Below are 72,089 nucleotides of genomic sequence, written 5' to 3'. Positions count from 1 at the left end.
GAGCACTGGATTTGAGCTCCTTATGTCATACAGCTAATTCCCCCTGGCTATCTATTTTACATATTGTTATGTATACATTTCAGTGCCACTCTCTCACTTCATCCCAAGCTCTCCTTCCCTCACTGTGTCCACAATCTGTTCTCTATGTCTGAATCTCCATAGCTGCCCTGCAAATAGGTTTATCAGTACCATCTTTCTAGATCCCATATATATGCATTAATATACAATATTTGTCTTTCTCTTTCTGACTTACTTCACTCTATATAATAGGCTCTAGGATCATTTACCTCATTAGAACTTCTATCCTTTTTTTAAAAAAAAATGTCCTTAGCATGGCTGGTTCCTGGAAAAAAAAAAAAATTCTTTGGGGTATTCTTCTGTAGGAAAATCATTGTCTTGATTATCCATTCCACTTTCATCCTGGGTCTCCCTCTACATAAATTCCAAATAAATTTCAAACTGTCGTCTTAGCCAGTTGAGATGCCAGGATTTCACTTGTTGGGAGCAAATGCATGTTACTGTTACAAATACATAATACCATCTGTTATTTCTGGAATCTCTAAAACTATATTGAATGTTAACATGAAATTTGGCATGGATGTTTGTAAGATTTTCTATTCTGGTGTAAGTAATTTGGGAATTTTAATCTTAGATGATTTGGTTGCCCGTAAATATCCTTAGGACTACGTATCGTTTGAGTTTACTCTGTTGAGCTATGAGTTGTTGATTTGATGCAATTACCACCTAATTAGCAGTTTTGCCTTTTGGGTTATGCTATGATTTTTCAGTTCCACATCTCAAGTCCCCTTTTGGGATTCCCACTGTGTGTTTTCTTCTGTGTATGTCTGTAGGTCTTTCCATTATCCTTCTCGTTACTGAGCAGTCCTCAACCTGGCACCCAGGGATCGGTTTTATGGGGAAGACAATTCTCCCACAGACCAGGAGTGGGGGATGGTTTTGGGATGATTCAAGTGAATTGCATTTATTGTGTACTTTAGTTCTATTATTATTACATCACCTCCACCTCAGATCATCAGGCATCAGATCCCAAAGGTTGGGGACCCCTGTTGTAAATGATAACCTGCTGGACAACCATCCTTAAAATCTCACTTTCTCATCCAGTAATAATAACTTCTTTTAAGTTAATCATGTGCCAAATACTGTGAATTCTTCTTTCTTCTAGGACTCAGAAAGTTTGGAAGATAGCACTGTTTGTGAGATGTTCAGGGAATCTTCTGCAATCTCTGCTCCTAGAAGCAGCAAAGTACAAGCCAGAGTGTTTGCCTGTTTTTTCACACTCGACTCCATTCCAGAGCATGTGTATCCTATCAGTTTCTCCTTTTCTTTCACTTTCTAAGGTTCCCTTCTACTCTATTTAGGAATCTCTGGATGTGTGTGTCATTTGGGCTTTTTAAATTTGTTTTTATTTCATTTACAGAGAGGGGACAGGCTGGGTCTGCAGCCTAAAGATTTGGTCAATCTGGGATCACTTTCTTAAAAAAAAAAAAAAGCTAATGGGCTTGTCACTCGACATGGTTTCTTTTCTGGGATATGCATGATCAGATACCATCAGCAGCCTCATTTTTGGCATCACCTTCATCCCTTCCTCTGTCCCAGGTGCTGGGCGATGGACTGCACATGTGTCTCATTTAATCTTCATAACCACATGATAGGAACTTACCTATCATCTGATTTTATGGATGAGTAAACTGAGGTACAACTTACCTGCTAAAAGCCACCAGGGTCCTAGTCATCAACTGGTTTTGTTTAGACATATTTCCTTTTAACCATTTTAATATACTTTTTGACTCTCCTGTACCTTCAAAAACAGAATTTTGGTGCATCTCAGACAATGTTTTGTCACATACAACTAAATTTGTCTTTCATTTCATCTGGTAGTTATATAAAGCTCTTTCATTGTGCAGGGGGAAGGGGGATTAGAAAGGGTTATAGTAAAAAAAAAAAAAAAAAAAGAGTCAATCAGTAGGGTGATTTGCCCTATGAAAGAGATTTCTGTTTCTAGAGAAGTTGCTATCCTCAACAGTATAATATTTTGGTAGAACTAATAGTGGTTTTGCAGGAAAAAAAGTCAAACAGAAACTAAATTTTTTTTCCAATTCATATAAAGCCTTGTACCTACAAATTCCATTTAGATTTTCAACTCTTGCTTTTGAGGGTTATTGAGCTTTTAAATCTAATCATGAATACTTCTCTAATAGCTAATTTTCTGCTTTATTAGTCAGGGTAATAAGGCCCTTCTCAAAATCAGAGAGACATGAAAAACGGAAAGTTATCTTGGTTAGCTAGCTCTCCCTGCTTGACTCTCCCAAGGGTTTCCGTTGAGAAGGATAGGAGCTGATGAAGCCAAGCCATAGACATCTTGGACCAGAAGACTGGGATTTCCAGTTGCTCGAGATGTGCAGATTCTCATCAAATCTTACCTGCATTTTGCAACGGCTTGCCAAATCCTTCTTTTCATCTTTACGCTATCCTTCATCTGGCTCCAGAGACACATCCAAGCTATAAATCTGCCCATGCTTCCCTCTTGCTTTAAACACTCCAGTGGTTCCATCTTGCTTCTGGTCCTGCTTGTCCACCATAGTTTTGCAACAGCCTGGTGAGCATTATCGTTTATGTGGGTGTCACAGGTAAGGGGCTGCTAATATAAGTCTAAGAATTAGAGCTTAAGAAGTATTTATTTCTAAAGTAAAATAGACAGTGTTCAAGTTTATCTCTATGGCATTATTGTCTGTACTCACTTTTATTCTGTACTGTTTCATCTGTGTGTAAAATAAAGTTCTGTTAATATCCATCCGTGCTATGTGCTCAGTCGCTCGTTGTGTCTGACTCTCTGTGACCCCCAAGGACTGTAGCCCACCAGGCTCCTCTGTTCATGGCATTTCCCAGGCAAGGTGCTAGAGTGGGTGCCCTTTCCTCCTTCAGGAGAACTTCCCAACCCAGGGATCAAACCTGCATCTCCCACATTGGCAGGCAGATTCTTTATCATGGGCCAGCATGGGCCATCTATCTATCAGATGTCATATCTGGCTATGTACTGGGGATTGTGTATAAAATCATCAGCTCTCCTTATTTGTCTCATCACCTAGTGGTTGCTGGTGTGTAGCTAATAATTCTGTTTACCAAGAATCTCTGTAGCACTTGTGAGTTGTAACTTTGTAGTTATTGACTGGGTCTATGTAATTTTACTCGTGGATAATTTATAGGTAAGAAGGAAGGCAACTATCTCTCATAGCTCAGATTGTAAAGAATCTGCCTGCAGTGCAGGAGACCCGGGTTCGATCCCTGGGTCGGGAAGATCCCCTAGAAAAGGAAATGGCAACCCCTTCCAGTATCCTTGTCTGGAAAATCCCATGGATGGAGGAACCTGGTGGGCTGCGGTCCATGGCGTCGCAAAGAGTCAGGCACAACTGAGCAACTAACCCACACACACACAAGAAGGAAGGCAAGGATAGTTGAGGAGAACTCCAACATTGTATTGTATGTAATGATGTTATAAACATTCTGACCCAAATGACAATAATTTCTGATGACCACATAAACATCAAAGTGATGATAAGAAGTGAAACTTTCAAGAGGACAAGCCATATAAATAAAAAGTTAAGCTCTGTACATTTGTTTCGGTAACAATAAATAATGGAGTTGCTCTTCAAGCGCCTATGTTTATTTCCTTTTCTAACATTACCCATGAAATCGAGATTTTTAAAAAAAAGATAAAGTTCTTTTTGCAAAATACAGTGTTTTGAAAAATCTTATGTGCTGATGATTTTTCTTATAAAACATCTAATTCTGTGCATAGTAGATAATGTCAGAAGTCACACGTTTATGTAAAGTGTTGTCCGTACCACCCTCGTACTCCTGAAATGTCTGTGCCGCTTTATATTCCCAAGTCATTTTGGTGGAGGTGAGCAGTTGGGAAAATCTGGAAGTGTAGATTGCATGAAAGTCATCTGTCTATGTCTCCATCTATAAAAAGGTCAAGACCAAAGCTCCTTACCATCACCCGCAAGTTTTCCCTGATCCTGTTGCCACCTACCAGATGCATCAGCCAGGTGGCTTTTGGCTCCAGGTTTGTGTCACTTGTTCCTCCTGCTGTGCCCCATGTGTGTCCTGCCTTTAGCATCCCAAGGACTTGCTTGTATCCATGATTTTTCTCATTTTCTCTCTCTTGCTTTCAGCTCCTTCCCTTGTCCTTATCAGGTAATTCCTGCTTGTCTTTTACACACAGCTCCCCAAAGAATTCTGTCCTAATAAGCATCCTCTTCTGCCATCCTCCTGGGAATGAGAATCCATCAGACTCTTTCAGCACCTGAGTGTGTCTCCTTGTATCTTTGCATGTCATAAGGAGTGGTGGGTTTACCTATATATGTCCCTGTTGTTTTATAAAACCATAAAGAACTGGGACTTCCTCTTATGCCTAACACCTAAAGTCTACAGGGATGTCATGGGTTATTTCTTGAAGACAGATTGTGAAATGGACATGGATGACCAAGATATTTATTAGCAGGATATCCCTGAAACCAATGCCAAGGAGGAAGGCAGGACAGAACAGAGGGAGAAGTAGTGATCCCTACAAAGGTCTCAGCTCACCCTACGGGGACCCTTAGAGCTGGGATGACCTCCAGGTTATTTCCAATTAGAGCAAGATGGCCCACGCATCCTTACCTGCTCCACTGGAAGGATGTATGACATAGGCAAGGCAGCTGTCTTCAGTGGAGGCAGCTCCACGAAGGGCTGCCTATTGACAGCACTTCGGAAGCTGGAGGATTATAAATCGTTTGTTCCTGGAAGAATATCATAGTGCCCACACGCATGCAAGCCAGCATCATCACTTCAATCATGTCCAACTCTTTGTGACCTATAGACTGTAACCCGCCCGGTTCCTCTATCCAGGGCATTCTCCAGGCAAGAATACTGGAGTGGGTTGCCAGGCCCTCCTCCAGGGGATCTTCCCGATCCAGGGATCAAACCTGGGTCTCTTTCATCTCCTTTATTGGCAGGCAGGTTCTTTATCGCCAGCCTCACCTGGGAAGCCCCTCATCCCGCCCAGTGCAGGGTTATCATGGTGTCCACTGTATAGCACAGAACTCTTGTGACATTGACTGAAGAAGAGCAAAATGCCTGTGAACTTGGGAAACTGGGGCTGAGAGGAGGAAATGAAACACGTGGGTGATTTCTATCTGCTCTATTAATAGAAATGGTTTTAATAAAAATGGATTTTTCTCTGAATAAGGAGATATGATTTTTTAAAGACCCTTTAAGCTCTAAGCCTTCCAGCCCTGAAAGCAGCAAATGCATTGTTTGTGACTGTTCCAAATATTGAAACTTCTGCTGCTCATTCCACAGACATTTATTGACTCCCCGAAAGATACACAGCACTATAGTAGCTGGTGAGGGACCCAAAAAATTGTTTAAATTAAAAAAAAAAAAACAATCAAATATCCAGGAGATTTCAACCCGTTGGTAGATAAGGTCATCTAGACGATGGATCACAAAGCAGAGCAGAATGAAACTCTGGAGAGAGATGTCACATGAGCTGAGCTTTGAACCTCCAGAGCCTTGAGTCTGACTCTTCCAGAAAATGGTAGCTTTTAGTTTTCTCCCCGAAAAAATATCTCATTTAACTTTTGTAGCCTCTGCAACCAATGACCTCCATTTGTTGAAAAGAGGGGCACTCTTATCACAACCTACAGTAGCCATGAAAACCGAATCATAACTCTTTCTTCTCTGTTCCATTCCCAGACTCTAAAAATGAAATGATGCTTGTGCCTTGTAGCTGTGGTTTCTGTTGGGAAAAAAAGTCCCCACACGTGGAGCTATATATCAGTTTCAGGGCTGGGCCTACAGAGGCTTATGGGGTCTTGCTTGGTGACATTCGCTTCTAATCACCTCTGAGGTTCGCTGTGGGCTCTTGTCCCAACTGGTGACCCTGAGTCACTTGCAGGATGGAGGTGTGCCTCAGCTCATTTCCACTGTGTTTAAAAGAAAATGTCTTTGGGGACTTTCCTGGTGGACCAGTGGTTAGGACTAGCGCTTGCACTGCAGGGAGCGCGAGTTTGACCCTGGTTGGGAAACTAAGATTCCACATGCTGTATGAATCAAAAACTAATAATGTTAAATATTATCAAAAAATAGTAATAGTAAAAAATAAAAGAAAGCGCCTTTTCACCTTGCTTTTATAGAGGACTTGCCCTTCCTTTTAATGACTTCTCTGTATATTATATTTCTTTTCTTTCCATACCTTATCTTTAATTGCTAAGATGGTGACAGTGCTGATGAAGAAGGCATGATTCTCTCTCAAAGGTTTAGTAAAAAGGAAAAAAAAATGAAGCAAACTGAATTACAATGGCAGAGTTCTCAATTATGCTTATGAGGCAGTGTTGGTGATAAGGAAGTAGTTAAACATTACTTTCCTTAGGAATTCTTCCCGGGACCAATACCAAGTGTCAGCAAAACAAAAAACAATTGATCTATCAAATTCTTTCCTCCTTGGCATATAGAGAATGAGATTATTAGCTTGGCAAAGTTATTCTACAGTCTATTTTAGTGTGTAGCTTTCTCTGCCCACCATTTTTTTCCCTGATGGTCCTGAAGTCCCATATTTAAAAAATCTTAAAACATCAGTTACCCAGTCTCCTCTGCTGACTCTTCTAAAGATGTTACCCTTGAGATAAAGAGAGGAGAGCTGAAGGGCTGTAAACCTGTCGAGTCTGTATTGATCCTTCCTGTTGAATTTAGCATCACTTTCCTGGTATCCATCATGCAGGAAGTAGATACGAGATGCCCAGGTCACCTATCTTTTAGGGAATAATTTGAATATAAGTTTTACTCCATAAGACGCTATCATCATAGTATCAGTACTGGCTAGAGGGCAGCAAGAGAAATGGGGAAAGCACAGTGTTTGGGGGAAGTGTGTGAGTGTATATTTTCTGTGCTACGGGGTGGATTTCACCCCACTGCCATCTGAAAAGCTAATTGGAAAACTCCAGCACATTGTAGCAGAAGAATAACAGCATCAACGTGGAAACTTGGTATGAAAATAAAAGCTTAATGAGCAATCTTACATGAAAGTTGTCACTTTTAAAGGTATCGAAAAAGGCTCTTATAGTCTGTCCAGTTCATCTAGTCTTTGTTTTAGCCAACAAACAGCTTGAGAACCCAAAGCCCACATCATTTCTCTTCTTTAAAAAAAAAAAAAAAATCACCTGGGCTTCCCAGGTGGCCCAATGGTAAAGAATCCGCCGCCAATGCAGGAGGTGCGTAAAATGCCGGTTTGGTCCCTGTGTCAGGAAGATCCCCTGGAGTAGGAAATGGCAACTCGGTCCAGTATTCTTGCCTGGAAAATTCCATGGACAGAGCTACAGTTCATGGGGTCGCAAGAGTCGGACGTGACTAGAGACTGAGGGCACATACTGTCATCAGAGAAGGTTACCCACTCCTCAGTGCTGTTCTTCTTTATCCTATTGATTTGGCTTCTGTAAACCATTTATGGTAGCAGAACAATTTGAATTTAGTAAATAGTTTGAAAAGGAAGGGAGTGGCTTGCTTATGGACAATATGAAGCAAATGTCAAAAAACATGATATTTGATATCTGTTTTTTATAACTGTTCTCTTTAACGGGTATAAATTCCCGGTTCTGTTAATGCTGGATTCTTCGGGTAGTGCTAACTGCCTCCATGCCTACCTGACCTAGCCTGAATCTAACTCTTGGATTTTCTGGGGAAGAATTTATGTGAGGTCAATGATTTGTACTTGTTCAAAGGTTACCGTGCTACATAATTCAGCTGTCAGCAGAGCAGGTCTGCCCTGGCCCAGGACTGTGTATAGATCTGGAAAAAAAATAAAATAAAAACAGACTACACAACATTTTACTGCCCAGTAAACTGACAGACTCACATAGGCTATGTCAGCACAGGCTCTGGGCGGTTGGGCAAGGGTTCCTGCTGCTCGTCTGAACTTTGCAGTTCAAGCACGTGGCGTTGGAAAGACAGCCCTGAGATAGCGCAGGGGGAGCTGAACCAGCAACGATGCCCAGGAGATATTTGTGGGGCTATCATGGTGTTTTCATCCAGCAGCTGTGAGTGATGACTAAGTTTGGCCGGTTATCTCTGAAGTCTTATCTCCTCCAGCTTGAGTCCACTGATAGGCTCAAGACTAGACAGAGCCTATTTTTAACAGCAAGTCCTACAGACCCATAATTGAACAAGTGTATGTGTGTGTGTGTGTGTGTGTTTCAGTTCAGAAGTCACTCCTAAACCGAAGTTCAGATATTCTTAAATGTCTGATTAGGGCTTCCTGTATTTCTTAACCATGGACAACATAGAGATTTGAATGTATTTGGCTTTGGTTTTGTTTTACTGCAGTCTAGTTGATTTACAATGCTGTGTTCATTTCTGCTGCACAGAATACTGATTTAGTTATACAAACATTCTTTTCCATGATAATTTATCCCAGGATACTGAATGTAGTTCACTGTGCTATTAATTTGGATATTTTGTCTTTTACTCATGATGATATTTTCCATCCTCCTCCTTGTTAGTCGCTCAGTCGTGTCTGCAACCCCATGGACTGTTAGCCCACCAGGCCCCTCTGTCCATGGAATTCTCCAGGCAAGAATGCTGGAGTGGGTTGCCATTCTCTTCTTCAGGGGATCTTCCCAACCCGGGGATCAAACCCAGGTCTCCTGCAGTGCAGGCAGATTCTTCACTGTCTGAGCCACCAGGGAAGCCTGATGATGTTTTGAGGTTTGTCTTTTACTTTGATCTTTTTGAGTCTTGTTTTTCACAACAGTGTGTCTCTAATTGGAATGGCATGGTGTATCTGAGGACTGTGCCCGCTTTAGACACAGGAGAACATTAACATTGTCAAAATATTTTTACAAGTGTCCAGAAAGGATTTATTCCCCAATCCCCATTTGCCTCCTCCTCAAAGGGCTGCTGTCTATGGGATCGCACAGAGTCAGACACGACTGAAGTGACTTAGCAGCAGCAGCAAAGGAAATGTAATATTTGCATTGAATTCAAATCCTTACAGCTCTTGACTCTGTAGCTTTGTACGTGGTGCTTCTCCATAATAAACACTAATGATCGTATTCATAGTCATGGTTTTTATTGTTAGAACGAAAAACTCTCTTCTGATGATACTATAGCTTTTAAGGATACGTTCTTTAAAAGTGAGAAAGTAAAACTGCCTTTTGGGTTTTGCTTTCAATTGTTTTTTTCTTTCCCTTTTTAAAATCATTCCAAATCTTGAACGTGGGGCTCCACCTAGTGTAAGTTTTAGGTTAAAAAAAAATAGTATGAATATAAGGAAAGGGCAAAAATAACCAGAATGGACTTTTTTTATGATAAAAATGCAAAACAAAAGACAGTGATATTTCATAAAATGCTTTTGTGGTTCCAGATGCTTCACGGAATTTAGGAATGCAGAAGCATTCTTTTTTGTTCCATAGTTTTCCACAAATTCTTACTTTTATACCTTTTTTTAAAAGCAAAAATACATTATAGATGCGTGTAAATACAGTTTTAGGTTGTAAACTTTTTTTTGCCTATGGTAAATGGATTTAGATTCAATTTTCCAGTGGTGTAACAAGACAAGAATCTTAAATAAAACAGTTCAGGATGTCTTCACAGTAAAGTTAGAGTTACTACCTGAAATTGCTTTTTTTTTTTCTTTTAATAAACAAGGACTTAAATTTTAGGCTAACATTTTAATTTAATACTTTCCATAATACGATCTGATTATATTTTGAAAATATTTATATTGCATCCAGCTTAAAGATTGAGTTTGGTTTTTTAACTTAGTAGCCACTAAATGGAGTTGTACTACTGTCACTAACATAATTTTTTTACAACTTTGAAATGATCACTATAGTATAGTGTTCAGTATCTTTATACTTTGTTCTCATAGAGGGGAGTTTGCAGTGCTTATGTCTATTGTTGGTGAGTTCCAACAGCAGACTGTATATACGTCTCGAAAGCACCCAGTACCAGACTGAAGTGACGCATACAGGAAACTGACCTAGCTTCACTTTATCAACAGCCAAGAGATGCAGAGAGTGGAGAAATGCACTTGAGAAATATGTCCCCTCGAGTGTTTGGATTTTCAGATAGGCAGCATCTGCCCTAGAACTGACCCATGGTGGTTTCCAGGGGAATATTTCCCATGTGCCCCCTGCATGACAGGTGTTGTATATATAAGATGTATCTACTTTTCGTAACACCCTGTGAATTAGGAACACAGAGCTATTTTACAGAGAAGGAAACAAGCTCAGAGCAGTCAAATAACCTATTCTGGGTTTGAACTCAAGTCTGTGTCTCTATATACTATGTTTTTTCCTCTGCATCGTATTACTAAACTATGTAAAATTTCTGAAATCTTTCATGACAACAACTCTTTTTTAAGATTCCAATTAATCGCTATTTTTATTCAAGACTGACTATGTGCGGGGGTTCCAAGGGAGTCGATACTATTGTGTCCTTGAGAAACTTTCATTCTAGCTGAAGAGGCTGAGCACAAGTTGTTACTGTCGCTATTTAGTCTCTAAGTCACGTCTGACTCTTTTGTGACCCCATGGACTGTATGTAGCCTACCAGGCTCCTCTGTCCATGAGGACTCTCCAGGCAAGAACACTGGAGTTGCCATTTCCTTCTCCAGGGGATCTTTCTGACTCAGGGATTGAACCCGACTCTCCTGCATTGCAGGTGGATTCTTTACCACTGAGCCACCAGGGAAATTCTAGATTTCAGGGAGATGAATTCACAGGTCCCAAGTCAGAAAAGAGGTTATATGACAGATCTAGAATGTGGATCAGAGATCCTAGAAAGATGAAAACCAAAACTGGCTTGAGGAGAGGCTGATGGCATTGGGGACAGGGAGAGGGGAGTTAACAGTAGACTGAAGCTAGACCCCTGGCAGTCTACCATGGGAGAAGACAGGTTAAACGCTGGTCAAAGCCAAGTCTTGTAGATCTTGCTATTATCTCTGGTCTTATTTAGTTATAGGGAGGGTAGCTGGGAAAAGATATTTCCAAATGCTAGAAAATATATTCCTTAAAAAAAACTGAAAAAAGAAAAAGCTTAGCTAAAGATTTATAGAAAAACATGAACCCTATGAAAGTGACCCCATGAAAAGAATCTTCTCATTGCATTTTCAGAAGCATGACATAATGTTTTTGTTTCAAAAGAACATTTTAGCCACAACAATAAAACTGCCACAGAAATTCGTCATTGAGAGGAAGGGAAAAAAATCAACAAAACTTTTCATCCTCTGCTTGGAATGAGCAGAATAAGAAATTCTTTTCTCTTCATATCCTCTATGATTTCATGTGAAACTAGCATTGCCAACTAGTCAGACACATTTTTTTTGTGCCTATGCTGGTCATCTACAAGTTTTGGAGACCCAGATATCACCACATCTGTGACCCAGATGTGGTCTACTAATCAGAGAACCCCAGCATCAGAGTATGATTAGAACCTGGGTCTCCAACTTGGCAGTGCTACTTTGGGTAGGTCACACCCAGCTTCTGAAGATCTCCATCATGTATACAGCAGGAAATAAAAACTAGATCATTGGTTCTCAAAGTGTGGTCTATGGACCAACGGCATCAACATTGCTTGGAACTGGTTAGAAATAGGTTGCTGTATTTCTAACCAGTTAGATGAAAGGCCCCTCCCAGACTTTCTGAAGCAAAACCATAGGAGCAGGACCCAGAAATCAGTTCTGACATGTTCTGCAAATGATTTTGTGCATTCTACAGTTTTGAGCCATTAGCTTGGCTGATCTCTTAAATTCCTTTCAATGCTAGAAGATTCTAAGAGTCATGCGGCTCATTCTGGCCCTCAGGGAAATAGTTGTCTGGAGCCATCAGAACAGAGAATCATTTTTCTTTAATAAATATCCAGAAGACAGAGACTGCCACGAGTGGCTCACTGTGTTATTTAACCATTTCAAGCTGTTGTACTTTATTGTTTATTCAAAATATATGTAGGATAGTGATTTTTTAAATGGATTTTTGGATTATGGTTACCTTAAAGATAAAAAGAGCTGTGAGGATTCTCCAGTGGGGAAGGTGATTGGGAGGGAAGGAGAGCCACATACTAGAATAAGCATGTAATTGATACACAATTTTAAGTGGTTCACAGATGTCCTAACATTCATCCCTGCTACTAATTTAGACTGGGTTAAGAACTGACTTGGAAATTTTTCAGTAATTGTTAAGGAAAGTAAGGACATTTCTAGGGGTTCTAAAAGAGAGACTCATTCAATACCTTTCCTCCAGTTTCCATCTGTTTGTCAAATCCATTTTAAATATTTATTGATGGGGAAGGTGCAATTCTGAGTCCTGGGGTGGGATATATCCTATTCTTTGTGAGCTTTCACACTTAGCTGCAACAAGTGGTCAGAACAAGTGCCAAATGGGCCACAGATTCCTTCTGCCAGAAGCTATTTCAGTGTGTGTGTTTGGGGGGGCGCGGTTTTCAAAAGAGGCGGCACATGAATTGGCCTTGGAGATGAGCTAGATGGCATTTCCAAGCTGAGATGATGGCAGGAAGGAAGGCTGGAGATCCAAGGTCGTTCAGGAGGCCCAATTGATGGAGAAGCTTTAAACAAAGAGCCCCTGGCTCCTGAGTTTTCTTCAAGGGCTACATGGAAATTTCTAGAAGGAGATGAAGTAGAATCCTTTCCTTCCCTCATTGATGTTAACATGCACAGCTATCAATTCTCTGCTTTAGAGAACTTCTTCCAAGTGATATTGGATCTTAAACAATTGGGCTGTACTCCTAAAAGAGCAAGTTATAACCACTTTTGCCCATAAGACTTTTCTGGTAATTTTAAGCTGTGTTTTTACTTCAGTTTTCAAGAAGCTAATGGAGGTGTGCATGCTCAGTCATGTCCAACGCTTTGCAACTCCCATGGACTATAGCCCACAAGGTTCCTCTATCCATTGGATTCCCCAGGCAAGAATACTAGAGTGGGTTGCCATTTCCTCCTCCAGGGCATCCTGTTCCTCCAGGGCATCTTTCTGATCCAAGGATCAAACCCGCATCTCCTGCATTAGCAGGTGGGTTCTTTACCACTGAGCCAAGGAAGCCCTCAAGAAGCTAAAAGTTGGGCCATTTTAGAGAGCTAGTCACTAATCATTTGCTTATTCTCAAAGTGCCTTGTGTGAATTGATTAATTCTATGTACTTAACAGGTGTTCATAAGGCATAGCCTTTTAGTCCTTTAACAAGATTTTAATTAATTCTTGCAAGAGCGATAATTTTCTACTCATTTCTTAGACCTTTCCAATTATAATGACAATAGTTGTGTCTTGATGACCTCATATGGTGCTTCATTTCTTGGTTGTTTAATTTCAGAAGGAGTAGGGCAGTGTGAAAGTATCTTCTGAGTTGATTGAATTTTCATCCTTGGTATTCACTGCTAGACTATATTAGGACTTCATTACTGACAGAGACTGCTTACATTCCCTGCAAGAGGAACAAACAGTCTAATCTCCTGGAGTTTGCTCAGATTCATATCCATTGAGTTTGTGATGCTATCTAACTATTTCATCCTCTGCCATCCTCTTCTCCTTTTGCCTTCAATCTTTCTCAGCATCAAATTCTTTTCCAGTGTGTCGGCTCACTGAGCCACCTGAGTTTGGCCACACCAGGTGGCCAAAGTGTTGGAGCCTCAGCGTCAGCATCAGTCCTTCCAATGAATATTCAGGGTTGATTTCTTTTAGGATTGACTGGTTTGATCTCCTTGCTGTCCAAGGGACTCTCAAGAGTCTTCTCCAGCACCACAATCCAAAAGCATCAATTCTTTGGCACTCAGCCTTCTTTATGGCCCAACTGCCACACCAGTACATGACTACTGGAACCATGTCTGGTGGTTTAGTTGCTAAATTGTGTCGGACTCTTGCGACCTCAAAGACTGGGAACCTACCAGGCTCCTCTGTCCGTGGGATTCTCCAGGCAAAAATACTGGAGTGAGTTGCCATTTCCTTCTCCAGGGGATCTTCCCAACCCAGGAATAGAACCTGGGTCTCCTGCATTGCAGGCAGATTCTTTACTGACTGAGCTACAAGGGAAGCCCAGAACCATGTCTACAGGATGCTAAAAAATCAAACAATACAATGTCTATACCGTTGTCATAGCCATCATTACAATCAACCAGAGAGTTAGAATTATTGCTGTGTGAGCCTCATCACTTAAGTTCATGTCTCTGAAGCTGGGGCCCTGGTGTTGGTTTTTAACGGCTCCCAGGTGGTTCTCAAGTGCAATTAGAGCTGAGATCTCCTGGTCTTCATGAGACCTGCGTGGTTGTCACATTTGGGCAGTGATGTGATTGATGGAAAGATGTCAACAGTTACAGCCAGAAGGTATGTTTTTTTTTTCTTTAATGGCAATTGACTTGAAAATATCCAGAGACTCTTACATTAAAGCAGGAGATAACATAGTGTGTCGCCAGAGATATGACTCTCCAGGCCCCTGAAGTTCCCCGTGGTGATGGACAGCTGGGAGGGATGAAGCCCATGTGGAGTGAGGGTCTCCGGGGGTGGGGGAGAGCATCACTTGGGCCCTGAGTTCTGTGTTTCTGCTTCCCCATCCATACGCCCCCCGCCACCTCTGTTCTGGTTGAACTGGCTACCTGTTTGCTGCCAGTGCAACCTCCCTCCTCCAACACATTCCTAGGCTTGTGCTGCAAAATTAGATAGATCCAGAGCCCCTGAGGGGCTCCCTGGCCAGCCCCCTCAGGATCTCCAGACAGCTGAGAGCCGTTCTTGCAATGGCTAGTTGGCAGTCTATCTTACTTCTCTCTTTAAAAAAAAAATATATATATATATATATAAAATCTTTTAAATTTATTTTATCTTTGGCTGCACTGGGTCTTTGTTATTGCACAGGCTTTTCTCTGGTTGTAGCCAGCGAGGGCTCCTCTCTACTTGCGGTGCATGGGATTCTTGCTGCGGTGGCTTCTCACTGTTGTGGAGCATGGGCTCTAGGGTGCTCGGGCTTCAGAAGTTGCAGCACATGGGCTGAGTAATTGTGGTTCCCCAGCTCTAGAGCACAGGCTTAATAGTTGTGGTTCACAGGCTTAGCTGCTTCAAGGCATGTGTGATCTTCCCGGACCAGGGATGGAACCTTTGTCTTCTGTATTGACAGATGGATTCTTTACCACTGAACCACCTGGCGGCTCAGCTGGTAAAGAATCTGCCCGCAATGCAAGAGACCCTGTTCAATTCCTGGGTCGGGAAGATCTGCTGGAGAAGGGACAGGCTACCCACTCCAGTATTCTTGGGCTTCCCTGGTGGCTCAGCTGGTAAAGAATCCGCCTGCAATTCTGGAGATCTGGGTTCAATCCCTGGGTTGGGAAGATCCCCTGGAGAAGGGAAAGGCTGTTCTCTCCAATATTTTGGCCTGGAGAATTCCATGGACTGTATAGTCCATGGGGTCACAAAGAGTCAGACACGACTGAGTGACTTTCACTTTCACCAGGGAACCCCTCTTAGCTTCTCTTTTAAAGATTGGGATGATTTTTCTAGTGTTTTTTAGGTGGCAAAACATTTTAGGTAAATTATTGATCATAATAATTAAATAGCTCATTTCTCTTTGTTTTTAAAAAATGAGAGACAATGAGGAAGTTCATCATAGCTTGAAGCATTTTTAAGTCTAGACCATGCCTAGCTTAGTATTCTTTCATAGGCAATTATTTCATTTTTCTGGCAATTATTTCATTTTTCTGGGAAGGGGAGAGGCTGTAAAAGATGACATCATGCATCTATTTCTTGGTGTTCTCCCTTTCCAGAAAATGACATATTGAAATCTTTTTAATGTTTTTATTTGACTTCTCTTTTCTTTCACTACTGACATTTCTTTTTACCCTATACTTAGAGACCAAAATAAAGGTGAGATTTTCACATAAGTTTTACCAAACACAAAAGACAAATTCAAACTTTTAGCAATCATTGCAAATCCCAATTGAAATTTTGCTTTCCTAATATTTCTTCCACCGTTTCTTCTCTCAAGCAAATGATTCTCATGCTTGCTCACCACAAAAGCTTTGTGGCCTTGGTCGATGTACTTAAGAAGAAAATATCCATGACCAATGAGCATTGGATGTATCCTCAAGTCCGGGGCTGTGAGAAGATAGTAAGCATTATAATAAATTTTTTGTTGAATAAATGAATGGATCTACCATTAAAATTTTTCTTTTTTGCTCAAGATGACTACACAGAAATGTTTCTGGGATGTACATATCCATATATTTCAAACTTAAAATTATTTTATTTCATCATAATAACATAATATTCTTAGCTCACTCGCTTATAGTTGGAAAAAGGCCATTTCCACATTATGGACGGTATATTGAAAACATCGTTATGCACACAACTCTTTTCGCTTTCCATTGCATCTTGAAGGTACCGATTCTAAAGTTGGAATTACTGGGTCCCAGGCTGTGGACTTCCCTGGTGGCTCAGCTGGCAAAGAATCTGCCTGCCATGAGGGAGACCTGGGTTTGATGCCTGGGTTGGAAAGATACTCCTGAGAAGGGAACAGCTACCCATTCCAGTATTCTGGCCTGGAGAATTCCATGGACTGTATAGTCTGTGGGGTCACAGAGTTGGACAGGCCTGAGAGACTTTCACTTTCACTCTTCAAGCTGTGCTCAACATCCTCACTCTTTTTGAAGATTGCAGGGTTGCTTCCCAAGTTATTGCACTCCTTTACAGGAATTCATAGGGCTCCTAGCAACTCCTGCCAACATTAGATTTATTATTTTAATTCATGTTTCCCAGCTCGGTAAGTGCGAGATGGTGCTTTATTTAAATGAGTGCTGTCTTCGTTGTCTATGAGGCTGAATATCATTTCAGAGTGTCTTATTTTAGTGCCTCGGTGTGTGAGCCGCATTTTACTCTTGTCAAATTGAGGTTAGGTATTATCTTAAGGGATTTAAGGAGGTATTTCTAAGAGGCTTACATTCATAATATAGAGAAATTTATTGTGATCATTGCAGCTGTCTTGATTTTCATCTTAGTTCTCATTTTTGTGTCCTACAGAATTATTTTATTTGATTATGTTAAAGCCACTAATAGATTATAAGAGTCAAACAAACTCTAGCTGCTCTCCATAATTAAACTTCTTCATCTCCCTCTCTCCCTATTTCCGGTCTCTCTCTCCACCTTTTAAGCTTTCATTGGTTGCTTTTACATCTTAAGGAAATTTCATGGATGTCACGTGAGGGGACAGAATCAGGAAGGGAAGAAGGCTGTGTGTGGTCTGCACTGCTTGGGCACTTAACCCTGGATGGTCTTTTTCTAATTATAAGGCCCATTGCTATTTGATTAATTTCTAACTTCTCTGCTTCTTCCTGATAATCCCTGTTTCTCAAAGTTGCATCAAAGTATTCTTCTTACTAATTGATTTCTACACATAGTGACAGATGTGAGTTACAGTTCATTTCCAAGATGTATGTCAAAGTCTCTTCTACTGAATTTTTTAAATGTTATAAACCCAAATCTGTAATTTATTCACATTTGCTCAGGACACTTGAACAAGCTGAGTTCTTGCCATTGCTTTTTGTGGATGTAAAAGGCTAAAGAATTGTGAAGGTTCTGAAGATATTAAAAAATGACTGTAATTACCTAGGACACCAAGGGTTTGAATACCAACTGTTTTTCCAGCATCTGCCTATAAATATATCATGTTGTCAGGCTTCATGGAGCTCACTGAATAACCAAGCTGCCAAATAATTATCTTTGGAAATCATTTAAATGACCACACAGGAAATCCTATTTATCTTAAACAGTACCACACACAGAAAAACACAATGCAATATAATTGTTGACATTTAAGAATATTTAGACTATTGATTCATAACACATGATCCTTGAATCTTTCAACTTCTCTGCCTAACATGGCTTGGTCAAATAAATGACTTAATACATGACATATGACAAAATGCAGAATTTTGCTCTAGATGAATTATTGAAGTACAGAACAAACACAGTTTAGCTATCTATTAGCTTGATTTGTGGATGTAGCCATCAGGACTGCTCCAGGAAGCAGGAATGAATTTCTCCACGCAGCTATGAATTTCAGCAGGGAATTTTATAGACGCCAACAAGAGATGTTGAGGCACCAAGACCAGAAGAGGAGGGAGCCATAACCACCCCAGGCTGACATGGTGAGGGGAGGAAGCTTTTTACAGCATTCACTGTGAGCGGAAGATTAGGAGAGAATGCATCCAACAAGAAGGGTGCCAACAATATGTCCTTCCCATTTAGGTCCCCACACAGCACTAAGTAGAGTTCCCTGCGCTATACAGTAGGTTTTCATGCAGTTCAGTTCAGTCGCTCAGTCATGTCTTACTCTGCGTCCCCATGAATCGCAGCATGCCAGGCCTCCCTGTCCATCACCAACTCCTGGAGTTTCACTCAAACTCATGTCCATCAAGTCGGTGATGCCATCCAGCCATCTCATCCTCTGTCGTCCCCTTCTCCTCCTGCCCCCAGTCCCTCCCAGCATCAGAGTCTTTTCCAATGAGTCAGCTCTTCGCGTGAGGTGGCCAAAGTACTGGAGCTTCAGCTTTAGCATCATTCCTTCCAAAGAAATCCCAGAACTGACCTCCTTCAGAATGGACTGGTTGGATCTCCTTGCAGTCCAAGGGACTCTCAAGAGTCTTGTCCAACACCACAGTTCAAAAGCATCAGTTCTTCAGCATTCAGCTTTCTTCACAGTCCAACTCTCACATCCATACATGACTACTGGAAAAACCATAGCCTTGACTAGATGGACCTTGTTGACAAATAATGTCTCTGCTTTTGAATATGCAATCTAGGCTGGTCATAACTTTCCTTCCAAGGAGTAAGCGTCTTTTAATTTCATGGCTGCAGTCACCATTTGCAGTGATTTTGGAGCCCCCAAAAATAAAGTCTGACACTGTTTCCACTGTTTCCCCATCTATTTCCCATGAAGTGATGGGACCAGATGCCATGATCTTCATTTTCTGAATGTTGAGCTTTAAGCCAACTTTTTCACTCTCCTCTTTCACTTTCATCAAGAAGCTTTTTAGTTCCTCTTCACTTTCTACCGTAAGGGTGGTGTCATCTGCATATCTGAGGTGATTGATATTTCTCCCAGTAATCTTAATTCTAGCTTGTGCTTCTTCCAGCCCAGCTTTTCTCATGATGTAGTCTGCATATAAGTTAAATAAGCAGGGTGACAATATACAGCCTTGATGTACTCCTTTTCCTACTTGGAACCAGTCTGTTGTTCCATGTCCACTTCTAACTGTTGCTCCTGACCTGCATATAGGTTTCTCAAGAGGCAGGTCAGGTGGTCTGGTATTCCCATCTCTTTCAGAATTCTCCACAGTTTATTGTGATCCACACAGTCAAAGGCTTTGGCATAGTCAATAAAGCAGAAATAGATGTTTTTCAGGAACTCTCTTGCCTTTTCCATGATCCAGCGGATGTTGGCAATTTGATCTCTGGTTCCTCTGCCGTTTCTAAAACCAGCTTGAACATCTGAAAGTTCACGGTTCACGTATTGCTGAAGCCTGGCTTGAAGAATTTTGAGCATTACTTTACTAGCGTGTGAGATGAGTGCAATTGTGCAGTAGTTTGAGCATTCTTTGGCATTGCCTTTCTTTGAAATTGGAATGAAAACTGCCCTTTTCCAGTCCTGTGGCCACTGCTGAGTTTTCCAAATTTGCTGGCATATTGAGTGCAGCACTTTCACAGCATCATTTCCCAGGATTTGAAATAGCTCAATAGGAATTCCATCACCTCCACTAGCTTTGTTTGTAGTGGTGCTTTCTAAGGCCCACTTGACTTCACATTCCAGGATGTCTGGCTCTAGGTGAGTGATCACACCATCATGATTATCTGGGTCGTGAAGATCTTTTTTGTATAGTTCCTGTGTATTCTTGCCACCTCTTCTTAATATCTTCTGCTTCTGTTAGGTCCAGACCATTTCTGTCCTTTATCGAGCCCATCTTTGCATGAAATATTCCCTTGGTATCTCTCATTTTCTTGAAGAGATCTCTAGTCTTTCCCATTCTGTTGTTTTCCTCTATTTCTTTGCACTGATCACTGAGGAAGGCTTTCTTATGTCTTCTTGCTATTCTTTGGAACTCTGCTTTCAGATGCTTATATCTTTTCTTTTCTCCTTTGCTTTTCACTTCTCTTCTTTTCACAGCTATTTGTAAAGCCTCCCCAGACAGCCATTTTGCTTTTTTGCATTTCTTTTCCATGGGGATGGTCTTGATCCCTGTCTCCTGTACAATGTCATGAACCTCTATCCATAGTTCATCAGGCACTCTATCTATCAGATCTAGTCCCTTAAATCTATTTCTCACTTCCACTGTATAATCATAAGGGATTTGATTTAGGTCATACCTGAATGGTCTAGTGGTTTTCCCTACTTTATTCAACTTAAGTCTTAATTTGGCAATAAGGAGATCATGATCTGAGCCACAGTTAGCTCCCGGTCTTCTTTTTGCTAACTGAATAGAGCTTCTCCATCTCTGGCTACAAAGAATAGAATCAATCTGATTTCAGTGTTGGCCATCTGGTGATGTCCATGTGTAGAGTCTTCTCTTGTGTTGTTGGAAGAGGGTGTTTGCTATGACCACTGCGTTCTCTTGGCAAAACTCTATTAGTCTTTGCCCTGCTTCATTCCATATTCCAAGGCCAAATTTGCCTGTTACTCCAGGTGTTTCTTGTCTTCCTACTTTTGCATTCCAGTCCCCTATAATGAAAAGGACATCTTTTTTGGGTGTTAGTTCTAAAAGGTCTTGTAGGTCTTCATAGAACCGTTCAACTTCAGCTTCTTCAGCATTACTGGTTAAGGCATGGACTTGGATTACTGTGATATTGAATGGTTTGCCTTGGAGATGAACAGAGATCATTCTGTCATTTTTGAGACTGCATCCAAGTACTGCATTTCAGACTCTTTTGTTGACCATGATGGCTACTCCATTTCTTCTGAGGGATTCCTGCCCACAGTAGTAGATATAATGGTCATCTGAGTTAAATTCACCCATTCCAGTCCATTTTAGTTCGCTGATTCCTAGAATGTCCACGTTCACTCTTGCCATCTCCTGTTTGACCACTTTCAATTTACCTTGATTCATGGACCTAACATTCCAGGTTCCTATGCAATATTGCTCTTCACAGCATCAGACCTTGCTTCTATCACCAGTCACATCCACAACTGGGTATTGTTTTTGCTTTGGCTCCATCCCTTCATTCTTTCTGAAGTTATTTCTCTGATCTCCACTAGCATATTGGGCACCTACCAACCTGGGGAGTTCCTCTTTTGGTATCCTATCATTTTGCCTTTTCATACTGTTCATGGGGTTCTCAAGGCAAGAATACTGAAGTGGTTTGCCATTCCCTTCTCCTGTGGACCACATTCTGTCAGACCTCTCCACCGTGACCTGCCCGTCTTGGGTGGCCCCACAGGGCATGGCTTAGTTTCACTGAGTTAGACAAGGCTGTGGTCCATGTGAATAGATTGACTAGTTTTCTGTGATTATGGTTTCAGTGTGTCTGCCCTCTGATGCCCTCTCACAACACCTACCGTCTTACTTGGGTTTCTCTTACCTTGGACGTGGGGTATCTCTTCATGGCTGCTCCAGCAAAGTGCAGCCGCTGCTCCTTACCTTGGACGAACGGTATCTCCTCACCGCCGCCCCTTCTGACCTTGAACGTGGAGTGGTTCCTGTCGGCCTTCCCGTGCCCACGCAGGTTTTCATAGTTACCTATTTTATACATAGTAGTGTGTACATGTCAATCCCAATCTGCCAATTCATTCCACCCCTCACTTCTCGCCTTGGTATCTACATGGTTGCTCTCTACGTCTGTGTCTTTCTGCTTTGCAAATTAGTTCATCTGCAGAAGTCTTCCCTGGTGGCTTAGTTGGTAAAGAGTCTGCCTGAAATGTGGGAGACCTGGGTTCAATCCCTGGGTCAGGAAGATCCCCTGGAGAAGGAAATGGCAACCCATTCCAGTATGCTTGACTGGAGAATTCCATGGACAGAGGAGCCTGGTGGGCTACAGTCCATGGGGTCACAAAGAGTCAGATGCTTCATCTGCACCATTTTTCTAGATTCCACATATAAGCGATATTATAGGATATGTTTTCTCTTTCTGACTTACTTCACTCTGTGTAACAGTCTCTAGGTCCGTCCACGTTTCTGCAAATGGCACGGTTTTGTTCGTTTTTAGGGCTAATATCCCACTGTATACGTGTACCACATCTTCTTTACCCATTCCTCTGTTGATGGACATCTCAGTTGTTTCCATGTCTTGGCTATTGTAAATACAGCTGCAATGGACATTAGGGCGTATGTGTGTTTTTGAATGATGGTTTTCTGGTTATGGGTTTATGACCAGGAATGGGATTTCTGGGTCATATGTAGTTCTGTTTTTAGTTTTTTAAGGAACCTGCAAACTGAATGGTCCTTGGAGACATATGCAGCCCCTGGGAAGCACATGGCATCATAGCCAGGAGGAAACCTGGGGAAAGTACCCCAGCCTATGTCTCCTCTACTTCAGTCCTGATGCTGTCTCCCAAAGTCAAAGTCAATCCGAGCAGAGGGTCAGGCAGCCTGAGTGATGGGGGTAGGTCCTAGGAGTAGACCCTCACCCTATCCCCAACTCCCTGGTATGGAGGCACATGGAAAATGGATCTGGGTTCCTACGGGGAAATAATTAGCATGATAGAATTTTGACTTCCCTTTGAGGACATCTATTGATAAACACATTCAGAAGAGCAATATACAAGAGAATCATCTATCTTTTAAATAGATCTCTACATGCATTCAGAGAAGGCAATGGCACCACACTCCAGGACTCTTGCCTGGAGAATCCCATGGACGGAGGAACCTGGTAGGCTGCAGTCCATGGGGTCACGAAGAGTCAGACATGACTGAGCGACTTCACTTTCACTTTTCACTTTCATGCATTGGAGAAGGAAATGGCAACCCACTCCAGTGTTCTTGCCTGCAGAACCCTGTGGACAGAGGAGCCTGGTTGGCTGCTGTCCATAGGGTTGCATAGAGTTGGACACGACTGAAGCGACTTAGCATGCATGCATGCATTGGAGAAGGAAATGGCAGCCCACTCCAGTGTTCTTGCCTGGAGAATCCCAGGGATGGGGGAACCTTGTGGGCTGCCGTCTATGGGGTCACACAGAGTCAGACACGACTGAAGTGACTTAGCAGCAGCAGCAGCAGCAGCTACATGCACTGGGGCTTCCCTGATGGCTCAGTGGCAAAGAATCTCCCTGAAAATGCAGGAGACGTGGGTTCAGTCCCTGGGTCAGGAAGACCCCCTGGAGAAGGAAATGGCAGCCCACTCCAGTATTCTTGCCTGGAGAATTCCATGGACAGAGGAGCCTGGTGGGCTACAGTCCATGGGATCGCAAAGAGTGGGACACAACTTAGCAACTAAACAGCAACAACGACTCTAATGCATAATGTGATAATAATACAAAATAGTATTAGAATATAGCTTCTTTAGAACCGTTAATATAGAAAGAAATTCTTGTTTAATCTAGTGTTAATGACCCAAGAGGAGACTTAGTGACCGACTAGCAGCAATAGTATTTGCATTACTTGTTTCAAAGATAAATATTTAAGCTCTTTGAAAATTATTTGAATAGCAGGAATAAGTAGAGAGATGATCATGTATTGGCAACAGCATCCACTCCTTGTAAATTACAATTGTAGGCACCAATTGGGCGAATTTATAAGTCAAAAAACAGCAAAAACTGAAATTAAGCTACCCCTAGCATACTTATTTATTTTTCTCTTTCTTTTGAATTTGGGTTTGCATGTGTCTCTTTAAAAGTTCCACATAGTTCTCCAGAGCGTGAAAGGGTCGTTCTATTAATCGGGGGAAATTGCACCTTCCTCTACACAAGGCAGCCATTGATTGTACAGTAAGAGTCACAGAGGCCTGCAGTCCAGTATTCTGAGTCATCATTTCATGCCGGACTTAGCATTATATTCATCTTTTGTAATTCAAGTCAGCCTTCTCTTTGAAGCTGTGTGCCTTCGATTTTAATTTGCTACAGATTTTCACTTTGAAGCAGATGAAATACTTTGATTCTTTGGAATGTCTCACACTTGGTGGTTAGGAGTTATTTTCATATATTTATTGATTACAGTAACTGAAATTCTCCCTTTTAGGATGGGAAAAATATAAACTATGACTCAGGGAAGGTAATGAACAGTTACTGAACACCTGTCACATGCCAGTCTTTTCATCTTTCTCTTTGTTCTGTATTCTTCATTTGATTTCACAAAGAAGTTTGGAATAATTTTTGTTAAGAGGTCACAATCTTTACCATAGCTCTATGCAGCAGGTACCATTCATTTTACTTTTTCAAATGAGGAAGAAACATCCAGAGAGTTTAAGTAACTTTGTAAAGCTATAAAATGAAGCTGCATATGTGTGTGTGTGTGTGTGTGTGTGTGTGTGTTAGTCGCTCAGTCATGTCCGACTCTATGAAACCCCAAGTTAAACCTTGCTATCTCCCTAATAAAAATGAGATGATCTGCCAATATTAAACTCAGTACCAGAACAGCATCAAAATATACCTGATACCCCCTATCAAAAGCTTTCAGTCACACCTATTTCAATGGGATGGATTTTACCACAGCAGATTCATTCAGGGAATTTTGGATCTGCCATGGAGAGCCCCTCGCTAAGCCTTAGTGATTGAATCTAGGAATTTAAGGCCTCAGCTTTTTGCCAGTTTATGCCATACCCTCATTTCTAGTGATTGATAGGTAGAGAACTTATAGACATGTTCCAGGGCAGAAACATGCCAGATAAGCATGTGAGAAAGGTTAATCTGAGTTTTCAAAGGTGTTTGTCCTCTAAAAAAATACAAATGAACTGATTTACAAAGCAGAAGCAGACTCATAGACTTAGAGAACCAACTTATGGTTGCCAGGTGGAAGACTGGGGAAAGGGATAATTAGGGACTTTAAGGTAGATAACCAACAAGGAGCTACTGTATAGCACATGGAACTCTGTTCAATATTATGTGGCAGCCTGGATGGGAGAGGAGTTTGGGGGAGAATAGATACATGTATATGTATGACTGAGTCCCGTCCTTCTTCCCCTGAAACTATCACAACATTGTTAATTGGCTATAAAAAAAATGTAAATGTTAGTCACTCAGTTCTGTCCAACTCTTTGCAAACCCATGGACTGTAGCCCACCAGACTCCTCTGTCCATGGAATTTTCCAGGCAAGAATACTTAGTGGGTAGCCATTCCCTTCTCCAGGGGATATTCCCAATGCAGGTAATCAATCAGCTATACTCCAAATAAAAAATATACTCCAAAAATAAAAAATAAAATAAAAAGTTTAAAAAATATATAATGACTCTTCAACTTTCAGCTGCTATATGATCAGCCTATCAATTTAATAACAGCTTTGGGGGTAGAAAACACTGTCACATTGAATATACGAATCAGATTCACATCCTGATTTCAACGATGTTGAAACAGTCAGAGAAAAAGCACATGTTAGAAATGAGGAAACAAAGACTTCCTGGTGACGTCATTTTCGGAAGTAAACTTGTTCCTTGTAGTCAGTAAACTTGTTCCTGGATCCAGACGATACTCTGGGGGGAGAAAGCAAAGAGGAAGAAGAAAAGCTGTTGATTTTGAATTGTGCTGCCCTGGATAACCTACTAAGATGGTGATTCTAATAAGTAAATGGGTCACGCCTGGGGCACTGTGTCTCCCGGGCTGGTTCCCGAGTCAGTAGACTTGGATTAAAATCAAGACTCAACCACAGTGTCTCTGAGATGCCCTGGGCTTTGTATGTACAGTGGGCAGGCAAATGGCTTTCTTGTGAGACTGGTGGATATTTGAAAGAGCTCACATCGGTGGGTTAACTTGTCAGGTGGTCAGGACTGTTGTACACTTTTTACGATGGTTTTATGACCTATTGGTCTCAGCCACACTGCCTGGGAGTCAAACAGTAACTAAAAGAGTCAGAAAAGATTATTTCCCTGATTCATCCCTTTGCCTGAATCTCAGGAATTCCAGAGTCCTGCCCAGATTCTCCTTTTCTATTCCCCTCGTTTTTTTTTTTTGGAGTATTTAAGGTGCACTTCATGGGCTCAGGGTCCTTAGTTACCCTGTGGCATCCGCCACCTTCCCCTCTGCTGCTCTGGGTCCCTGCCATGACATCAGCAGCGGCTCCCAATTCCTGGGAGAGGCCAGCCACTTCTCCAGGGACCCTTTGCTGGGTCTGCTGAAACTGCAGCATCAGTACTGCCAAATTTCACATCTGAGAGATAGTGAAGGACAGGGAAGCTGGCGTGCTGCAGTTCTTGGAGTTGCAAAGAGTTAGAAACCTCTTAGTGACTGAACAACAACAGGGGTCCCCAGGGGCTGCTTTGAGTTGGCACTTACACTTTCATGACAGTTCCTGTAATTCCAGGGAACATTTACGTTTTAATGAAAGGTTAAAATAAGTGAAAATCACCACTCAGGTCTGACTTCCTGCTCAGTCACAAACTACATAGAATCAATAAGTCATGTAACTATCGGGGTCTCAGTTCTTCCTTCCTAAAATGAGGGCTGGAAGAGCTTATTTCCTCGGTCCTTCCCAGCACTGATATTCTCCGCATGAAAACCATTTTGGCTGTTGTAAGAAAATACGAAGCCACATTTGTCGTATTTAGAAAACATTAGTCTTAGAGCCTCCTTAAACATATACTGTTTAGCATTTTAAAAGTAAGCATCTGTTTGATGTTGGGAGAAATTAACTTGTAGGCTCCAGATGTGATCCTGTTCTCCGTGGAAACATCTATTTAAAGCCCACGTCTCTAACCAGCCTGGAGGCAGCTGCCAAGATCTCTTATGTTCCTTTACCTGTTTTCTAGTCTTTGCGGGATGAAGATTTTGTGACGCTTTTCCTGCTCTGTTGGCTTATTTTTTTCTGTGTTGAGAACTTTTTCTAGCCTGGGATCATTCTCAATCTCCCACTGCACTTCTTCTGTGATGTAAAAACAAAATGTAGTCACTGCGGACCCCCATGGCCTCAGGATTCAGTGTGAGAGCAAACCCCAGTGGTCTTTGGATCTGAAATCACACTGGAGGGCTTTCTACTGAGACGCCATGGAGCAAAATTTTCTAGTTTGATGTGAAAACTCAACATTCCAAATCTTTAGTCTCTTTTGCTTTTCTGTTTCTGCCTTCTCCATGAAAGGTACAGGTTGTTTAAAAAAAATTCAGTGCAGTCCATTTGAAGATCTAATTGGTTTTATTCAATGATTCATGAATCGAGAGGCATCCCATCTGACATAGTTAAAAAAGCTCCAAGGAGCTGAACCAAATGGGAGGGTTTTATAAGCACATGGGGTGGGGAGAAAGAAAGAGCAGACTCCCTTACTTCCTTTGGGGGATGGAAAATGGGCTGGTTATCAGTGAATTACCTATTTCTGCTGTCCAGGCAAGTCTAGATGGACTGGTATAAGATTACAGACCTGGGAGAAGCAGAAATTGCAAGAAGGTTGGGATTTGAGTCTTGATTTGCTGACATGAGGCTTAGCACAGGTGACTCCATTTGGAGTCTGTCTTCTCTATTTTTTAACAAGGTGAAACTACAACATCCTACTTTTTTGGAAAGGTTAAGTTTTTGTGTTTTGAAGGTCTAAGTGACATTTGGTAGAATGTGTGTGTGTGTGTGTGTGTGTGTGTGTGTGCTCAGTTGTGTCCAACTGTTTACAATCCTGCAGGCTATACCCCACCAGGCTCCTCCATCCATGGGATTCTCCAGGCAAGAATACTGGAGTGGGGTGCCATTTCCTCCTCCAGGGGATCTTCCTGACCCAGGGATTGAACTTGCATCTCTTGCATTGGCAGGCAGATTCTTTACCACTAGTGGCGCCTGTGTGGTTGATGGACTGTCCCAGAATAAATAATAAAGTGTGTATGTGTGTTTGGGGGATGGGGGGAAGCGGTGATTGGGGGAAAGGGAGTTCCATGGCGCCTTTTCCCTGGCTCTCACGTATCTTAGAGATTCAGAGTCTGTACAGGCTTTTGTTGTTGTTTTTGTTTTTTGAGCTTTTTTTTCTTTTTTGCATTTTTGTATCCCACTCCCAAGTCACATACCCATCTCACTTACTTACATCAACAACAAGTACTGGAAATTGTAGCCTATTTACTCTTTCATTATTCTCTGGAGCCTCTAGCTTTTAAAATCCAATTTGAGAGAACGTTCTTATAACTGAGCCTAAACTCATGGGAGAACTTCACATTTAGACACTGTAAGTGTGTGTGTATGTGTGTGTGTGTGTGTGTGTGTGTGTGTGTGTTGGGTGCTCAGTCGCGCCCAACTCTTTGTGACCCCATGGACTGTATCCACCAGGCATCTCTGTCCGTGGAATTCTCCAGACAAGAATACTGGAGAATTGCCATTTCCTTCTCCAGGGGATCTTTCTGACCCAGGGATCAAACTGACTCTCCCACAGTGCGGCAGATTCTTTACAATCTGAGCCACCAGGTAAATGCCCCAAACTAAAAACCTCCAAAAATAAGATCTCAGAAGCCAAATTTAGGAAGTCTAGACTCTCTGTGAGTGATGATAATGGTAAGTCTTATTTTTTATAATATTAATGGCTGCCATTCATTACACACTGGTTACATTCCAGATTCCATCTGGTATATATATCACCAACAATTAAGCAAAATTTTTCTTTGCTTTTGTCACAGCAGAAAGACTTAATAGATTTTCCCGAATTTAAAGAGATATGGGTACAACTATTGCTGGCTTCACTTCCACTAAGTTGCTCTGTGAGGCCACTGGCAGGTGTGGGCCTGGCCCTGAGGAGGAGCAGAGAGTGAGATGCAATGGGAGGCTCCGGGGCCCAGGGTGTGAAGGGCAGGCCATGGCGGGAAGCACGTGCGAAATCACTAGCAAGGACTGTAACCGGGAGCCCCAGGATGGGCGTCATGGACCAGCTGCTCCAAGGGAATCACGTCTATTTTAAGCCGAGTTGCTTCTCATATGGATGATTCCGTGACAGATGCTGGAGAAGGGAAGGGACACAAGGGTTTTTGAAAATAGTTAATGAGTCTCGAGTAGTGCCAGAAAAACTAGGCAACATTTTGTGTGTTTATGTCTGTATATATGAGTGCATGTGTGTGTGTGTTCACGTATGTGTCTATACATGTGTGCTTGTGAGTATGTATCTTTTGTTATGAGTATATATACATATGTGTTAATACGTGTGTGTGAATATGTATGTCTAAATACAGGTTGTGCTTGGGTGTGTGTTCAGGCATATGTGTGTCTATATGTATATGTATGAGTGTGTATTTATATATGTAGTGTCCATGCACATGTGTGTATCTGTACACACGAGAGTACATATGGATATTTGTGTTGGTACTATGTGTGTTTCTGTACATATGTGTGTGTATTAGTATTGCCACCTTTAAGAGCTTGGACAATGGAATGAGAGGCAACTGGATTCAAGACTTCCATCATAATTGTATGTCCTCTGGGAAATTTCTTGACCTCTTTTTCTTATAGTCAGTTTGTCTTTAAATTGGAAACAATAATAATTCATGCCTTATAGATTGTAGTGAGGGACATGTCAAAAAGCATTGGTAGTGCTCTGGGTGATAAGCAGTTAACAGCATTAAGTCATCAGGATCACCACCTTTATCATCATCTCAAGTCCTTGCGTCCTAAGGACACTGAGTCTGTGAGAGTGAGACAGCCCCCTCCAGTTCAGGATGCTAGGTCTGGTTGGTCTGTGTACTGTTCAAAAGTGTCTGTTAGACTGGTGATACCTTTCTTCTCTTTCAACACAACCTGGGAAAACTAAGTTGATCGGTTCTGGTTATGACCTGCAGACAAGGTTGCTCCATCCTCATAGATGAATGGGAGTCAGCTGCACTGTTTGTACGTCTCTAGCTGAAAGCAGGGTAGTGGTCTCTGTTCTGGTGGCAGTGGGGCTTCAGAGTCTGCTGAACCTGAATTTGAGTCCTTAATGCAGCACTGTATGACTTTGACCCAATTTTTCTTTATTTGTTGGGTTTTTTTCTTGTTTCTTTGGGTGTTTTTAGGACCTCAGATGTACCAACTGGACTTCCCAAGTGGCGCAAGAGGTAAAGAACTCACCTGCCAATGCAGTAGGCATAGAGATGCAGGTTCAGTCTCTGGGTCCGAAAGATCCCCTGGACATGGGATCCCACTCTGATGTTCTTGCCTGAAGAATCTCTTGGACAGAGGAGACTGGCAGGCTACAGTCCATGGGGTAGACAAGAGTCAGACATGACTCAGTGACTTAGTATGCACACACTTGTGTGAATTAGACTATTAGTAATCCTTGGTCAATGATACACTCCAATTGGTGTTTTCTCTTTATTTCGTTGTTTTCTAAATGCAGTAAGACCTGTGAGGGGGTTTCCTAGGTGGCTCAGCAGGTAAAGAATTCACCTGCAATGTAGGAGAGACCCGGGTTCGATCCCTGAGTCGGGACAATCCCCTGGAGGAGGAAATAGCAACCCACTCCAGTATTCCTGCCTGGAGAATCCCACCAACAGAGGAGTCTGGCAAGCTACAGTCCGTCGGGTCACAGAGTTGGACACGACTGAGCAACTAAGTATGCATGCATACATGACCAATGAGACCACCTCCCCAAACAAAAGCCAGGATTTGACAGTGACCTTCACGTAACCATTAGGTCATTCCCTTAATTCATTCCAGCTCCACCTGCCCTGACTTTATCCTGAGTCTCATGTTTGTTACTCCTTTTCTTTCCTTTCCGTGTGCTCTCACTGCATTCATAAGTAAGCCAAAAGGGAAACTTTTCATTATAATCCTCTTTTACTTTCTGTAAAGGATATAATGTTGCATGTGATCCTGTGAAACTAATTTTTTATTTCAGAGATTCATCTACATGATGATACACTGTACTACCTTTGTTTTGCGCTATTGTTTAATATTCTAATGTGTGAAGCATTTCATAGTGTATTTATATGGTCATTTGTTGATGGGGCATTTGTGTGTCTTCATAACGTTATTGTTTTAGAGGGGGCTGTTTTGACATTGAACATAAGTCTTTGTGCACATGTGTAAGTTTCTTGGAGAACAGTACAAAGGTTTCTTGAAAAACTTAAAAATAGAGATACCATATGATCCTGCAATCCCACTCTTGGGCATATATCCAGAGAAAACCATAATTTGAAAAGATACATGCACCCCAGTGGTCATACCATTACTATGTACAATAGCCAAGACATGACAACAACCTAAATGCCTGCCAACAGGTGAATGAATAAAGAAGATATGATACACACATGCAATGGAATGCTACTTGGCCATAAAAAAGAATGAAATAATGACATTTGCAGCAACTTGGATGGACCTAGATCTTATCATACAAAGTGAAATAAACCAGAGAAATACAAATATCATAGGATATCACTTATATGTGGAATCTAACCAAAAAAAGATACAAATGAACCTATATGCAAAACAGAAATAGGCCTCTACAAATAGAAAACAAACTTAGAGTTGTGAAAAGAGAATGGGGGAAGGGGTAAATTAGAAGTTTGGGTTAACATGTCCACAATGCTGTACATAAAATAGATAAGCAACAAGGACCTACTGTTTAGCACAGGGAACTATACTCCGTACTTTGCAACAATCTATAAAGGAAAGCCTGATAGGCTACAGTCCATGGGGTCGCAAAGAGTTGGACATGACTGAGCGACTTCACTTTCACTTTCATAAAGGAAAAGAATCTGGAAAAGAATTGTTATAAATATACATATAACTGAATCACTTTGCTGTTCATCTGAAACTAACACAACATTGTGAATCAACTATACTTCAATTAAAAATAATAATTGAAATTGAAAAAGAATTTCTCTTGGGCAGATGTGGAATTGCTGCATCCTAGGGTGTATGAATGTTTAACTTCAGGACCTAGAACCAAATGGTTTTCCAAAGTCAGTTGACCTAATTTTCACTCTCTTTGGAATGTAGGTCCATAGTCCTTTAACACTTGTGGGACTTTTTCATTTTTCTAATTGGTTATCTCCCTAGAGTTCTATGTTTCTCTGACAATTAACAGTGATGAATACTTCTTATGCTTACTGGCAGCTGTGAAATGTCTCTTCCTATATTTTGATCACTTTTCTCTTGGGTTGTGATTTTCTTGCTTGTGTGTAGGAGATGTTGAGCAAGTTACTTGACCATTTGGAGATTATTTTTGCATCTAAAGATGGGGTTGATAGCTCAGTGTTCAGGGGTTGATTTTGGATTCATGTTTATATAACGTACCATAAGTACTAGCCTAGAGCACAATAGATGATCAGAAAGAAAACTTCTTGCTTGTTTCTTGCTCTCTCCCCACTGCCAGCGCCTCCATTTCATAGACTAGCTTTGTTGGAATTTGCCCCATTTACTTAGTTGGAGAATCTCTGCTTATGGGCCTGGCCAGTGTAGCCCTACTAATATTCTTATACTTTAGAGATTGAACTCAGACTCTCTTGGAAGAAATATGAGGAAAGAAAGTTAGAAGGGAAGAGCCTCAGTACAGTCTTTGGTAAAATAAAGGAGAAAAAAAATCAGCATCATTATTCCATTTTGCTTTCAATAGCTCTGTTGGTATGTTTAAACTGTGTGTATTAATAAGCATGGGCCTCCCAGGTGACTCAAATGGTAAAGAACCTGCCTGCCAGTGCAGGAGATGTGGGTTCAATCCCTGGGTCAGGAAGATCCCCCGGAGGAGGAAATGGCAACCCACTCCAGTATTCTTGCCTGGAGAATCCCATGGCCAGAGAACCCTGGTGGGCTACAGTCCGTGGAGTTGCAAAGAGTCAGACATGACTGAGCATGCAAACGCATTAATAGGGCATTGAAGAGACTTCCTTGGCAGTCCAGTGGTTAAGACTTTGCCTTCCAATGCAGGGAATGCAGGTTCGATCCCTGGTTGGGGAGCTAATATCCTACAAGCCTCGTAGCCAAAAAAACAAAACATAAGACAGAAGCAATATTGTAACAAATTCAATAAGACTTTTTAAATGGTCTGCATAAAAAGTCTAATTAAAAATATGGCAACTGTGGGAAACTAAGGATTTATAAAATGCTCATTTACATATTTACGCTGAAAATTTGATACAAAGAAGAAGACTCTATGATGCCCGGGAGCCGGCGGTCCTAGGATGCCCTCTGTGACTTGTGGTGTTCTCTTTGCTGCTGCCACTGAAGCTGCTTCACAGCACTTTTCAGTGCGCTGCACAGTCATGCAGAGAAGCTGCAGAGGGGCCGGGAAAACGACTCGGAGATGGGTCTGAAGGACACTGTGGGATGCTGTGCAGTGATTGCTTCCTTCCCCTGGCTTGTTGTTTCGAGCTTTGAATTCAAGGAGAGTAGCTGGTTGTGATCGGAAAACAATTGCCTTTACTTCCCTGGATCTGTTTGTGTTTCGTTGAGTCTATTCCTGGAGGAATAGAAGCCAGGATGCCTGCACTCCGGTCACTTTGAAACTGCTGCACTGCAGCATGCCATCCTTCATCTGCCTCTATCTGTGCTCAAAGTCCCTCTTAGGATTTGGAGGTAACGTTTTTGTCTTCCTAACATGAATGTGTGCTTATGAGAAGTGACCATTTATTAAACTCCGAACAGGATAAATGTTGAAGCAAGTCCACTTATAAATTCAACCAGGGAAATGTGGAAATTCTTTAGTGCCTGAAGCCTCTGAAAACACTGGTTCATTCGTGACTTTGTTAAGTTGATTGTTCTCTAGTTTTTCTTTGGTTGGAAGGCTTTGCTTTTCAGTTTTTAGCAGGAAAACCTGGACGTGAGAACAGATGGGGTTTAGCTACAACGTCATCTCACCTTCCTCTTTATCCTTCTTAGTCTTTGCCAATCTGATTCATCAAAAAGTCTTTGCTCTAAGGACACACACTTAGAGTTAGGAAACAGCTTTCAGTCATTATGGCAACTTCCATGGAAGAAGTGGTTAAAAGCTTGAATGTGCTCCAAAGAGAAGAACGCCACAGGCTTACGCTCAGGCTTTGCAATTCAGAAGTTGTAATTCATTTTTCTTTGTGCCAAGAATTACACAGACTAGAATAGTCAAATGTAACTTAAATTTATTCTGGAAGTAATAGTAAAACAACTTCATTAAACCATGGATGACACCTACACCTCAAAGGGAGGGAGCTGCCTGTCAGTCAAGCCAGGGATCTATTTCAGGCCAGAGAGTCTCACGTCTGACATTCTCAGTGGTTTCTGTGGGTCTTTTGTGGATCACTGGGAAAATGAATTTTAGCAATAATTAGTTTCAGAAGTAACTAATTAGCAAGGTATGTATACAGAAGCAGCAGGAAACTCAGAAAGGTTTCTCTGCGGGCTCTTCTCTTGTTGAAAACTTTTGATCTTGACATGTATTTTATCAAGTGAGTTCATAATATTTCCAAAGGGGGCTGTTTCCTGTGTCACCCACCTCATCCTGAGAGACAGGGGCTTTGACTAAACAAGAACCCAACCCCTTTCCTGCCAACTACTGAGTTGCTAATCTCTCTTAATTCTTTCCTTTTCTCAGAATAACTTTCAAGAACAATATGATTATCTGGGAGATTTTGGTGTGATATTTTGAATATTATCTATATTTTGCACCACACTTTATTTTTCTTTGAGTGTCTGTTTCTGAACTATTTCTCACGTTTGTTTTCAACAAATCCAGAAAGTTTTGCAGGACTATACAAAAATTAACCTTCTAGCATGGAAGTTACTGAGAAAATAAGGTTCATTTGAAGCAAAATGGCTCTATTAAGGGAGGCCTTTGGTTGGAAATTGGTAATTTTTTGCAACTTGCTATTCAGTTGCTCCATCATGTCCCATTCTTTGTGACCCCATGGACTGCAGCACTCCAGGCTTCCCTGTCCTTTATTATCTCCCAGAGTTTGCTCAAACTCATATCCATTGAATTGGTGACATCATCCAACTATCTTATCCTCTGTTGTCCCTTTCTCCCCTCTGGCCTCAATTTTTCCCAGCACCAAGGTCTTTTCCAGTGAGTTGCCCCCTTTGCATCAGGTGGCCAAATTATTGGAGCTTCAGCTTCAGCATCAATCTTTCCAATGAATATTCAAGGTTGGTTTCCTTTAGGATTGACTGGTTTAATCTCCTTGCAGTCCAAGGGACTCTCAAGAGTCTTCTCCAGCACCACTGTTCAAAAGCATCAATTCTTTGGCTCTCAGCCTTCTTTACAGTCCAGCTGTCACATCTGTACATGACTACTAGAAAAATCATAGCTTTGACTATACTGATCTTTGTTGGCAAAGTGATGTCTCTGCTTTTTAGTACACATAGTGTGTGCCTGATTCCTCCAGAATAAACTGACAACACTTGAGAAATGTTGTCTGCCTATGGGCTTACCAGAGACTCCTTGCCCAGGAGTTTTATTGGTGGCTGGTCCCATGGACATCCTCTACCACATTCCCATCAAAATTCCAGGCTCCTGGAGGAAAGTGGGTATTCGGCATAAGCCATGTGGTTTGTACCAACAGTTTGGGCCAAGAGAATCACCTGATCAGTTGGTAGCAGAGGGAACTCTCCCCTTAATCCAAGTTCCCAGGTAGCAGCCAAGGGGCAGTCAAAGAGGCCTTTCTAAGGAGAGCATATCAACGTTGCCATGCTCACACTTCTCTGCACGGGATCTATTGAAGGTTATTCAACAGCTACAGTGACCTTGAAAACTGTGGTTCGAAAGATTTCATTGGAGTGGAGTGGAGAACAGAGTGGAGTAGTTGGTCAGACACTGGAGCCAGGAGATTGGAAATAATCTAGCCCAAATCTCAGATGTCAGTGTGAGAATAAAAAGAGGAGGGATGGTTGGTAGGAAGAATAAACAGGTTGAAGATAAGCAATGCAGGGATAGGAAGTGGTATCTAGGTCTGGGAGATGAAATACCCAGAAGGCTTTTTTCTGGTAGAGGAAGATTACTTAGGTAGAGCCCCTGGATGGGAAGGGAGACATTCTAAATTCTGGATATATTGATATATATTATCTATATTATATTACAAATTACTATATATCATATTTCCTACCTACTGGATGAGAAGGGAGACATTCTAAATTCTGAATATATTGATATAACATTTATTTATATTATTACATATCATATTTATAATATATTAAGGGCTTCTCAGGTGGCACTAGTGGTAAAGAATCCTCTTGCCAATGCAGGAGATGCAAGAGACTCAAGTTTGATCCTGGTTTGGGAAGATCCCCTGGAGGAGGGCATGGCAACCCACATATTATTTATATTAATATATATTATTCATATTATTTATATCATATATATTATTCATATTGTATATAACACATTGGAGAAGGAAATGGCCACCCACTCCAGTGTTCTTGCCTGGAGAATCCCAGGGACGGGGGAGCCTGGTGGGCTGCCGTCTATGGGGTCGCACAGAGTCGGACACGACTGAAGCGACTTAGCAGCAGCACACAACATATTGTGAAAGTGAAGTTGCTCAGTCGTGTCCAACTCTTTGCAACCCCATGGTCTCTAGCCTACCAGGCTCCTCCATCCATGGGATTTTCCAGGCAAGAGTACTGGAGAGGGTTGCCATTTCCTTCTCCAGGAGATCTTCCCAACCCAGGGATCGAATCCTCCAGGTCTCCCACACTGCAGGCAGACACATTAACTACCACCTGAGCCATCAGGAAAGCATGTATTATTACACATAATCAAATTATATGTATATCATATATTATAAAATATAAATATTTTACCACCAATGAAATACATTCAAGATATTGGTAAATTACATTAGAAAAACTGATTCTAACTTGAAATTCATGTCCAAGGTATGTTTTTATGTCATGAGTAGACAATGAGAGTAAATCACATAATAAAATAATTAGTGTTGAGAGGAAAATTTAAATTGTATTAGCTGTAAAGGACACACTGTTAACAGACATAATTTTAACCTAGAAATATTATTAATGTCATTTTAAAGTATTATATTTTAGGCAACTTATTTTAGCATTTTATTCTACTTACCAATCATTAACAATCGGAATCCTTTAGCCTAGCTGTCTAATCTGGTTGTGATTTTTTTAAATATAAATAGCTCTTGTTTTTTTGTTGTTGTTGTTTCATTTGTAAGAAAGAAGTATTGTGTGAACAGTTCCCTAGAGGTTTGTTTGCTACAAGGTATAGATTTCTGGTTGGAGTTGATTTAGAAAAGAAACATAGGAAATGGAGTCTATTAGGGGAATGGGAAGTGATGAGGTCTCTCTGGTCATTGAACCAAACTGGTGAAACAATGTATGTGTACACAGCTTTTAAGAAAAACTCTCTTCTCACTGATTATCTGTACAACATGGGCAGATGCCAGCTGCCTGGGAGAGTATCTGTGCTGTGTCTCCAGTCACAGTGGCTTCTGAGAATCCAGTTATATTTCCTCCCCATAGTTACTACCGTAAATATCCTAATCCTATTTATTGATTAGCATATAACTGCTTTTGATCAGACTAATAACCACTTTACTTAACCGGAGCAACGTTCTACATTCCCCCCCCCCTTTTTTTTAATGAAGGTTCTCTCTCACTTGCAAGGGCAGAAAATATAGTAACAGGTTTGGGATCATTTTTAGACCTGCCCGTGTTGGGGAACACGTGTGATGCAGGAGCAAAGCTGCTTCATAGACACGTCCTGTGGAGATGACATTCTCGTGTTATACAAATTGGATGTGTCAGGATTTTAAATGTCACTTTGGGATTTAATGTGAGAAATTCCTGACTGGCATTTTCTTGACTTTCCTTAAAAGTGACCCCGTAGTCACAGAAACTTAGTTTCAATTCCTTGCTGCTCAGATGTGAGATTTTTCTCTTTCCCTCTTGCAAGTCCGGCCCCCACCTACTCCTGTTCCTCAGAACTCTTGCCATCTTCTTTGAATGTCAGGACTCCGATGAGTCGGGGGCGGTGGATAGATGGGGCATACTGAATCCTGTTTGCCTTCACAAAGTAGAGGTCTAAAAGCAGGGAAAAGACTATCTTTCTCTTCCATGCAACTATTTTGCTTGTTGCTAATTCTTAAAACTCATATCCCGTATTGCTCTAAAGCACTTGAGTTAGGCATCCCAATTGTTCAAACAGAATAAATGGTGGAGGAAGTCAGGGTTAAAAGACGATACAGGAAGGAAAAAGCAGAGCGAGGACCAGGTGAGTCTGAGAGGTATGTACCTTCATGCCTTGTGGACGAGGTAGGTTGCAGGTTTAACTCCTTCAGGGGACGTGAAGAGGAAGACATGATGTGTGACAGATCTGAAATATCGTAAGATAAAAACCCCAGTTGTCCTGCTCCTGAAACCTGAGAGGGTCTTCCAGCTGCTCTTTAAGGGTAATGTAAAGGACAGTGATTCACCAGCACCCTGTAATGGACAGCGAGACTCATACGGCTGTTGGTTAGGACTTCGTCAGTAGATGCTTATTTACATGCCGCACAAACATACATGGGAAGGAGTTCTAAACAGACCCCCAATTCCCAGGACATTTGTTGTTGTTCTGTTGCTCAGTCGTATCTGACTCTTTGTGACCCTGTGGACTGCAGCACACCAGGCTTCCCTGTCCTTCACTATCTCCCAGAGTTTGCTCAGACTCATTCCATTGGGACAGTGATGCTATCCAACCATCTCATCCCCTGCCATTTCCTTTTCCTTTTGCCCTCACTCTTCCCAGCATCAGGGTCTTTTTCAGTGAGTCACACCTTCGCATCAGGTGCTCAAAGTATTGGAGATTCAGCTTCAGTATCAGTCCTTCCAATGAATAATCAGGGTCGATTTCCTTTAAGATTGACTGGTTTGATATCCTTGCAGCCCAAGGGACTCTGAAGAGTCCTCTTCAGCACCACAATTCAAAGGCATCAATTCTTTGGCACATAGCCTTCTTTATGGTCCAGCTCTCACATCCGTACATAATTACTGGAAAAACCGTAACTTTGACTATACTGATCTTTGTTGGCAAAGTGATATCTCTACTTTTTAAATATGCTGTCTAGGTTTGTCAGAGCTTTTCTTCCAAGGAGCAAGCATCTTTTAATTTCATGACTACAGTCACCATCTGCAGTGATTTTATAGCCCAAGAAAATAAAATCTGTCACTGTTTCTACTTTTTCTCCATCTATTTGCCATGAAGTTATGGGACCGGATGCCATGATCTTCATTTTTTGAATGCTGAGTTTCAGGTCAGCTTTTTCACTGTCATCTTTCACTTTCATCAAGAGGCTCTTTAGTTCCTCTTTGCTTTCTGCCATTAGAGTGGTATCATCTGCATATCTGAGGTTATTGATATTTCTCCTGGCAGTCTTGATTCCAGCTTGTGATTCATCCAGCCCAGCGTTTCTCATGATGTACTCTGCATAGAAGTTAAATAAGCATGGTGACAATGTACAGCCTGGATGTACTCCTTTCCCAATTTTGAACCAGTCTGTTATTCCACCTCCAGTTCTAACTGTTGCTTCTTGACCTGTGTACAGATTCCTCAGGAGACAGGTAAGGTGGTCTGGTATTCAGCCTAAGAGGTTAACATTTTTCTATAGACAAGAGGAAGGTGGAAGACACGGGAGAAGGGGGAGGTCCCTTCCAGGAAGGCCCCATAGGGTCCTGCTCAGCTATGGAAGGACTGAGTTAAATTTTTCTACTCAGATTTAAGGACACATCCCTAAATGGGTGGTCACTGTGGTTTCACTTAGGTATGATATAAGGGAGGATCCACAGCAGGGAGAAAAATCCACTTCACACCAACATGGAGCCTGATTCTAACTCAAGTTTCTTACCTTTACAGCAGTTATCTGGAAAAGTTAAAATTCTGGGGTAAGAGTCATTGAACACCACATTGCCCAGAAATGAAATGTCATTAAAATCACATTATGTTTTGCCCACTGGAAAAGAAGTCCTAAAATGCATCATGCTGAAATGCAATTAATTACCCAAGAGCTATGAATCCTCAGGGGCCTAGCATTTGGTACAGAACAGGCTGAAAAAAATAAACTCCAAGAAATGATGCTTAAATTTTGATCACATTGCTGCTCATGTCAAAATAGAGTCTAGCCAACTTAGAGAACGTTTGCATTCCTTTCTCTAAAAGAAGAATTTTTTAATAAGCAGGTCAGTGTATTTGAAAATGGAATTTTATTTGACGTGAACTAATGGCTCAACGGTGAGGAAATTTAGAGCCAATGTGTATTTCTGATGCCTCTTGGAATGTTTTCGAATGTGTTCACAACCACTTTTCTCAGAGTACATGACTTCAGAATGCTGAAAGTTTTCCACTTTACCCTGCAAAATGTGCTAATATAAGAGAGAAGTCCATTTCAAAGCAATGCACATAATTTAAATTCTCCATGTGTACTGGACCTATATTCAGAAAGAAAGAAAGTCTCTATAAACTTGGCATTTGATAAGAAAAAACATACAGACTGTTCAACACAATGAAACCTATTTTATTTCAAGTATTACAAAGTTCGATGGAAAATGCTGATAAGCTTGCTTTTCCATAATGACTGCAGTCCGCTCCCTCACCTCTGACATCTCTTGCCACATCTCTGTTGCCAGGCAACAGCAGAGAAATAAAACCTGTGTGAGTAAGGAAACTTGCCTACACAAGGGACTACATAAGAATGACCTGTATTCTTGAAGCTGGTGAACCACTTATTTAGAATTTTAAATGCATTTTTTATGTTAAAAATATTATCAATACCAATTCAGTACCCCAGACAGCTGCTATAAGTCTGTTTAATTCTTGATGCCCTTTCAGGATTAAAAAGTAGCACCTTTTCTATCCAGAGTGAACATGACAGGTAGTAAATCCCTCTACCTCCAGACAGCCTCCTTATAAGAATTATAACAACTGTCCCATAACCAACAAATAATACTCTTTTTAAAGACTCATTAGTAAGTCAAAGATAAATATATAACATCACATATGATGATATGTAGAATCTAAAAAAAAAATGACACAAATGAACTTATTTACAAAACAGAAATAGACCCACAGCCATGGAAAACAAACTTATGGTTCAGTTCAGTTCAGTTGCTCAGTCGTGTCCAACTCTTTGTGACCCCATGAACTGCAGCATGCCAGGCTTCCCTGTCCATCACCAACTCGCAGAGTTCACCCAAACTCATGTCCGTCGAGTCGGTGATGCCATCCAGCCATCTCATCCTCTGTCGTCCCCTTCTCCTCCTGCCCCCAATCCTTCACAGCATCAGAGTCTTTTCCAATGAGTCAACTCTTCTCATGAGGTGGCCAAAGTACTGGAGTTTCAGCTTTAGCATCAGTCCTTCCAAAGAACACCCAGGACTGATCTCCTTTAGAATGGACTGGTTGGATCTCCTTGCAGTCCAAGGGACTCTCAAGAGTCTTCTCCAACACCACAGTTCAAAAACATCAATTCTTTGGCGCTCAGCATTTTTCACAGACCAACTCTCACATCCATACATGACTACTGGAAAAACCATAGCCTTGACTAGATGGACCTTTGTTGGCACAGTAATATCTCTGTTTTTTAATATCATATCTATGTTGGTCATAACTTTCCTTCCAAGGAGTAAGGGTCTTTTAATTTCATGGCTGCAATCACCATCTGCAGTGATTTTGGAGCCCCCAAAAATAAAGTCTGACACTGATTCCACTGTTTCCCCATCTATTTCCCATGAAGTGATGGGACCAGATGCCTTGATTAGTTTTCTGAATGTTGAGCTTTAAGCCAACTTTTTCACTCTCCTCTTTCACTTTCATCAACAGGCTTTTTAGCTCCTCTTCACTTTCTGCCATAAGGGTGGTGTCATCTGCACATCTAAGGTGATTGATATTTCTCCTGGCAATCTTGATTCCAGCTTGTGCTTCTTCCAGCCCAGGGTTTCTCATGATGTACTCTGAATATAAGTTAAATAAGCAGGGTGACAATGTACAGCCTTGACATACTCCTTTTCCTACTAGGAACTAGTCCAGTTCTAACTGTTGCTTCCTGACCTGCATATAGGTTTCTCAAGAGGCAGGTCAGGTGGTCTGGTATTCCCATCTCTTGAAGAATTTTCCACAGTGTATTGTGATCCACAGAGTCAACGGCTTTGGCATAGTGAATAAAGCAGAAATAGGTGTTTTTCTGGAACTCTCTTGCTTTTTCCATGATCCAGCAGATATTGGCAATTTGATCTCTGGTTCCTCTGCCTTTTCTAAAACCAGCTTGAACATCTGGAAGTTCACGGTTCACATATTGCTGAAGCCTGGCTTGAAGAATTTTGAGCATTACTTTACTAGTGTGTGAGATGAGTGCAATTGTGCAGTAGTTTGGGCATTCTTTGGCATTGCCTTTCTTTGGGATTAGAATGAAAGCTGCCCTTTTCCAGTCCTGTGGCCACTGCTGAGTTTTCCAAATTTGCTGGTATATTGAGTGCAGCACTTTCAGAGCATCATCTTTCAGGATTTGAAATAGCTCTACTGGAATTCCATCACCTCCACTAGCTTTGTTCGTAGTGAGGCTTTCTAAGGCCCACTTGACTTCACATTCCAGGATGTCTGGCTCTAGGTGAGTGATCACATCTTCGTGAGTACCTGGGTCGTGAAGATCTGTTTTGTACAGTTCTGTATATTCTTGCCACCTCTTCTTAATATCTTCTGCTTAGGTCCAGACCATTTGTGTCCTTTATCGAGCCCATCTTTGCATGAAATGTTCCCTTGGTATCTCTAATTTTCTTGAAGAGATTTCTAGTCTTTCCCATTCTGTTGTTTTCCTCTATTTCTTTGCACTGATCACTGAGGAAGGCTTTCTTATCTCTCCTTGCTCTTCTTTGGAACTCTTCATTCAGATGCTTATATCTTTCCTTTTCTCCTTTGCTTTTTGCTTCTCTTCTTTTCAAGCTATTTGTAAGGCTTCCCCAGACAGCCATTTTGCTTTTATGGTTACCAAATGGAAAAGAGCAGAGGGATAAATTAGGAGTTTGTGATTAACATATACATACTCACACTATTATATTTAGACGACGCAAACAACAAGGACCTACTGTATAGCACAGGTAAATGTACTCAATATCTTGTAATAACCTATAATGGAAAAGAATCTGAAATATATATATATATATATATAACTGAGTCACTTTGCTGTACACCTGAAACTAACAAAGCATTGTGAATTAACTATACTTCAATTAAAAAAGTAAATTACCAAAAAATTTATCATACTAAATTCTAATGTTTGAAGTACAAAAAAGACTCATTAGTGTACATTTTAGAAAGCTTGAATCATAAATAGGAAACATAGAAAAGAAAACAGCACTGATTACAAGTTTTGAAGAGGTGTGTCTTCAGCTCTAACCAAAGTTCATCTAGCTGTATAGCTGAACTTTGCTATCAAAGTACCACAGTTTTGGAGAAGGAAATGGAACCCACTCTGGTATTCTTGCCAGGAAATCCCATTGACAAAGGAGCCTGGTGCTCTACAGTCCATGGGGTCACAAAAGAGTAGGGCACAACTTAGCCACTAAACAACAAATTCCCCATGACCTCATTCTAAGCAATTCATTTCAAAAGACCCTGTTTCCAACCAAGATCACCATGTGAGTTTCTGGATAAACATTTTTTTCTTTTTGAGAGAAACACTATTCACAGTGGTACAGTGATATTCTGTGTGTCTCAAGGGAATTTATATCCTGCGGTTGCTGGTTGTAGTGTTCTGTGCCCAAGAAGGTATAGTTCAGTTCAGTTCAGTCGCTCAGTCGTGTCTGACTCTTTGTGACCCCATGAATCGCAGCACGCCAGGCCTCCCTGTCCATCACCAACTCCCAGAGTTCACTCAGAGTCGCACCCATCGAGTCAGTGATGCCATCCAGCCATCTCATCCTCTGTCTTCCCCTTCTCCTCCTGCCCCCAATCCCTCCCAGCATCAAAGTCTTCTCCAATGAGTCAACTCTTCTCATGAGGTGGCCAAAGTACTGGAGTTTCAGCTTTAGCATCATTCCTTCCAAAGAAATCCTAGGGCTGATCTCCTTCAGAATGGACTGGTTGGATCTCCTTGCAGTCCAAGGGGCTCTCAAGAGTCTTCTCCAACACCACAGTATACTTAGGTAAAATTTTGAACCAATTCTAACATTGACTACAATTTTTGTTTTCTTTTATTAGTTACTGACTGTGATAAATATCAATCGTGATTTAGATGTTTGCATTTCTTTTTAATTCTATCAGTTTCTACCATGTAGATTTTTAGCCATATTGGTTATATACAAATTAAAAAATTTTAGATATCCACTTGGATTTAATATTTTCATTAATAAATATCCCTTTAAAAGCAAAAAAAGTACCACAATTTAATTACGCCTAAGATTTGGTATGAATTCATGCATTGGAGAAGGAAATGGCAACCCACTCCAGTGTTCTTGCCTGGAGAATCCCAGGGACAGGGGAGCCTGGTGGGCTGCCATCTATGGGGTCTCACAGAGTCAGACACGACTGAAGCGACTTAGCAGCAGCAGCAGCAGCATACCAATATATTGCCATAGGGAAATATTTTAAGAATTCCAACTGGGGACACACGATAAACATCTTCCACTTAGAGGCAGTGAAAATAAGCTATTGAAAGCTGTGTGTGCCTGGGAAATAGAGGAAAAGAAGCAAGGTTTTCACCTCTGGGTAAAAGAAATACACATCTCTGAGGTAGTCACCTAACCTAATGTTAAGAACTGTGTAGTAAAACACAATTGCCCCTTAAGAGGCCAAGAACATGCTCCCCTCTCACCCGTCCCTCTCATCCCTCAGGTGGGCTACTTGTTCACAATGGGGGCATCTCTAATCTGAGAACTGTGTTGTATGATACATTACACTTCAGCAACATTTTAATCGAATTGTTCACAAGCCCTGCTGACTCTTAATTGCTGTTTTGGCCGTGGCCCCAACAGTGACAGTGATTCCAAATTAGAAAGTGAGTGATTGGTAGTAAACATTTGATTAACTTCATACAATAAGTACCAATACTTGCTAAAAATATTGGGAGGTAGCTGACCACCCTCCTTAAAATGACACCATCAAACTAAAAATGATCTGCTCACCAAAACAAATTCTGCTGTTATTATTTTGTTTCATTTTTTTCCCCTTTAGATTGCCTCTAGATCTGAAGGGCTAATTGTGAGAATTCCTCTTCCAGATTACTGAAAATTGTGCTAAAAAGCTACACAGTCCCATTGAAAGAAAACATTACCCAATCAAATCTACCGATTGTAATCAAGATACATTTTATAAAACTGTATTTATGGAAAAGTTCCATTGTTTGTCGTTGTTGTTGCTGTTTAGTTGCTGTCACGTCCGACTCTTTGTACCGTGTGGTCTGCAGCACATCAGGCTCCCCTGTCCTTCACTATCTCCCAGAGTCTTCTCAAATTCATGTCCGTTTAGCTGGTGATGCTATCTAACCATCTCATCCTCTTCCACCCCCTTCTTCTTTTGCTGTCAATCTTTCCCAGCATCAGGGTCTTTACCAATGGGTTGGCTCTTTGCATCAGGTGGTCAAAGTATTTGGAGCTTCAGCTTCAGCATCAGTCCATCCATTGAATATTCAGGGGTGATTTCCTTTAGGATTGACTGGCTTGATCTCCTTGTAGGAGCTTGCATAATTGGCACTAAATTCAATTTTTTCAATAATTCAAGTGTTTATAACTGAAAGTCTTAGTTTTCTTTTTCTCATTGTTAAGCTTGAGTTTCTTATAGAATTTCTGAAGTTCAAAGCATGCTGGGGCTATGCCAAGGCTCTTTGAAGAAGTGGGTAACACACAACAACATATTCAATAACAATTTCTTAATTTGGAAATCCGGAGATCTGAAAGTATGGACTTGAAGAACAAAAAATTTTACATGCTTCCTCCAAGAGAGATCCTGGGAATGGTCTATATATATATACTGCTAGGAACATTACTGTAACTTTGTTAGTCTCTCCTCCTGTTGACAAATAATCAGTATCACCCAGAGATGTTTTGCATTTAATCAGGGCTTGAGTATACCCCAGGGAGCACCCTAGCAAATGTGGAGAGACCTCTGGGAAATCTAGATCCATATTTTCCCATCTAGTGTTTCGAAAACATTCTTTGATATTCAACAAAGCCTTTCCTTTCTGTCATATTTGACTGTCTTCCTTCGTAACCATCCAGAAGAACTGGTATAAACCACAGTGGAAGGAGAAGGGCAGCTTTCGAGCATGGATGGGACAGTACTTCACTGAGGACCAGCGATCTTCATACTTTTTGCTTCTATGCCACCTAGAAAAGTTTGAGAAACTATGTACCCCTTGTATATTTTTAGGCTCATATCTAAATGATTTTACACGAAATGTTTTCATGTTAAATTTAAGTGGTTATACTGCACATGGTTTTAGCTATCCTGCATATATGATACTTTTCATAATCAAACAAGTACATCACTCTTCTATACATGTCTTTTAAATTCTGTAGCAATCTCCCTGACCCAGGGATCGAACCCAGGTTTCCCATGTAACAGACAGAATTTTTTTACCATCTGAACCACCAGGGAAGCCCCAAGAATACTGGAGTGGGTAGCCATTCTCTTCTCCAGGGGATTTCCCTGACCCAGGGATTGAACCTGGGTCTCCTGCATTGCAGGCAGATTCTTTACCGTCTGAGCCACCGGGGAAGCCCTAGCAATTTCCTGCTGGTCAGCTATTTTACAAGGACAGGAACAAGCTTTTCTTTTGCAGATATTTTGCATCATTTCTTTTTCTCCTTAAACTTTAATTTTTTTTTCCTACTTGCTCCATAGAATATAACCCTCGTATGGTATTTTTATGCTTGAAAGTATTTTATTGATTGCCTATTATAATTCTCTGCAAAAAAAAAGGGTATGTAAATTGAAATTTGAACTTCATTTTTCACTTTATGTGATATAATATTCTGTGTTTGACCTACTGTGCAGCACAGGGAACTATACTCAATATTTTATAATAACCTATAGGAGTGAAGAGTCTGAAAAAGAATATATATATTCACTTTGCTGTACACCTAAAACTAACACATTATAAATCAACTATACTTCCAGAAAGAGAAAAAAAAAAAACTGTCATATAATATCACTTATATGTGGAATCTAGAAAAATGATACAGATGAACTTATTTGCAATGCAGAAATAGAGACACAGACATAGAGAACAAACATGTGTATACCAAGGAAGAAAGGCAGGCGTGGGATGGAACTGGGGGATTGGGATTGATATATACAAGTGAGTGCATGCTAAGTCCCTCAGTCGTGTCTGACTCTGTGTGACCCTATGCACTGTACCCCGCTAGGCTCCTCTGTCCATGGGTTTCTCCAGGCAAGAATCCTGGAGTGGGTTACCAGGCCCTCCTCCAGGGGATCTTCCCTGCTCAGGGGTTGAACCCGGGTCTCCCACATTGCAGGTAGATTCTTTGCTATCTGAGCCACCAGAACATATACACACTGCTATGTATAAAACAGCTAACTAATGAGAACTTACTATATAGCACAATGAACTCTGTTCAGTGCTCTATGGTGAACGAAATGGGAAGGAAATATTACTGGCACCACTCTTGTTGGATGGATTCTTCCCTATCTTTCAGCTCACAGCGAGTGCTGTTAACAGCTTTCTCCCCACACCATGTCAGCCTGGGGGTGACAGAATATCCCTCCTCTTCCCTTCCTGGTGCAACACCCCTTGTTGGCTTCTCTAAAATTCCCTGCCTTATTTCTCCGAAATTCACAGCTGCATACACCTCTTGCTTCCTGGGGCAATCCTGATGGATACATCCACAAATCAAGCTAATAGATAGCTAAAATGTGTTCCCTACTTCAACAATTGAGCTAGAGCAAAATTCTGCATTTTGGCATATGTCGTGTTTTTCTTAGAAGTCATTTATTTGACCAAGCCCATTAGACAGAGAAGCTGAAAGATGCAAGTATTATATGTTATGAATCAGTAGTCTAGTCTTAAAATATCAACGAATTGAACTGCATTATGTTTTTCTGTGTGTGGTACTGTTTAAGACGAATAGGATTTCCTCTATGGTCATTTAAATCATTTCCAAAGATAATTGTTTGGTGGCTTGGTTATTAAGTGAGCGCCATGAAGCCTGACAACATGACACACTCGCAGGCAGATGCTGGAGAAACAGTGTGTATTCAAGCCCTTGGTGTCCCAGATATTTTGTAGAATGTCCCTCCATTTGGCTTTGTCTCATGCATGTGAAAGTGTTAGTTACTCAGTCATGTCCAGTTTTTTACAACCCTATGGGCTGCAACCCGCCAGGCTCCTCTGTCCCTGGAATTCTCCAGGGAAGAATATTGGAGTGGGTAGCCATTAGCCATTAGCCATTCTCTTCTCCAGGGGATCTTCACAACCCAGGGATCGAACCTGGGTCTCCTGCATTGCAGGCAGATTCTTTACTGACTGAGCCACCGGGGAAGTCCCATGTTTTCCGTGAATAGACTGAGGTCATGCATTTGGAGAAGAACCTGCACAAGTGATGTGACCTCTCAGTGCATCATGTCAGGGAGCCTGTGACCTCTGTGTTAACATTATTGACAATGTCAACTTTCATCACCTGAGTTAAGGTGGTTCCGACTATAAGGAGTGTAACATGCATCCATCTGTAGTTAACAAATATTTGTGGTGAGATATTCTGAAACTTAAACTTTCACCCCCTAATTTTGGCATTCATCCATGGATCTGGTGATTTTTCTATTTCCTTCATTCATCCTTCAATTATTAGTTAGAATTCTTCTGTAAGAGTTGTGCCCTCTCCTATTTCCACCTATTTAGTCAGTCATTTATTTATAACGGTATGGAATCATGGATATTTACTTGATTCTTTGGGTTATACTCCAGTATCATCCTTATTTCCTTTTTGTTCAACTGTTCCAGTCTTGGCTCTTAGGAGCTCCCATGTCCCTTCCATTATGCCCCCCAACTTATTTTTAGGCACTTTCTTTATGGCTCAAAAGATGCTGCAGCCTCAGCACATGAAGCATATTTATATGGTTTTTAATTATGTATCCTACTTGAAAATTAAAATTTCTCCTTGGACATCTCATTCAGTGTATCACTAGCCTTTTAGAAGGGTCTTGTGAAGGATTTGCCATGTGTGGCCATAAGAAAACCGCAGAAGATAATACATTCTTTGTTCTTTCCCCCCAATATAATGTCTTGGAAATTACCACGTAAAGTATGGAACATAACATTTGAGTCACATAACAAGGCCTGCCATTCAATTTCCTTTCAATAAACATGCAGATGTTCCCTTCCTGATCAATGTACCCAAACAAATGTAGGGTTTTTTTTGGAATGGTGCAGTGGGGTTTCCTGCAGTGTTCTCCAGAACTAGGATCTGCAGGCTTCATTCCCCTACTCAGACAGACTTTGTACTTCACCTGAGGCTTTGACTTCGTTCAGTAACAGGTTGTCTCTTCCTACAGAGTGAATTAAATTTGAAAAAGTTAAAATTAAAAAGTTACTCTTATCAGGCAGTTTGTGTTGCCAAAGTTGTTTAGTTTTTCTAAATGCTTCCCTGGGGGAACTGTTTCTAAACAACCAATTTTAAGTTAGGAATAAGAGTTCTGCATTTTTTTTTTCCTCCTATATTTATTTGGCTGCATTTACGTCTTAGTTGTGGCACTTGGGGTCTTCATGGCATCATGCGGGATTTCTATTTCGACACCCAGACTCTCTAGTTCTGGCACACAGGCTCAGTAGCTGTGACACGCATGTGGGCTTAGCTGCTCCTCGGTGTATAGGATCTTAGTTCCCAGGCCACAGATCAAACCCACATTCCCTGTATTGCAAGGTGGATTCTTCAACCCTGGACAGCTAGGGAAGTGCCTGTTCTTCATTCTTAAAGTCACTGCATCTAGACTAGTATAGACTTTGGATGTCCTCTTCACTCCTTCACTCATCAGGCAGTTGCTATGCAATTAATCAAGGGAACCCATCTAATTTTAGGTTGAACTTTAATTAGCTCTTGTGCTATCACCATTTTTATTTCATCCTTTTATACAAACACTTTAGATTACTTTCAGCATTTCTGAAACTCAAAGTTGGGGAAAAACCTCATCCAACACACAGACGCCAAGAGGACTTGCAGGGAGCATCTTGGCGGGGTCACTGGAGGTGCATATATTTTCATGTCTGGATGGTATAGTAGAGTTTGAGCCAAAGATCAAACTAAGATGGCAAATAAAAACTAGCCTATCTATAGAGGTAGGTGAAATAGCATGTCCGTGCTTTAGCATGCATAAAGGCAAATTTTAAACTATAATATCTAGTGATATAGGTGCAATATCATGAAATTTTCTCTCATCTTTTTGAAAACTGCTAATTATGCGGTAGGTGAAAAATATTTTGTTTAGATCACATACCAAGAATCTGAGGTAGTTATTAAGCCATCAGTAATATTGTTTAGTATTCATTAGTTTTTCTAGAGAAGCAACCAAGTAAATACTGCCTGATTGATATGAACTGCAAGAAGGTTTCAAATTAATCCGAATAACCATGAATTTATAAACACTGACATCCATAGGTTCATTTGTAGACTGATTGTTTGGAGCTCAGAAGACAGACTGTTTCAGTGGTTGGCTTCCCAGGTAATTAGATGGAGGTCTGTTTCATCCCTTTGAAGAACGGATTGTTGTTGTTCAGTCGCTAAGTTGTATCTGACTCTTTGTGACACCATGGACTGCAGCATGCCAGGCTTGCCTGTCCTTCACTATATCCTGGAGTTTGCTCAAACTCATGTCCATTGAGTCGATGATGCCATCATCCCCCTCCTCTGTCATCCCCTTCTCCCCCTGCCCTCAATCTTTCCCAGCATCAGAGTCTTTTCCAATGAGTTGGCCCTTTGCATCAGGTGGACAAAGTATTAGAGCTAAACTCTAGTATTTCAGTTCTACTGAATTGATGTTTTTTGCATGGCAGCTATGAAACTTTGCTTTGGGGATCCTATCTCTGGTGAGAATTCAGTTAGCTAGGATTTCACAGATGGCTCCTATCTAAGATTCTCCTGGTGTCCTAAGATGGGGGAGAAGCAGAGCTCTCTTGGCAACAGGGACTTCCTGTAATTGAGGTAGGTCCTCCAGGTACCCATAACTTTCTCTCTCTTTGCGTAAAACTGATGTTCTAAATTAGGAACCTAGGGAAATTTTTCTTCTCCATTAATTTGAAAATAGGGCTGTTAAAAGTCCAGACTTAATGATATGAGAACATTTCATGATAGGAAAACATCATCATCTATTCTCCTGATCAACTTGGGAGTAACTGTGGCTGCCTTGACTTCATAAAGATGAAAATGCTGCCAAATATTTTGAAGATCACAAAGTTCTCCACAGGAAAAAAGAAATGTATATTCATCTTCATAAGGAATGCATGCCAAATTTTTCTTTTCCGAGGTACTCTACAGAAATGGGTCCTGGAAACTTTTTACTTTAGAAACTATCATTTAATTAATTTCAGACACTGTGTAATGTTGGCAAGGAAAATTCTTATAAAGTGCAAAAAACTCCTCAGACTTGATGTAGTCTAATTGAATTAAAGCACCACTGCCGAAGACTAAGTACCTTTGTAGAATATGAATGTCTGTCCTGTGGTGCCCTCTCCCAGATAATGACCCTTCGGGAAATGAATGTATTTCTACATCAATATGAATAATCACAGCTAACATTTATAGTGGGTTTCCTTTGCCTTAAACACACTAGGAAGAGCTTAACATATTTGATTCTCAAGCAACCCTAGGAGGAGGGTGAGTCCCACTTTGCATTCAAATCACTGAGGCCTTAGGGGATAATTTACTGGGCTTCCTCTGTGGCTCAATGGTAAAAATCCTCCTGCAAAGCAGGAGACACAGGAGACATGGATTTGATTGCTTGGTTGGGAAGATCCCCTGGAGTAGGGCATAGTAACCCACTCCAGTATTCTTGCTGGGAAATTCCCATGGATAGAAGAGCCCGGCAGGCTATGGTCCTTAGGGTCACAAAGAGTTGAACACAACCGAAGCAACTGGGCACTAGAGATTCCAGAGTCAGGTTTAAATGCAACTCTTAACACCTAGTCTGTGCAGCTTCTACATAATTAAATTTAATCTGTAATTATTCTTCATACTAGAAGCTCAAACCCTCCCTGTAAAAATAACGGTAGCTGGATACACATCCCATTCTCTGTTACTCATTTCTGAGATTTTTGTAGGCTCATTTCTGCTTCCCATTTGAAACGGTCTCAGACCCTCTGACACTGGAAATTTGTGTCCACTAGCAAAGCCCTGTTTCAAGGCCTCAGGTTCTAGTAATCCTGCATGGTTATTGTAGGGTTCTATGTTTGCATGGATTACAGAAAGCTTGGCCATTATATGAAAAAAAAATTTTTTTTAGCAAACATATCGGAGAGCATTCATTCAAAGGAATGTTGTCTTCTTGAAGATGGAGAGGAAAGAGCTGTCAAATAAATACTTCTATGCAGACAAGTGCAGTTCTATCTGTAAGATCTTGGTTGTGACCTTGGGCACAGACTGAATTTCTCAGGTGTGAGATGGTACAACATAGATTTAGGAGTTTTCTGAATCTCAAGTGATAGAGTGTATGTAACATACTTACCAAGTGCCTGGCAGATAATAGGCTGTCGATAAATGAGAGCTATGTTTGTGAGTGGAGATGGTTCTGTGGCTCAGAGTATTTTTGGAACTGCTTTTTTAACTTCCTTCCAAACTAGTCCATTAAACTCTTCTAAGAACTCAGTTGAATGTGTTTATAGTTAGAACTCCAGGTTTGTGTCTTTCTTTTTTTTTTTTTTTTTGATGGCCAATGGCTCTGACCCCAGTTGATCCCTTTATTCATTAGTCTGGTGCTAAATCATTTTGTCTCCTTCAAAAAAATATATCTATCTTCAGCAACATGAGTATTTGTAGTTTTTGATGGGATTTCCAGATATTGACACATGCTCTTGAGAACGTCTCAGATAAGTGCTTCAAAAATGCTTCCAGCAATGGCGGCAAGACTGGGGAAATAAATGTGTTAGGAGCAGCACACGTGTTAATATATAAGCTCTTGGCTCCGAGTAGCTATGACTTCCTGCATTTACCCCTTTCCATCGGGCAACAGAACTGAGTCAGATTAGCTATTTAAGGGCTCCTTGCTGCTTCTTCCTAGCTCCTCATGAACTGGATATATTAGTTCAACACACCTCCCAAAGGTTGAGGGTTTCACTGGTGGCTCAGACAATAAAGAATCCACCTGCAATGCAGGAGACCTGGATTTGATCCCTGGGTTGGGAAGATCCCCTGGAGAAGGGAATGGCAACCCACTCCAGTATTCTTGTCTGGAGAATTCCACGAACAGAGGAGCCATCCTTCTTTACCTTATCAAGTGGGCTGGTTCTCCAGGGGCACTTAGCTCTGCCTCTGTATATTGGAGCCCACAGAGGTGAGATGGAGGGAGGGAGCTGTCAGGAACCTGTAGGCTGCATTGGCCAAGGAAGCGTGGCCAAAAGGTATGAGTGTGAGCTTCCCTCATAACCTCATTTAATGCCATCACCGTTCTATGAACCTAAGAGCTCACTAAGTGCTTTCTACATTATTTCATCCAACCCTTTCAATGGCCCTTGAAGCAGGTTAGTCACTCAGTTTAGAAATGAGAAAGCAGATACAAAGAGATGAAGCACCATGGCCCAGGCCAAGTCAGGGCTCTGGCACATGGAGGAGTCAGGGGGCTATGCCAGGCCCGATGTTCTGTCCAGCATGAGGAGCCAGGGCCAGACAGAGAGACTCAGCATTGGCCAGGCTTCCCCACAGTCCATCCCTGATGGCTGTACCAACAGACAGCTCCTCCTCGCCTGGTCTTTAATTCCTCTCCCAGGATTGATCACTGACATGGAGAGAGTGAATGTGAACCAGTGGCAAAGCTCAGAGGCTGATGCTCTGGGCCAAGGAAGAATTGCATCACTCTCCCCAGTCTCTGGGCAGCATTTCGGGTGGAAGTGTTCCTGCTCCTGCCATACCACTGGGAGAAATAGCAAGGTTTTGGTACCTGCTCAGTCCCTATGCACAAATGATATGGATGAATATTTAAGTGCCCATTGTGAGCCTTACTTATGTGTCCAAGGTCCTAAAAGCCTGTGGAGTCCAGGTTTATGCATTTGCTTTTTCTTTGTATCAGAAGTAGTGAGCCCCTCGCCACCACCTGTGCAGGCAGACGCCTAATCATCATGGACCGTACCATCTCCAATGACGAGTCTGGTGACGTTCATTTATCATAAATGTTCACGAGCATCTCCCACGTGCCAGGCAGTGTGCATGGTGGGGACACAGCACTGAGGAGAAGCAGGCTGGGATTTCATTCTAGCAAAAGGAGATAGCGGTTCTTCAGTCATACCCTCCCTGCAGAGTTGCAGTGGTGGCATTTTTGGAGGCTCTATGACCCAGTTATGGAAGCCGGAAAAGAGGAATGGAAAGCATCTGGTCTGCACAGAGCAGAGGAAGGGCACATGGGTCAGGAGCTCGATGAGAACTCAGAGCACTGAGGCTGCAATAGAGGGAGCTATCCTTGCCCTGAGAACAGTGGGCTGTTCATGTTCTAAGCAACCCACTTATGTCCCTGAGTGCTCGCTCTTGTCAGGGAAACTGGAGACTGGAGAACAGACTGTTCAGTATGGAGAGTGGAGAGGGGAGATGTGCACAGATCCGGGAGATTTCAGGTAAAATGCAAAGGACGTAGTAATAGAGTGGGTAGAGGAGCTGATGGGGGCTGAGGTGCCAGGAAGACCCAGGGTTTCTAAGGAGCATGGCTGGGGATGGTGGCATCATTCACTAAGCCCTCTAGTGCCTGGTGCTAGGAGTTATTTCAGAGTTTCTCAGGGTTAATGTACCATGCTACTCATATTGGAAAGTACAACTATGAGAAAAATATACCCAGTTTGCTCACAGGGCTTGCAATCTAATGATGTGGGGCGCAGGGAGTGATGAAGATACTCTGTCTCCTAAGATTTGTTTAAAGTATGGCTGTGGCATAAACTTGGCAATGTAATACACAAGGACACTTCTTTCAGAGTGGGTGGGAGGCCACAGACCTTTGTTGCCCTGGTGATGGAAGAGGCTGGGGATTAGAAGACATTCTTGGCAGGTGAAGCATTGATCTGGTGACCTTTGAACAGGCACCATGAATCACTGAATAAAACCAAAATGCAGACCACATGGAAAAACACAGTACAGGCTTCAAGCTTGAAATTACAGAATGTGAGACTCATCTTTCATGGGTATGCCAAGTGCAATCAAAAGAAGTGAGCCATTTATCGGGAGCAAGTGGGATGAGAGTGATTTGTGAAGATGGAGGGGGGTTTGTAACTTCTTATCCTCCAGAAGCCTCTTAAAAGTATTCACTGACTGATCATGGTGACATCTTTATAAATATCACCATGGCAACCATGGATGTGAGAAGCAGTTCTAGCCTGGACACTTCTGCTCCAGCTGATGCGACAACTCCCACTGCGGTGGTCATCCCCATTGTTTGTGCGGATGAGCGAGGAGGGTCCCACCTGGATCCTGTGACATTTTCTTTTGTCCTGAGAAGACAAGTGCTCATTAAATCCTCCCTGATGTTAAGTGGCATTTGGGGTGGTGGCTACACCATTCTTGACTTTCATCACTGAGGATGTGGTAAGAGGTGCACCCTGCTGATGTCATCTGTGTTGGTTCAGGGTGAGGATGGGGAGCCTTTTAGGGTGGTTAGGAGACTCTGCCCAGATCAGTTCCACCACTGGATCTGGAGGAAGTATGTTGCTTGTAACTCTGCGCACGTTTCCACCATACATCCGTTCCTTCTCTTATTTAGTTTCATCCTTCTGAATCTTTCTGGTGTTCAACCCCAATCCCAGGCAACCTAACTCTGCAGTTCTGTACTTCCTGCCCTTCTAATCACTCTTCTCCTCAGAGTCCCTTCTTTTATAATCCCTGCTCCTTTCTTCATTCTTTCATTCAACAAATACAAATTGAGAGCCTTCTCTCTGCCAGGCACTGTTCTCTGTGGCCGGGACACCCAGGGAATAAGATCCCAGAACTCTTACCTTTGTGGGACTCACACTGAGAACGTAATCAGTAAGGAAATATTGGGTGTGACAGATGCAGGATGCAGGGTGGCAGGGTTGGGTCAATTTATAATCAGGTCTGCCGTTTACAATCAGGCTCTTTGAGGACATGGCATGTGATCAGATTTGAAGAAGATGGGGTGTCAGCATATCAGAGAGAGGAACTGAGCGTGGGCTGTGCCTGGCTTGTTTGAGGATCTGCAAGGAGCCAGGGTGAGAGAGACAGGATATGTGGTTGGCAGAAGAGGCCAGAACAGTGAGGGCAGAGGATACAGGTCTAGAGGTCTTTGGGGGCTTTGAACACGAGTGACATGATCTGGCTTGTTTCACCAGGATCACAGTGTCTTCCATTTGGACAATGACAACAGAAATCTCAGAAAGGCAGAAGAGAGAAATATGATGACACTGTTACAGGAACCCAGAGAGGGATGGTGATGGTTTGCCCCAGAGTGCTATCAGTAGGTGTGATGAGAAGAAAGAAAGAATGTGAAGTCGCTCAGTCACGTCCAACTATTTGCAACCCCATGGACTGTACCCTGCCAGGCTTCTCTGTTCATGGGATTTCCCAGGCAAGAATATTTGAGTGGGGTTGCCATTTCCTTCTCCAGGGGATCTTCCCAACCCAGGGATCAAACTCTGGTCTCCCGCACTGCAGCAGACTCTGTACTGTTTGAGCCACCAGGGAAGCTGGTGTGATGGAGAGTGGTGGTATTCTGGTTACATTGAAAGTAGAGCCACTAGAATTCACTCATGGAGCAGAACTTTCCCCTTTGGCCTTTTTCCCAAGGTTGAAATAGAATACTCTTCTTAAAATAAAAAAAAAAGAATACTTTTCTTAGTAAAATAGATCTATCTCAAAAGAAGAAAGTGAAGTCGCTTGGTTGTGTCCAACTTTTTGCAACCCCATGGACTGTAGCCTGCCAAACACCTCTGTTCATGCGATTTTCCAGGCAAAAATACTGGAGTGGGTTGCCATTTTCTTCTCCAGGGGATCTTCCTGACCCAGGGATCAAACCCAGGTCTCCCACACTGCAGGCTGACTCTTTACCATCTGAGCCACCAGGGAAGCTGGAATACATGGATTCCATGTGGGGAACAACTTTTTAAATTTGTTGATGAAATTGCACTGAACTGATGGAATTCTTTAGGAACAACTGGGCACTGTGGTTAAGAGCACAGGCTTCAAAATAAAATTACCAGGTAGTGGAAATGGTCATTCCTTAATCCCATGCGTCCCTGCCTTCATAGCTAATTCAGTGTCTTCTCATTATAGTACATATTGTAGTTACTGTTTTTGAAAGTCAAAAAACACAGAGAATGCCAGTTTCATGAGATTTAACTAAATATGTGTGTGTGTGTATGTATATGTGACTGTAGAGTTGGAAGCCTTTGGGGTCTAGCTTGGGAGTCAGACCATCCAAGTTTATATTCTGGTTCTACTGGTCTGGTTATGTGACCTTGGACACATTGTTGAACTCATTTCTGCCTCATTTCCCCCTTCTGTCAAATAGGGACAATCATAGGATCTATCTCATGATGGCAAAACAAGGTAGTCTCATAGACTAGGTTGTAAAACAGTTGCTTGTACAAGGCAAAGGCTCCATAAATTTTGGCTCTTAGTAAAAAATCATGATCACTGAGCTGGGCACATGGTGTAGAATCCCAATGTGTGAACACCCCTGGGGGAAATCACTAGCTTCAAATCATAAAACATTAAGATTATATTTATTTAGACACAACTCCCTACTAGACACCTCTGATCACATACTGGAATCTTCTATCATCCACCATCCAACATACTCATGAGTGTACAAGTATATTTTCTCTACTTTATGCAGGAACTTGGAATAAAACCATGAATGATATTTTTTCCTTTGGGGTGTTTGAAGAGTTGTTGAAATTCTAGTCATGATATTTAGTGTTATGAGCTCTTTATGCCTGTTGTTAAATATGCCAGCATTTTATTGACACATTACTGTGAAATGGGCAGCCAGCTACAGTAATAAGTTTCCCCTAAAGAGTGCGAGTATCAACAAATCTGATGGCAGGCACTACCAAGGAAACTGAACATGTGTTCAAAAAACAACTAGCTTCACAGAGGATAATGGGTACATGCATGTTTAATCCAGTGACTTCTGAAGGTATAAACAGGTGGCTACTATTAATTTTGATTTTCATGGTATCCTTCTTTTGAGAAATTCTTTATATTGTTTAATTTTGTGCTTTGGTCTTCTGTTACTCTTTTTTCTCAACTCTGCCTATCCTTAAAAACCACTTAAGAAATGTTTAAAAATATTGATACCTGCTCGTCATTCCCCAGAGGTTCTGATCTCATTGGTTCGGGGGTGGATCTCAAGCATCAGTTATTTTTAAAGTATTTTTAAACTTTCATCATGAAATAGTTCAAATGTACATAAAGTACAAATAATTATAATCAGGCCACATGTATCTCTCATGCCTCCATCATAATGAACCTCAGTTGCTATTTTTTAAAATCTCCCCTACCTGATTCTTCCAATGCACCATCATGATTGAGAAACATTCTCTCTTCTAAAAAGACAGAAAATGGGAGACATATTTCAATGGATATTGGTATAAAGAGAAGCTGAAATTTGTTCAAGGTCACACAACAATTTTAAAACATCATTCCATACTCTGTTCATCAAGCCATAGTGGCACGCATGAACATGTATGTTGTATGGTGAGTGTGTGCCTGCTTGATTTTGTTAAAGAGTGGAATAGTTGGGAAATTTTCAGAAAAGAGCTTAGAAATATAATGGTTTCCCATTTATAATCCTTGTACCTTGACTCAGACCACATTGTAGCCATCCACTTAATGCAACTCAATTAAACATAACTCAGAGATAAAGGTCTGATGAGCAAGGGTGGGACAAGTGGATTAGAGTTGATGGATCAGAGAGGTCAGGTAGGAAGGGAAACAGTGGTGGAAATTGTCTTCAGATTCACACAGAAAAAGCAATGAACCAATCGCAGATTAATTTCAACCTATAAAAGAGTTTTGCAGGCTATTCCATAGCATGTACGTATATGTAGTGGTGGTGCTTTAGTTGCTAAATCGTGTCCAACTCTTATGACCCCATGGACTGTAGTCCACCAGGTTCCTTTCCAGGCAAGAATACTAGAGTGGGTTGCCATTTCCTTCTCCAGGGGATCTTCCCAACCCAGGAATTGAACCCACAGTCTCTTACATCTCCTGGATTGCGGGCAGATTCTTTCCTGCTGAGTCAGCAGGAAAGCCCCGTGTGTGTGTGTGTGTGTGTGTGTGTGTGTGTGTCTGTGTGTGTGTCTGTGTGTGTGTCTGTGTGTCTGTGTATAAAACATGTATATGTAATATGCATACTGGATAGTTCAGTCAGTATATCTTAATGAAGTTAAGATTTGTATTGCTACCTCAACAGTGAAGAATTGTGGGCAAGCTCTAGTTCCTGCATGGCAAACACTTGGAAAACAGTTTGATCTCAGGGGTAAACAGGACTTTAAATATGATCTCGCCAAACTGCCCATCTGTAAGAGGAATCTCTTCTGGGACATTACTGACAGATGTCATCTGGTATCCAGATGGAGACCTTTGACCCTGCCAGCTGGAGAGTCCACTGCTCATAAGCCAGCAGGTTCATATTAGGATTTATTATGTTTTATTGAGCTGAAATCTCACTTTTTAATATACCTTTAAAGAAAGAAAATACTTCTGATGTCCCTCATGTTGTCATATTTTTGTTACTTAAATATATATATATGTAAAACTAGATTTAAATTTCTCATTCTGTAGGTCTCATCAACTATAAAACCAAACTAACCTTACAACTTGATATGAAAAATATAAAACCCATAAATTAACAACATATTAATGGCTACCCACCCAGTATTCTTAGGGCTTCCCTAGTGGCTCAGATGATAATCTTCCCGCAACGCGGGTGACCTAGGGTCAATCCCTCGGTCTGGAGGATCCCCTGGACAAGGGAATGGCTACCCACTCCAGTATTCTTCCCTGGAGAATTCCATGGACTGGGGAGTCTGGTGGGCTACAGCCCGTGGGGTTGCAAACAGTCAGGCACAACTGATTGACTAACACTAATGGGAGTAATGATCTTGTTTTTCAGAAACAAAACCCCTCACTTTGTGCTAAAGGATAGAAAGATGTATGTCTAGTCAATTTGTTTGGTTCAGTAGCTTTCACTGATCAGCACAAGGGATACCTGTCTGCATATGTATGTTCTAGCAAAAGGTATGAATACTTTAAAGTTTCTATTTGTTGGGTTTGGGAGAGTCAAATCTCAATCTAAACCCAAACTGCCAGCAATTAGTTCTCCATTTCCTGTTTTTAGGAGACATCCCTTGGCAACTTTGTCAGGATGTTTTGTGCACTTGGAAATTAAGGTCAGAGTTGTAGTGTTATTGCAGTCTTCAATAAATGGGCATCTAATCTAATTATTGCTGGAACTGGGTACAGAACAATCTTTCATTGTTATTTATTACTGTACTTACTGCGAATGAACTGCGGTTGCAAATTGACGCATACGACAGGATCCAAGCAATAACTCTTACGGCAAAATGTGTGCTGACTGTGATGGCAGAGCCTCCTTATAGTTCTGCTTATCTGTGTGGCTGGAGGAGGCTGTCTCTCGCTTATCTCTGTCCCACCTTCTATAAAACAGCTATGCAAATAATACGTCAACCTTGTTTCCTGTGTCATTATTTCTGCACCCTGGTGTCCTGGACCAGTGGTCCTCAAAACCAAGTGTGACTTTGTGTCAGCTGGGGAGCTTGTTAAAAGCGCCTGCTCTCTGGTCCCCACCCCAGGGGTTCTGGTTTGCTTATCCTGGGGCTGGACCCAAGAGTCTTCCTTATTAGCACTCCGAGGGATTCTGATATAAGTGGTGTGAGTGCTTATAAGCTTTCCAAGATTATGGTTGACACGGAAATAAGAAACTTAAACTCTTCATAAACCACCTGAATTGAGAAACTCTGGTGTCCTCCTCAGATCTGCATCATCTGCAAACATGCCCTTCTTGGATGTTCTGACAAGTGCCTGATAAACATCTTGAACAGGAGAGAGTCAACAGCGGAGTCTTTAAAGATGGCTTTGACCTATTAAGCACCAGCTTTATTTCAAGGGACACAGATATTCTAATGATGTTTTCACTGATGCCCAGAACATTCTGGAAGCTGTGGACTATTTTCAGGTTGTTAAGTATGCATGGACAAGGAGGCAACTGAAAATGGCAAATAAAAGTCCTGGAAAACAGGAGTCAGCTAGCAGGTCTAAACTTGCTCCCTCTCATATGTACATATCTTTACATAGTTTGTGCTGCATTTGTACTTGCGTTTTAAAATTTCGTTCTGCATCTGTGCTCTGCATGTACACAGACCCCTGAAATGATGTATACAAACTCAGAATGAAGCATCTGGAAGCCTTGATAAGCTGTTAACTTGACACTATTCTTAGAACCCAGAAACTCTCAAATGAATTTTCATTTCAGAAGCAGCAGCTTGTTGCTTCTGAATTATGCATTCATCCCTGGATTTCCCTTATTTATGGTCCCTGGTAACGCCATGGCTGAAGACTTTGTGTCCTCTTTTCAAGGACTTGATATGCAATTCAGGTGCCTGAGATTATCATGAGCATAAAATAAGCCTCAGCTAGTTACTGCGAGGGTTGTTAGCATTTTACTAGGACAACTGACGATGAGGAACAGTCAGCCTAAAGGACTGAAGGGCATAGAGTTATTTTTAAATACCACATGCTTTCATGAAAGGTGGTCAGAGATCATGGACAGGGGTGCACGCCTGTTAGAGCGGCCACATCTGCCAGGTTGGGTGAAGCTTCAGTGTTCTCCCAGTCCTCCTGCTGGAGGGCAATGTCCTGGTGGGTTCACTAGACAGACTCTCCATCATCTCTTCCTGGAGTCTTGTTGATGAGGCTGGCATACAGCTGGTAAATGGTGCCTTTGCCTTGGCCATCAGGCTGGAGTTATCATCGCTCATCAGGTAGCATGGTACCCGTGCGTACCACGGAGTCAGCATGCTGTTGATGCTCGTGGATGGATGGGGGCTTGTGGAGAATCCTGTCTCTACAGTTTGGGATGAAGTCACACACATACTTTGCCTAAAGTGAGCTGTGTCCCTTTTCTCTGGACCATGGCTAGAATTCTGGATAGTTTGCTGGCCTTTAGTGATGTATCTTTCCTGCGTGCATGCATGCTCAGTCACTCCAGTTCTGTCCAATTCTTTGTGACCTATGACTGTAGCCTTCCAGGTTCCTCTGTCTGTGGGATTCCCCAAGCAAGAATACTGGAGTGAGTTGTCATTTCCTTCTCCAGGAGATCTTCCTGACCCAGGGATCAAATCGTGTCTCCTGCATTGCAGGTGGATTCTTTACCCACTGAGCCACCTGGGAAGCCTGTATCTTCCCTACAAGAGAGCAATCTCAGGAAGCCCATTGTAGGGTAAGCCTCTCTCTTAGTGGGAGAGACCAGAAGGAACTAAGACCTGGGCTGGGGTCATGGCATGGGGTCATTCTTGCCCCACGTTTCATGGATTATTTCAGCATTTCCTGTATGAACACAGAAAATCTGGAATCTGAGTTCTCATGCCAAATCTGCATTCACTCTGGGACTGTATGAAAGGCATTTCTTTGAACCAAGAACTACTTTTCTGTAACCCATTGAAGCAGCACCATGAGGGGTCTTACACAGACAAGAATATAAAATTCTCTGGGGGTAGAGTAGCTTTATTTTTGATAGCTGAAGGGATGTAGAGTGTTTATTAGTGTTTTATGAGTAGCATCACCTTACCTTCTTTTTTCTTTCCTTCTCTTTTCCAGGTGGAAGAGCTCCTTATTTTATTTCCGAAAGAGAGTTATAATCCATAAGTGTAATCTTTACATTATTGTTTTTACTCAGCAGGTGTTAATATCTGATGGCTCAGTGGTAAAGACCATGCAGGAGACATGGGTTTGATCTCTGGGTCAGGAAATGGCAACCCACTCCAGTATTCTTGCCTGGACAGAGGAGCCTGGTGGGCTATAGTCCATGGGGTCGCAAAAGAGTCAGATACTAAACAACATTAATATGTGATAGTGTCTTTTTATTTTGTGGAACCCTATTGGCCACCTCATGCGAAGAGTTGACTCATTGGAAAAGACTGACGCTGGGAGGGATTGGGAGCAGGAGGAGAAGGGGACGACAGAGGATGAGATGGCTGGATGGCATCACTGACTCGATGGACGTGAATCTGAGTGAACTTCGGGAGTTGGTGGACAGTTCATGGACAGGGAGGCCTGGCGTGCTGCGATTCATGGGGTCGCAAAGAGTCGGACACGACTGAGCGACTGAACTGAACTGAAGTGCCTTTGAAACATAAGCATTTTGGAAATAGTCCTTTATTTGTGAGGAAACAGAACCGTCCAAGTGACACCTTAGTTCTTTATTCCATGTCCATTTATTCATTTACCAAAAGTGTTCACTGCTTGCTTGCAATGTACCCAGTGAGGCACTGTGGGGAGACAGATGACTAGCAGTGGCTTTGGCATGATATTCACAAGGTAGAAAGAAGAGTGTTTATTACAGAGATACAAGCAAGTACTGACGAGCTAGCTCTGTGATGCTCCTGAATTTTTGTTTGGCCTTCCTTTTCCTCCACATGCGTGCTAGGAAAAACAAAGAAGAATACCATAGAGCCTTGGTCAAGCCCAAACAGTTTCATAACAATTGCTTCCCAGGTTAACTATTAAACTATGAAGCAGTATGGTTTTTACTCCAAATTTTGAATTCATGCAGTATTAGGAAGAATAGTTAGGTACTTCTAACTTTTAAAACTAATGTTTAGTATTTGAACATTTTCTCCCAAGAAAATAGACCTTCATACACTATTGCTGATTTTTTCCATCACTAGAAAGATCCAAGATTCATCAGTCAGGGAGAAAGCAGTTCACTTTCAATTAAAAAAAAAAATAGCAAAAATACTGCAATAAAATGAATGAAAATAAGAAACCATCTGTATCTCCAGTGATAACGCCAATGCAGTGTATACTGTAAACAATACAATTTGTTCAAGTCCACTTTAAAGGAAAGTGGTTTAGTGTGCATATATAAAATAGGAAAAGAAATCCTTTCTTTATTCACAGATCTCATATGCAACACACACCGCCATATATACACAGATGTTACATATATGTGTATATATATCTCTGAACACTCTTGTGGCCCCCATAGGAAATGAACACAGGTCATCACCAAACACAACCACTGTTTGAACTGTCACCTTTGTCTGTCACTTAAAAGACAGCTCAGGTCTTTATCTCTGGTCCTTGGAACAATGCCATACTCACCTCCTGTCTGCCCATCCTTTCTAGTATTTGCAGTGTTATCAGAATATTTTTCCTATGACATGACTCGTCACATTTTCTTCCTCAAAATTTCCCAAAGCTGCAAACCTATAGAATGTAGGCCCATAAACTCCACAGAAACACAGGAACCACAGTTTTCCAACTCTTGTCTCTAATACAGTCTGAAAAATGCCCCTCCCTTTTATTCTTTTCCATCAGGTTTATTACAGGACATTGAATATGGTTCCCTGCACTGTATAGCCCTCTCCCCTTTCTATTGCCAACTTCCCTCTCCTGGAAACACCGGGTCACGGACAGACCCGGTTCCGAAGGTCTGCCGCAGCCATTTAACTGTGCACCACGTATCTGGCACTTGATAGTAAACGCAGTACTTGTGTAAATCCATTTTTTCCCTCCCTGAATGAGTCGGTGAGCTCCCAGAAAGGTGACTAGGAGTATTTGGAGAAGCCCTTTAACATTTTAATAAATGTGCCTTGGTTACTTGGCTAGGGCTGTGATATTGCGAGACAAATAGAATAATTTCTTTTGCCTGCAAACCACTCCCCCCCGCCCCAACCCCGCCATTTCAGTGGGAAGCGGTATCAATTATGACTTCCCATTAGGCCGCGAAGACCACCTGTAACTGCAGCTTTAGGTTGGGGATGGGGGGACGGTGGGGAGCAAGAGGCTGCCTGAAAAACAGGAAACCTCCCTCAACCTCTAATTCAGATCTTCTCCATTAACTTAGTCTTTCTGGGACACCTACCCGATGCAAAACGCCGCCAATTTGATTTTTTTTTTTTTTTTTCCTTTCAAAAAGGTGTGTGTGTCGGGGGGGAACCTGCAGTCCCCAAGCCAGTAAATAACTCACCTGAAGGTCAGGTACGCCCTCCCCCGACTCTCCCGGGGGTGTCTGGGAGGGGTGGGGGTGGGCGGCGGATAGAGAGCCCGGCAGTGATCGCAGTAGAAACCCAGAGGCTCAGGCGATTGGCAGCGGTCTGAGAGGCGTCCTCCCCAGCCCGACCCTGCGCCGGGATGGAGAAGGCGGAGGCGGCGGCACTACGGCCCTGAAGTCCCCAGCGCCCCCTCCCCGCGGCCGAGCCGGGCCGGGCGCGTCCCTGGGCGTGTGCCCCGCCGCAGCCCGCGGAGCCTCCCGAGTCTCCTGCCAGGGGGGCGGGGAGCGCGGCGAGCGCCCGCGTCTGCGGCTGCCTCCCCACGCCCGAGCCTCCGCGCCGCGCCGCGCCGAGGACGCGCGCCCCAGCCGGTCCCCCCGCCGCCGCCGCCGCGCGCCCGGGCCCCCGGGCCCAGCCCAGGTAACTTTTCTGCCTGCGGGGCCGCGGGGTCCGAGGGAGGTGCAGGGTCGCCGGGGGCGCAGGGCTGGCCGGAGGCCGGGGGCAGGCGCGTGGCTGCAGCGCCGCTCAGCCGCGCGAATCGCGGGAGCCGGGCACCCTCCCCGCCCGGCCCGCCGGGACCCCCGCGGGGACCCCCTCCCAATAGCCTGGCCGAGCCGGGGCGCCGCGCCGGGGGACGTGCCCACTTCGCCCGCCCTGCGCTGCAGCATCGCGGGGCGGGCGCGCGGCCCGAGCCCTGGCCTCCGGCCCGGGGGGCCTCCCCCGGAGCCCCGGCCGAGAGGGGCGGCTGGCCCCTGCTCCGTCAGTTTCCGAGCCCTCCCCCCGTCCCGGGCGCCATGTTTTGAGTTACCCCTCGGGGTGGGGTGGGGGCGGGGGCGACACTGCGGCGCCGCCCGGGGCGCGGGGAACGCTGCGCGCGGCGGCGGAGGGTCTGCGCGGGGCTCGGCAGGCGCGGGGCCGGTAAGGTGCGCTCGCACAAAAGCATCTGCGCTCCAAGCGGCCGCCGCTTTTATGTAACTTGTCCGCTTCGCCGAAGTGGGGCGGGCGGCGGCCCCCGGACGGCGGCGGAGGCTGCAGCGGGGTGGCCGGGGAGGGGGAGGAGGCAGCGTCCTCCTAACGGGGTGCGCAGTTGGGGTAGGGGGTGCTCGGGCACCTGCGGGGCCGGGGACCCGGGGGCGGCGCAGCTCACCTGGCGTCCGTGAGGCTGCGCTGCCCCGGGAGGCGTGTGCGCAGGCGGCGCTGCGGCGGCTGGGGGCGGGGAGGCCGGGGCGCGGGGCTCGGGACCCCGGGAGTCGGGGTCTCCGCCAGTTCCAGGCGAGTGTTTCCCGGCTCCTGCCGCGGCCCCCCCCCCTCGCTGTCTGGGGTCTCCCCTCTTCTCTCGCCCTCCTTCCCCTCCTCCTCCCCCCCCCCACAAGTTCACGGCTTCTGCAATGCGGTGGGTGTGGTTACCTATTCTATTGCCCCTGTGGTCCTTCGCCACGGGAGCGGTCTCTCCTCGGTTTCCAGATTTCCGGATCCCAAGTTGTCTAGGGTTTTTTTTCTCCTTCAGTCCCAGCCCAGGGTTAAAGTTGAGATGGTTGCAGAACACATAGAAAGATAAAGAGAACATGTGTTGTTAATTACGCCTGGAGGCCGGCCTGAGAAATCCTGAGAGGGCCAGGCAGCCCTGTCACGCGTCGCTTGCATTTCGGGTTTAACTGGGTGTTTCAGCTTTTTTTTTTTTTTTTAACCTCAGTCTGGCGGAATTGTTTTTGCAGATATCCCGCTCGTCCTTTTTTTTTGGGGGGGGGGGGCGTCCATTTTAGGGTCTCTGGGGCGGCCAGGTGTGCGTTGGAGTTTATCCTGGTAGCAATAACTTTCCTAGTAGAAGAGCCATCAGATCAGACCAAGCACTAAAAAGTCTTTTTGAATTTTACACTGATTTTTAATGTCTCAAACAAAAATGGTAAACCTCCATATATCATCTGGGAACCCTAGACGCAGTAATTATACAGCAAATTGAGCAGAAAAGCCCTATTAAGGAAAAAGAGCGCATCGAGTTTGAGTAAACTCTGGGGAATGGGAGGTGATTCGTATCTTGGATCAAACAGCGTTTTTTAAAAATGCACGTTAATTTTGGTATCAGACTTTCAAAACTTTAGTTGGAGTAACAAAGTCATTTCGAGAGGAAATAAATTCCATATTGAGAAGCCTGACTTTAATTTGTTAATTTCAGAAGGCATTGATGAAAATAAAATAGCTGAATACTAAATAGTCTCATTTGCATTATGATTTTCTAGTGGTTTAGAAAAGCAACATACCAGATGCACCAGTTACTGCAGTTTATCGAGCTAATACACTTTAGGCAAATAGTTTTGGCAGTGCAGAATGTGTTTTCTGAATGATTTCTCAGTAGGAAAGAGTGGCCGCTTTATTTAATGTGTAAACCCCTTGGAGCTGAAGGATTGAGAAGATGGAGGTCAAAGGTCAGTATCTCAGTGAGCTATTTACATTTCATTTTTAAGTCATTTCTTCTGTACCAATGCTATTTAGGTTAAAAGCAGGTTTTGTCAATTCTTGTACAGTGCTTGGACTTGGGCCAACTTTGAATTTTGTTGAAATAGGAGACCTGGGATTTTTTTTTTTTACTTGATCAGAAGCTCTCTTGTCCATACCTTGATCTTAAAACATTGGTCAAATGCATTAAGGGGCTGCCGAAGGAGAAGGGAGGCAACTGTTCATGGACCAAGAGATGTTATGATGTCAGTATTTTGTGAATCCTTCCTTGATTTACAGTTTGTTGGATTATTATGGCAGGGACATACTTTCCAGGGTATTTAAGTTAGTGATTTTTTGGGAAAAAAAAAAAAAAGCCTTAAAATTCACAAAATAGAATTCATGTCCTCTCCAGTAAAATAGAACTCCAAGAGTGAGCTGAAAAATAAAGACATGTTTCTTTTCCTTGAGAATTTGACTCTCATGGAGAGAGATTACTTAAGTCCTGGAGTTCCTTGGTCATCTTTCTTCCCCAGCCTCTTCTAAGGATCCAGCCATTGTTTTCCTGTGAACGTCAGCTTTATCGTGAAATAGAGACTTACTATGGAAAACCATGACTCAGGTTTATCTCTGGCACCGCTTCCTTTAGAGAGATCTCTGATGGTATCACTGCAGCATCTTTCTTTCGGAAGGCTACACAGCTGCTAGCTTGTTGAGAATTCGGCAGGCACTCCTGGAGAGCTCTGCTCTCATTTGATTCCTTTTGGCTGCAGAGAATTGTGTGCTCAGAAGCAGGGACTGGAGCCGTGAAGTCACTGCCCTGCCCTGTCTGGTGTTGTGACATCACTATGGCTCAAAGGAAACAAGGGTGGGGCAGGCAACACCAGACGGTCTGAAGCATCTGCCTGCGTTAACTTTGCCTGATCCATGAATGAGGCTCTCCTTTCTCAACTTGAACTGCACCATAAGGTATCGTTTGAAGCATGAGATATGGATGCCAGCCTGCATGGGAAAGTGTGTTTCAGAGATTAAGGAAGCAGAGCGTTTGTGTGTGTGTGTGTGCAGTAGTAGAAATGATTGACTCTTCCTCCTATTAAGGAAAATATTGTTAGTTTTTTAGGAGGGCCATTGAAAAATCATACTTAATTAACGAGTATCTATCAATGCAGAGAATAGAGCCAGTATATTTCTTACTCTTTTTGTACCTAAGTAGCATTCTTGCTAAATTCTTTGTGTAGGTGGTTAGTCTTGTCTTTCAAAAGTGTGTGGTGTGGTGTCTGTCGAGATACAATCTCTTTCTGGTAGACAGTGTTCTATCTGATGTATTTTCCAGTGATGTGTTTGCAATTGGAAATTAGGAAAAAAAAATGGGGAAAAGAAAGCAAGAGGTTTCACAAGTGTAGAAGATAACCTGCAGTGATTTGGGGTCATTGATTTCTATGTAAGTTTTTGGTTTATGTGTAGACGATTTTATAATTTATCACTTTTGAATTCTCTGAACTGAGCATTCTAGTGCAGAGATGATCCCAGACAGGCCGCACCCGAATTTGTAATAAATCAGTTTCCTGTTGTGATTCCTGACTTGAATGTGATGTGAGCATAAAGCAGACCCACAGAACAGCTGCAGCCTGGGGTCTTCTTGCCACCTCTTCAGTAAGATGACTGACCTTTTCTCATGTGAGAATATTATGTATGTGGGACCTGTGAGCAGTTCTTATTTAACCGTGTCACTGTCCAGAACACATTGCCAACGCAAAAGGGAAGGAAAACCGCCCCCCCCCCAAAAAAAGGAAGGATAGCCCAAATAGAGAAGTTGAAATTAAGTACCAGAACTGCAGCTCAATTCGTTGAAACGTCTTTGGTGTTGCATTTTTAGACTTAACTATGATTGGCTAAATTGCACACTTCACAGTTGTGAGCTTCTATTAGCGCCAAACCCCTAATTCTTTGGTAATTTGCAGTACAGAGGAAAAAGCTGACAACTTAATTTTTAGATGGCTGACATTTTGATGCACTGTTCTTATAACCCTTCCTTACAGACTTGAAAAAAGAAAAGAAAAAGCAGAAAGGTTTGTATTTAATCTAGAGAACAGTTGGGATACTTCCTCTGCCTCATGCACTGTTTTTTTTCTCTCCACTTAAACTGAATGAATGCCCGTTCTTTGAAGGGACTAATTTTCCTTTTGCTTGGAGTTTCATTCCCAGACCAGCACAGGTCTAAACTCGTAGGGTATTGAGTAAATATTTATGGAATTGGATTAAGAAGTGAGGCCACATATGACTTATGCTTCACTATTAAAAAATAGTCGACAAGGCTTAAAAAGCATGGCCACTTCCTTAAAAATGAGAATGTTCAGACTCTTGTATGCAATTGTTTCTAACCACACGGTCCTCTTCCTAACGAGTTTGCTGCTCTGGCCACAGCTCAGATTAGGTAGGTTCTAGAGGTTTTGTCTGATCCAAGAAGAGAATACTGCAGGTACCATGAGAAAAAAGGACGGCTTCTTTGAGAGAAAATGGGCAGGCAGCCTGCTTCCCTTCCTGCCATCTCTAATTGGTGTCATGGGGACATCAGTAGAGCAGAGGTACTCAGAAGAAGGGGAGAAGGATCAGATGGAGGGAGACAAAAGCTGAATGAGGGCTGGGCCATGATATTGATCTTGATGTTGAACTAAGAAGAGAAAAACTATTTTCTCCTTAAAAATTTTTTATTTTAATGTTTTTATTGGAATATAATTGCCCTAAGATGTTGTGTTAGTTTCTGCTGTACAGTGAAAAGAATCAGCCATCTGCATACACATCCCCTCCCTTTTGAGGGGATATATACATACATATATCGCCTCCCTTTTGAGTCTGCCTCCCACCCCACTCCCCCATCGCCACCCTTCTAGGTCATCACAGAGCCCTGAGCTGAGCTTCCTGAGCTTTATAACAGCTTGCCATTAGCCATCTATGTAGATCTCTCTTCTTTGGTCATTTTTTTATAAATGTTGTGTTTACATTCTCCAGTAGTGACTTTCTCTGTGTTTTAGTCAAGCCCCACATTTCATCCTTTCTCTAAAACAAACCTTTTTTTTTTTTTTCCACATTTGCACATCTCTGAAATTGGGATATGTCTTACAGTTGCTCTCAGCCATATGGCAGAAAGAAAACTGGCAACTGAATTCATTGATAAAGATGAAGACATCAAAAATTGGAGATTGGGTGTCAGTTGATTGGAAGGAAATCTTGGAGACATAATGGAGCATGCATAAGAAATAGTGCATCACCCATGAAGAAACATAGGTGGTATTTACTGTGTAAAGGCATAGACCATGGTAACTGAATCAGCATGCAATTTGAGAAAGTTGGGTTTTGACCTATAATAGAATTTTTTTGAATACCTTGGCTAGTTTATTTTGTTTCTCTTTGTGCATGCAGAGAATATGTAATTAAGTGTAAAAGAGTTATCTAAATAACTAGAAAATTAAAATTCCAACATATGAGTCACCACTTAATTGGCAGAGTGCTACGTATTGTGTTATTTCTTAGAATTAACGGTGTCATGAGTTTTATCAAGTAGGGTTTGTCACTTGGCTACGCTAATTTAAAAAATACTCTATGATGTTCAGTGCTTATTCACATGCCCCCTTCTATGTATTTGGTAACTGAGGTGCATCCCTTTGTAGGAAAAATCTATTGACCAGTCTTCATTTTCAAGTTTGGCTTTTCCATTTGGGTCCTTGGAAGATAGTCGGACTTTGACTAGTCATTGAGAAGACATTCCAGATAGAACACTCTGAAAGTTAGGAGGCCTCAAGGTAACTGGAATGTAGTCTTTACCCTGCGGAGTAATAGGAGATGAGTCTCAGGAGAGTGTGTGGCCTTACGGTGAATATGAGACTAAGGAACATTTTTCACTTTGCTAGGTACTAGGGAGCCATTGAGAGTAGTGGAGTAGGAAAGACAGTGTTCATCTGGTGATCAATGTAGGGTGTATTGGAAGAACAGGGGTCTGGAGACAGATGACCTTTTGTTAAAAGAGTAATCCAAAAAATTTCAGAAATTGTATGTAATGCTAGTTCCTTCAGTGATTGGTATTTTGGCAACTCACGACATATTTTTTGTGGTCATATTTAGTCGAAGCTTAATTATTACTTTTGGACTGATTAGAGTGGAAAATGAAATGTTCAGAAGATGGAATAATTTTCATTCCTGTTTATCCTTCCAGTTAAAACCTCTCTGTTATTTCAGGTATTAAGAACAGTGCATACTCCCAG

The sequence above is a fragment of the Capricornis sumatraensis genome, chromosome 21, assembly GCF_032405125.1.
Source record: "Capricornis sumatraensis isolate serow.1 chromosome 21, serow.2, whole genome shotgun sequence".
Taxonomy (NCBI): Eukaryota; Metazoa; Chordata; class Mammalia; order Artiodactyla; family Bovidae; genus Capricornis; species Capricornis sumatraensis.
The sequence above is the reverse complement of the archived record's forward strand: the minus strand, read 5'-3'. Positions refer to the sequence as shown.